The sequence below is a fragment of the Vitis riparia genome, chromosome 14 (assembly GCF_004353265.1).
Source record: "Vitis riparia cultivar Riparia Gloire de Montpellier isolate 1030 chromosome 14, EGFV_Vit.rip_1.0, whole genome shotgun sequence".
In the NCBI taxonomy this organism is placed as follows: Eukaryota; Viridiplantae; Streptophyta; class Magnoliopsida; order Vitales; family Vitaceae; genus Vitis; species Vitis riparia.
In genome coordinates, this window is record NC_048444.1 from 12515328 (window position 1) to 12587416 (window position 72089).

The window sequence follows — 72089 nt, forward strand, 5'->3', positions numbered from 1 at the left end:
AACCTAAGTTTTTTTAATATCTTTTTTATTTAGTTCAATAAATCATTTTGCATAATTCTCTTGTTATTTATTTTGTGTATTCTTGTAATTAGATTCCATCATTATTTTTGTGTATATTGATTTTCAACATGACTTGTACATACTCATTTGTATTATTATTTTTCTTGGTATCCATGATTAATTAATTAATTACCACAATTCCCACAATTCGTTTAGTAGAGGTAGTACATATACAGGCTTAGAGGGGTGTTACGGCAAACCACCATACCTTCCAAATAGGTAACTTGACCCCCGGATCCAGATTCAGTTTTTGTAGACTTGTCTTTTCCAAATAAAGAGTCACGCGGGGTTTTCTTTCTTATTTTGTTTTTCCTTAGAAAAAAAATAAAACAAAAATAAGTGACAACTTCAAGTCTTTTTCAAAAAATCAAATTTTTACCAAATAAAAAGCAAGTCACGTCATTCGAGTGGGAACGTACGTGAAAAACGCGGGTTCACACCTTCTAATGGAAACATATAATATTATTGCTAAAAAAGAGGAAGATTATCATAATATTAATTGTAAATATTTATATTCCTTTCATGTGTTTTATTTTTATTTTTTTATCTCTAATTTTCACATTTAAGAAAATTGTTTCCATTTTTCTTATTTTTTTTAAAAAAGTGTTTTCACATTTTTATTTCTTTGTTTTTTATTTGTTTTAAAAAATGGAAACAAAAAATACCATCTATACAATTATTATTAATATATTAAGAATATTATTATTTAAAATTTTAATTTTTTAACATAATCATGACATATTATATATTAATATTATTAATATTATTAACCATTACTATTATGCTTGGAGTTCATAGACAAAATTAATCTCTTGTTTGTGTGAATTGTTGTATATCCTGGGTGTGAAATGGTATCAGAGCCACGTTCTACTTAAGAACTGAGTGGTATTACGAGTTGGAACAGTCTTTAATCACTAATTTAGTCATAACTTAGTTCAAATTGAATTTCCTATAAACGATTTGGTGAGCTTAGATAGCGGTGTTTAAGGCAGAATGAGTATTAAGTCCCGTGTTGATCCGCTTATAGTGGTCACTGTTCAAGAAATTATTTGAATTGATTAATGATAAGATTGTGATTATTTTCTGTGACAATGAGCAATATTATAAAGGGATTAAGTAGAGCTAGTTCTTCCAGATCTCTTAGGTCCCATGATAGTTCTGTATCCTCATTAGATAATTTTGCATATGATTTAGTCAATTCTTCATATGAGTCAAATGGTCATATGGTCATCTCAAAAAATTTAATAATTCAAAATTAGAGGAAGAAATGATTCAAAATGAAAATCAACTCAAAAATTTGTCCAATATGTCAAGTTTTGTTTCAAAATTCCTCTTTTTGAATAAGAGTCCAAGTCAACTATTTTCTCTCATCTTGATAAACCCCCTTTAAACATAAATATCATCTGAAGAAGATATATTAAAGAAATCCTTTTGTTCTTGATATAGAATGGATTAAATTAAACTATTTTTCTCCTTATAATAATGCTAAAATAAATTATTTTAAAAAACTTCCTCCTCAAGTTAGAAATGCTTTAAGAAACAATATGAAAAATATATGCAACAAGTTAGGATGATAATTCCTTTTTTCCATCAGTTTTTCAAATTCAAGAAACCCCTTAAAAGAATTGCAACATTAACCTCACGAAAAACAATCATAATAAAAAATTATTAGATCAATAAAACTAAAACCAAGAAGAATCAAAAGAAAAATCAAGTAAAACAAAATTTAATCAAATTTTGCTTTTTTCTGCCCTAGAAGAGGTGAAGGAAACATCAACATCAAAGATAGAAAAAAACAAGAAGTGAAATTAATGAAGTACAAAAAAATAGAAAATAAAGAAAAAATAAAATAATTAAAATAATAAATGTAATATCTTCAAAAATAGAAAATCAAGTATTTTTTTTTATGTTATAGACAAAATAAATGATGAGGAAACACAAAGAAATTATTTACAAAACTTAAAAAAATTAATTCTCACGGAAAATTCAAATAAAACTCAAGAAATCAGACATGCACAATACTCAATGGATGAAATTTTTAATAGATTCAAAAAGATTCCAAAGCCTATAACTATTGAAGATTTGAAAGTAGAAATACAAGAAATAAAACAACAAATAGAGCAATTAAAACAAGAAAACGAACAAAAAAAACAAAAAAAAAAAAACAAATAAGGAATATAATACAATACAAACAAGAAACTTTTGTTGAAACATCTGATAATCAAGATCCAAGAATAATAATACCTAATAAACAAATTCCTATAAAATCATTTATAAATACAATATAAAAAAAAATTTTCAAAGATGGTATACAAATGTAAAAATCATAATTGAAGATTTTGAAATAGAAATGATAGCATTAATAGATTTAGGAGCTAATATGAATTGTATTCAAGAAGGATTAATCCGTACTCAATATTATGAAAAAACGGGACAAGAAGTTTTTGCTGCAAATAAAGGAAAATTAGACATAAAATAAAAACTTTAAAAAGTTCATATATGTCAAAATAATTATTATTTTAGAACTCAATTTGTGTTAGTACAAAACATGACTGAACCTTTAATCTTAGGAACTCATTTTATTACATTGTTTTACCCATTTCAAGTAACTGATAAAGGTGTCAAAACTACAATATTAGGAAACACCATATTTTTCCCCTTTATATATCCATTAACTAAAAAAGAAATACATCAAGTCCAAGGTGATTCAATAAATAAAAAGATAAATTTAATTCAAAGAAAACAAGCTCATATAAATTTTCTATCAAAAGAAATTCAATATAAGAAAGTAGAAGAACAACTTCTAGAAGATAAAGTTCAAAAAATAATAAAAGAAATTCAAGATCTTTTTCAAAAAGAAATTTATTCTGATATTCCAAATGTTTTTTGGTCCAAAAAGAAACATGAGATAAGTTTATCTTATATTCAAAATTTTGATGAGTCTAAAAGTTCCTCTAAAGCTAGACTTACTCAAATGAATGAAAAACTTTTAAAATGCTATAAACAAGAAATTAATTCATTAATAAAAAAGAAATTAATCAGACCTCAAATTTTCCTTGGAGTTGTGTCACTTTTTATGTTCAAAATGTTGCTAAACTAGAAAGAGGTGCACCCAGATTAGTCATTAATTATAAACTTTTAAATAAAGTATTACAATGGATAAGATACCATATTCTTAATAAACAAGATTTACTCAAAAGACTTCATAATGCTATAATTTATTCAAAATTTGATATGAAATCGGGATTTTGACAAGTTCAAATTAAAGAAGAAGATAGATACAAAACTACTTTTACAATCCCTTTTGGTTATTATGAATGGAATGTTATGCCTTTTGGTCTAAAAAATGCCCCTTCTAAATTTCAAAATATTATGAATGACATTTTTAACCCTCATTTTCAATTCATTATTGTATACATTGATGATGTTTTAGTATTTTCTAATTCATTAAAAAAATATTTTGTTCATTTAAAAAAGTTTTTTAAAGTAATCAAAGCAAATGGAAGGCATGTTTTGCTTTAAAAATGAAACTATTTCAAACAAATATTAGATTTTTAGGACATGAGATTTATCAAGGTAAAACAAAACCGATTCAAAGGTCAATAGAATTTGCTGACAAGCTTCCTGATGAAATAAAGACGAAAAACAATTGCAAAGATTTCTAGGATGTTTAAATTATGTTTCTAATTATTTCAAAGATTTGAGAATCATTTATGAAGCTTTGTACAAAAGACTTAGGAAAAATGAACCGACGTGGACTGAGAATCATATCGATTTAGTCAAAGAAATTAAACAAAGAGTCAAACATTTACCATGCATGAACATCCCTCATCCCAATGCATTGCTCATTGTAGAATCAGATGCATCTAATTTAGGCTATGAAAACATATTAAAGCAAGAATATAACAATCAAATACATATAGTTATATATCATTCAAGGATCTAGTTGGGCACTCAAATAAACTATTCAACTGTCAAAAAAGAAGTTTTTATCAATAGTTTTATGTATTTCAAAATTTCAAAATGATTTAATAAAAAAAAAATCTTTTAAAAATTGATTGCAAAGCTACAAAGGACATTTTACAAAAAAATGTTAAAAATCTAGTTTCAAAACAAATTTTGCCAAGATGGCAAGCTTTACTTTCAAATTTTGATTTTGAAATTGAATTTATCAAAAGAGAGTTGAATTCCCTTCTTGACTTCCTTACTTGGGAGTTTTTGTAGGGTAAGGATCCTCCTCTATCCTAATGGGTATTACCGTTAGGCCTCAGCTTCCTTCATCATCCAAGAAAACCAAAGCTTCATATGCGATGATTTCAAATTTTCCAAATATTCATCCTACTTTTCCAATATAAACATCAAATTCCTTTCAAGCCCTAAGTCCAGACTTTTCTCCTCTTCAACCTTCAAAAAGCTTCATTCAAGCTTCTAAATCAACCTCTAAAAATATTCTTGTTTAGAGTCAATCCAACCTTAGCACTATTTCAACACTACCTTCTCCTTCTTCTTTTTCAACTAGTCAATGTGTTAAAAAAGCCAAAACCTTATAAATTGCTTTCATTGAGTTAGAGTTCAATTATAAAGAAATCCCTAAAATTTTTCCTTATATATTTCCTCAAGTAGTCAACTTCAATTCCAATGATCCTTCGAAAACTCATCAATTTTATGAGTTCATCTAGGTTAACACTGATTCAGTTGAAATTACTCATAACATTGATAAAAACAATCCTCGGATGATTGCCTTATCCAAATGTCAAATTCTCAGAGTCATGTCCATTGCTAATTAGAATAAAAAACCCTCCACTTGCAAAACATTTAGTCAACCTTTCTATCCCATGAGCTACAACTACATAAACTATATGGATGCTTGGTGCAATATGTTTTATTTACAAAGTTACCAACATTCATGGTTTATTCAATTTTCAAGAATATGTAATGCCAAATTTCCTACTTTGTTTCAAAATTGGTGGGCTTTCTTTTGTCTATTAGACTCCATATTTCCTTTTGAAATTCAAGAAAAATTCAACATCTACAAGAGCAAGACTTCATCTCAATCTATCACTCAACCGAGACTCTTGATGTTCTATTCCAGATTAAGAATTTCATGGATTCTTACATGGAATATTATCAAGAAGTAAGAGCAACCTCCTTCTTTTCCATTATCCCTCTCCAGAGAATTCAACATCAAATGGTGGGACAAATTCAATCACAAGTTCATGTGTCAACAAAAGATTCTACAAATAATTTCAAGGCCAAGATCATCAAATTCAAAAGATTTAGCAAACTCTTCTCAATGACCGACTCAAGCAAAATTCCTAACTTTAAAAAGCAAATGTCAAGCCTCATTAGCAGTTGCTACAAATTTAGAACAATATTATCAATAACTTATTCAAACTCTGAAATAGTTTGGTGATAATTAGGACTTATTCAAACTCTCAAAAAGTTTGGTGATAATCAAGATAATGAAGAAACTAAAAACATAGCCTTATTAAATGATTCATATGTAGATCCCGAGTTCATCCAATATGGTGGACCTATAGGTCAATTTAGATAAAAGATTTCAAGAATCTATTTGTCTCCTTATAAAAAATAAAAGGCGCAAAAGAAAGAAGAAGAATGCGTGAAAAACACATCAAGAAAAAACAATTCAAATAGTAGTAAATAGTGTTCAATAGTGTCCAAATAGTGTTCAAATAGTGATCAAATAGTGTTCACTTTTTTATTTCTTTGTTTTTTATTTTTTAAAAAAAAATTGAAAACAAAAAATAACCATCTAAACAATTATTATTAATATATTAAGAATATTATTATTTAAAATTTTAATTTTTTAGCATAATCATGACATATTATATATTAATATTTTTAATATTATTAATCATTACTATTATTATTTAATATTAGTATTATTATTTGATGTATTATCATAAATAATTATTTATCATTGCAAATAATAAAAATAATATTTATAATGATATTTTAGTATTAAAATTATAAATAATAAAGTGAACAATAAAAATAATAAATAGAAGGAAAGGAAAGAGAAAGAAAATTACAAAACAAAAAACCATGGTTTTAAAAACCGAACCGGACCGGCCGATCCGACCAATCGAACCGATGAACCATCCGGTTCGGTCCTCTCAATGAACCATTTTATGATCAACCCGGCATTGAACCGTTCAAACCGACGGTTGAATCGTCGAACCGGACGACCCATCCAGTTTTTTTGCGAACCAGTCATAACTTAGATAACAAGTTTTTGTTTACTATGTAAAAAGCCCATTCTAGGCCCAATGCTTACAAACTCAACCTAATAAACCATCTTTGGTCCAAGCCACTAGGCCTAGTCCAATGATAAGATTATAACACTATTATATGGGTCATGCCTACAAGCCCAATTTGCAGCATTTTTTATTTTAAAATAACACTTGCATTTGGGCCATGCTTCAAGGCCAGCTTGCTGGCTTGTTAGGCTTAAAGGCAAGTTGGAAGGTATTTATAGAGCACATAGAGCACATAAAATTCTTGTACTTTCGATGTGGGATTGGAAATGAGACTATTAGAGGAAAACATTGCCTCTAGAGGGTTGGACACGGGGAACTTTGATTTTATTTCAAAATTTTATCATATAAAATCTTTTAAAAAATGTAAATATTTAAATTTCTGTTTATTTTTATAATAATTATAAAAAATAATATAAATTACTTAATAGAATAATTTAAAAACAATAAAATACAAAGACAAAAGGATAAAATTAAATATTATAAATTTTTTCATCTTAAATATATCTTCTTTCTTAAATATTACATATTTCTATTTAATAAAATTTAAAATATTAAACTTTATCATTTAATTTAATATACCAAATATAAAAATCAAACATTATTAAAATTTATAATTTTATATATTTTTAATTTTTATAATTATTTTTAATTTTAATAATATATAAATTATATATTTATGACGTCACCGATTCGATAGCATTGGTCCAAAAAACAAAAAAACAAAAATAATATAATAGAAAAAAGACAAAAAGGTGATTTTGGTATTTTCAAATAATGGAATGGTCAATATTTTAAAAATCAATTTAAGTAGATCTTGGGTTGTGAGGTAAAATGTAAATTTTTCATATCTTAAGAATTTTATGACATACAATTTATATGGTAGATATTATGTGAGGAGTTGACAACATTGAATTTAGTAGAAGAATAGGTAAGGTGGTGTCAAGTCCCATTATAATACCACAAAAGTAATGGGTGAATCAATACCCATATCTGTAGTTGGTTCACAAATGGTGTCAAATCCCCATCAATACCAAATACATCATATAATATATGAAACTTTTTTTTTCTTTTTTTCTTTTTCTTTTTTTAATTTAGTTCATATGACACGTTATTCTGATCGATCAAGATCATAATTTCGGAAAAAACATCACAATAATATTATTTAAAAATTCATTGAGATTTGAGAATTAAAAAAATAACTCAAAAAGTGAAAATTTGGGTGGTAGTTTTGAAACCGCGTTTTCAGGCGACCGAACCGCCACTTTAGCGCGTTCAAAACCGCGTGATCCAACTTACTATAAGACAAATAGAAGTAGAGAGGCAAATATATATATATATATATAAAAGGGAAAATAGCACAGGTTTCTCCTCTTCTAGGCAATGGCAAAGAATTCGTGTGGTTCTCTGGGAACCATGGAGGAGGTCGAGAGGGTGTTCAACAGGTTCGATAAGAACGGCGACGGCAAGATCTCAGCCGAAGAGTTCGGCGAGGTGCTCCAGGCACTCGGCTCCACCACGTCTCCGGACGAGCTTACGCGCATAATGTCGGAGATCGATACCGACGGTGACGGCTTCATTGACCTCAAGGAGTTCGCCGACTTCCACCGCGCTACCGACAGCAACGGAGGCCTTACGGAGCTCCGTGACGCCTTCGACATGTACGATCGCGACAAGAACGGCCTGATATCCGCGAGTGAGTTGCACGCGGTGTTCAAGAGCCTGGGCGAGAAGGTCACCCTCAAGGATTGCTCTCGGATGATCAGCTCCGTCGACGCCGACGGCGATGGTTGCGTCAATTTCGAGGAGTTCAAGAAGATGATGACTCGTTCTTAATCCATGTTCGGATCTCACCACATTGACGTAGTTTTCCTTGTAAATACGGTACTATTTCTCAACTCGCTATCTCAATTAGTCGTTCTTTCGCTATTTCACAGATTTCATTCAAAAAATCACCAGGAATCGGTGGAATCAGCAAAAGTATTAGCAAAATTAGGGTTACGAAATTATGTTTAGGTTAGATATAACAATGTGAAAAACTGGTTGATTTTGACTATAAAAGTCATTAATTGCGTGATTCAACGTCGTCAACTGCCTTCACGGAAAAGCAATGCGATGAGGAGGACAGTTACTTGCTTTACGCGTGCTCCGCTATGCACGAAATCATGCTGTTTACTTTTTCTATCAGACTAAACGTTCTGGGATCTTTTATATCTTTTGTTCGTCAACACGTCTTTTTATTCCTAGAGCTCCAACTTTATTGGCACGGTGAAGGTGCTTTGACCACGTTGACCCTTATATATACATATATCAGAGTGTAATGTGGGGCCCCTTTCCATTCTTAAAGCTCCAACTTTATTGGCATGATAAAGATGTTTGACCTCTATATTTATATATATGAGTGTAGTATGGGGGTTCTATGGGAGCCACAAGTCTCAATGTGCCATTGAATTTGGTTGGAGGTTATAAAAGTTGGCATAATGACTATGCCTTCCAATGTTAAAGAGTTTGAACGAGTCAAATTTAGGCTTTAAATTTGGGATTTTTGTTTTATCCTTTTATCTGATGTTGAATCTAGAATTTTATAGATGAAAATTATGGTTGATATTTTATTTTCAGGCTTATGGGATGGTCATTCCAAAACATCACACTACATGATTTCCCAATGTATTCCTTAAGCACATGGTTTAATGGTGTTAAAAAATACAAACTATAGATGAGAATCCTCCAAGATTAATATTCTTAATTATTTTAAAATTAAATAATTAAGTTGTTTTGAAGAGTATGTCTGCATGTTAGGTTAGTTCATATTGTGATATTGCGAAAAATCTTATAATATTTTATTCACTCCATGTGATATTACTTGTGAATCAAGCTGGATTCCCGTACGATTTGAGATCTGGTGAACTTCCCTATACACCAAACTTTGGTATGACCAATTAAATAATCTTTATTTTGATGGTTGAGGGTTTTATTTAAAATTAATTTTTTGCACTTTCAATTTGCTAGTTTGATTTCAACTAGTTGGGATCCCAAACATGGTAACTTAAGGTCCTATTTAAAAAATGTTTTTTAAAATAGTTTTTTGTTTTTCAGAAAAAAAAAAATTGTTTAGTAATTACAAAATTGTTGTTTTATTTTTAAAAACAAAGAATACGGTGTTAGAATACCTTTTCATTGTTTTCAGTTTTTTTTTAAATAAAGAGGTGAATTAAAATCAATAGGAATGGAAGTGAAATGATAAATAGATGGGGATGATAATATATGTAGAATTCAGTGTCTTAAACAATTATATTCCTATTTTTAATTGTTTTTACAAATCGAAAATTCTGTATAAAATATAAAAATTCTTATAAAAAAAATTAGAAACACTTATTAAAATTTTTAAAATTTTGAAAGAATTCTTAAGAAGATAAAGTAAATCTTTGTTATTTTTGTATAAGAGATTTTTTATTGTATATAAAATTTTTATTTTTAAAAATAAAAAATAGACAGTATATAATCGATCCTAATTAAAACTATAGTTAAAAATTATAACAAGTTTTACTTTAATAAGAATAAACAATTCAAACCTCTTGAAGTTACTAAGTCTTTCTCTATTACAAAATATAGTCAATATGGTTGAATTGAGGATTGAGAGACAGGTATAGTTGGGTTAGACCACTCTATTCTCTCAAGTAATTTGGTAAAGGGAATCTAGGGAAGAGCTTATTAGGATCTATTTTGTTTTATGATAGTATTTTATTTTGTAGGCTTTTAATTCCTTCCTTCTAAATTATAATATTATATTAAGGTTTTTCTTCCGAAAGTGTAAAAATTAAATATTCTTGTCAAACATTATAATGGTAATTATGTTTCCCCTATAGTTGTACACAAGTTAAAGACAATGAAGAAGAGAAGATTGCATAGTGTTTCTTTTTATATGAATGTATAGAAATAAACAATGGACTACTGATTTCTTAAGTTTATATATTTTGAGAGTTGATACAACCAAAAGATTCTAGAAGCATTAATAACCTCCTATAATAGAAAGTTGTTAGCACTAATAACAAATAAAAACATAGATTGCTAATTGATTAACAACTTGCTTCAACTCACCTCATAAAGCGATATTATGCCTTGATGAAAATGAGCTTGTCACAAAGAAGCTTAAACCAAGTAGCAATCGAGGGTGTAGTTACTAAGTTAGCAATTTGATCTTCAATTATTATTTACCTCACATCTAACTCCTTTGCAATAGCCTTTCCTCTTAGAAAATGAATGTCAATCTCTATGTATTTTGTTCAAACATGAAAAATAGGATTTGAAGCTAAGGATTGTCACACCATAATATAGCACTTTTTTTGCAAGTTTTAGCCTAAGTTCAACAAAAAAAAATTTGCAACTAAACTATCTTAATAATAGCTTTAGCTAAAGCTTGATACTCACTCTTAATATTTGACCTTGCTACGTCTTTTTGTTTTCAGAACTCCATTGGATCAAATTTGCTCTAAGAAAAACACAATGATCACTAGTTTGTCATCAATGATAGTAGCCCAATCTACATGAGTAAATCCTTCAAGATTAAAGCTTTTGCTAGTTCAAACTTTAAGCCATATCCAAGTGCCTCTTAGATACTTCAATACTCTTTTACAAGGCTACCAATGTTGGATTGTAAGTGCATGAGGGAATTGACTAAGTCTATTTACAATAAAGGATATTTCAGGTTGAGTAGTCAAATATTGATTCCAATGATACTTTGATACCAAGATGGTTGCTCAAACAATTTGTTACCATTTAAGTATAACTTGATTCCAAATGATAGGGTTGCCAAACTTTACATCGTGGTTTTTAAAGTATACTTTATTTGAGTCAAGTGAATACCTGATTGATTTTGTGTTTCAAAACTAAGGAAATAATTCATAATCCAAATTTTTCATTCAAATCCTTCACTACTCTTTGAATTAAATTAATGTTATCATTAGTAATCATCATCTACATATACTAACAAGAGCAATGATTTGCTTGCAAATTACACGTGAAGAAACTAGTGTCAAATTTATAATTTAAAAAACCGTAATGTAATAAAACAATTTTAAGCTTATCAAAGCAAGCCCTTGGTGCGTGTTTTAAACCATATAGTGCCTTGAAAACCAACAACAAAAGGAAAATAATTTTCATGAAATGGAACCCTCTTAGCAATGTAAATATGACTTAAAGAACTAACATAGCAATACCTTTTACAAATTAAGTTGTAACCAAGAAAGATACTTGGTAATGTGAAAGGCAAACTTGTGTTTATTATAGGGTCTTAGAAAAGGGAATCAAGCACAACCAAAGACCCTCAAGACTTATAATTTGATGTTATGATAGACAGACACAAAAGTTGAGATATGATTAAGAACTTGAGAATTTAGTTAATTAATCAAGAATACTATAGTACCACACGAAATAAAGAAGAATGTGTGCTTGTGCCAAGAGTGTTAACCCACCTCAACTATATGTTTGTGTTTTTATTTTGATGTCCCATTTTCCTGATGATTTTTGGGACATGGATTTCTGAAAACATAACTTGTTGAGCTAGAATACACAAAAGAGGCTTATATTCACCATCCTAGTTAGTTTCAAGGCATTTAAAATTTAAATTTTCTATTAAATTGTCTTTCCACAATACTTAGAAATTGCAAAAAGATGCATTTAGATATTTTTGAACTTCATTGGAAAAATCCAAGTGCAGTGAGTGAAATCATCCACAAAATGAATGTAATATTGATAACCTTTCACAATCAAAATAGGTGTAGGTTCCCAAATATTAGGGTGTACTACCTCTAGAGGAGTAGAAATTTTATTTAGCGTTAAGAAAATTGGTTTGACATGCTTTATCATTCTGACAAGCATCATAGAATTGAAAAGACTCGACTCTAAGATATAGATTTAAAATTTGAAGTATATTATTCAAAACTTGAGCATGAGGATGACCAAGCTCTACTATGCCAAGTGTTCAAAGCCTTAATACAAGACTCATTAAAATTGTGGGAGAATTGATGCAAGAAAGATTTCCAGCTTCTTGAGGGAACTGAAACATCAAGTTGGCAAAGCCTTCCTTTAAGCTTGCCTTGCATTAGAATCTTCCTCATGTTCAACAACTATATTGCCCTTTGATTTCTAATGGCTACAATGAAAAGTTAAAGGATAGTTAAAGAACCAATATGACATAATTTTAAAGTTACCATTACTAACAAGTGTTTCTTTGCCTTTGTATCCTATCTAGAGAGTCAAATTGTAATATGATTTGTGGATCTTGTATCCATATATCAATTGGGATCATTAATAATAGATGTCATGGAAAAGTAAGCTTGAGCATTGTCTTGTGAATGAGTACCTCATTGAGTAGAATTTTCATATTGTTGTATTCCTATGCAACTAATATTGAATCAATGATAACATTTCATGGCAATACAATCAACTTTGCCACATAGTTAACAAATAAACTTGTTTTGTCTTCATTTTTCTCAACCTTCATGACCACCGTGAAAAGGACTATTGTTAGAAGCTCTAGAAAATTGGTGGTTGTTTCTTTTGTGACATTGTTTGGCAATAAAGTTAGTAGAAGGACCATCAATATTTAAATCATAGTTGAGTTTTGAAAGTCTCATCTCATAATTATGAAGAAGGAATTGAGCTTCTTTAAGAGGGATATAATTTTTCCTTAATTGAAGATTGACAATTATGACATCAAATTCATAACTTAATCTACCAAAGATATATGTCAGCAATTGATCATTGGTGATAGGCTCATCAAGTGCGGACAAAGTATAAAAAATATCCTTTATTCACATAAAATAGTTAATAATACTCAAGGAGACTTTCAAATCTTCTTGAAATCTTAAGAATGTCGCACTCAAGACATGAAATTCATGAAAGAACAAAAAATTAAAAGTATGCCACACATTTACAACAAATTTTCATCAAATAATATCGTTAAACATTAGCTTAGAAAGACAATAAAGAAGCCAACTCAAGATGAATTGATATGTTATGGTTTAGATCATAAAGTCTAGATTGATTATTGAAGAGTTTCCATATCTGATCAAAACGAGGGGGACACATTGTTTTGCCAAGTAAATAACCTTCAAGATTGAGAGCCTGCACAATAGTAAGAACCTATGAGTGTTAGAATCCATAGTTATTCCTTGTCAATTTCCAATGCAATAAAGGAAGTGTAGATAAGATCATCAATGAGAAAGCTGTCATTAAAGATGCTCCACTTGTGCTAGAGGTACTCGATGAAGAAGCAATGTTGTCATTATTGCAAACGAAGTCATAGATCCAAGTTAAATGACTTTGATATTGAGTTCAAGACAATGAAGAAGAGAAAATTATAGTGTTTATTTTTATAATAATGGACCACTTATTTCTTAAGTTATAATATTTTGAGAGTAGATATGCCACAAGGATTCCTTAAGCATAGAGAACCTACTATAATGGAAAGCTATTAACACTTATAACAACTAGTTAACTTTTTTCAACTACATATCAACTTTAGTAAGCCTATGAATTAATCTTTGAGCTGAGGACTTTACATCAGACTTGTGAGAAAACCTATTATTTTTGTTATTGCTTCTTAAAAAATGAAAAGAAAATAAAAATTAAAGAAAGCTCTTTATTTTATGGCTAACATGTGCAAGTAGGGATAATTTCAAGTAAAATTGTAAAAAATATAATCAAACATAAACATTAATTGAGAGTAATAATAATAAAGCATACACCATATGGTATCAATACCAAAGAATATTTAACAACTAGCAATCTCACAAATTTTAAATTAGTATGACACTTATTCAACATTTCTAACTTTAAATGAAAAAAGGTCCCCATTAATTTTCACTCTTATACATGCATAGGTATATATATATATATATATATATATATAGGTATATATAACATATAATTATCATTTTATTAGTGATCTACATGTAAAAACATTAATAAAATGAAAAAAAAAAAATTATACATCGAATTATGGATATTTTCAAACATCATACCTACAATTTGTACATCATGAAAACTTCGTCACTTTATGATATATCAACCCACTTATCAACGTCTAATGGTGTGCAATTTCTTACAATGGTTCTTGTCTTTGATTTCATTCTACTAATGTTGATACAAGTTGGAGCATTGTTTTTTGGTTTAATGTCAACCCTACTAAGTGGTTGACTTTCATTTTCTTAAATCGATTTGTTTGTCCCAACATCTCGACTGTTCCCTCAAGCTTTCCTACATCCTATGCATTGATCATTAATAATAATAATAATAATAATATATAAATGTTATCATAGAAATTGTTTTATCATGTTCTCCATAAGATAATTCAACTTATATAGAAATATATCTATACACTGAAGTTTCAAATGTTTGTTGTGGGTTCTCTCCCTCTCTCATTTTGGAAAAATTTTTTTAAGCTTCCAACCTTCATATCCAAAAAACTGATACCCTTAGAATTGTTACTCTAAATTTTCCTATGGAGATGACTTAATCGCTATATAATTGCTAGTTCATTTTATTTTTGGTTCAAGAACTAGAAGTTTAAATGATAAATTTGATTTAAACGTTTTTTTTTATAATATTAAAGTGCAAAAATCATTTACTTTTGTTTTATTTAAACTAGAAATTTGACTAACCAATAAAATAAGATTAATGCCAAGAGTAAGCAAGCTTAAAGAGAATGTAATTGGAGATAGAATGTTGTTGCATACTAGCAATTCCAACTTGATTAATGTCAAGTGTGTGTGTAAGTGTATATATAATGCAAACAAGCTTGAACAAAAATGTGATTAGAGAGATTATAAACATGTATTGACCATTCCATGACAATGGAAAGTTTAGAAGTGATCATATTTTTTAAACTATTGACTTTTGGTAAGTTTTAAAATAAGGCTTATAAACCAAGCTTGAAGAGAATTTAATTAAAGAGAGATTGTAAATTGATTTTGGCAATTTCATGGTAAATTTAATGTCAAATTTTAAGAAAGCCTTGGACTCCTCTCATGCCTTCCACCATAGTGTAGAGATGTGTAGACTTCTCTAGGCATCTCTAAAACCTTCCACACTCTTCTCTCCAATGGCCAAGAGTAGGAGTCTTCATAAGTTTCTTGACCTCTATATAACCCCTATGGGGAGGGTCATTTGAAGCATCTTGTGACACTAGTCTTGCTTCCATCTCTGTTATTTAGCCCAAACTTTGAGTAACCCTTTCTACATAACAACTTCTCCTTACTTCTCTCAACAAAACTTGTCGAAACGACTTACCATTTTTCTTCACCAGAAAAGCAAGAACAACAACCTATAATTTGTTTTGTTTTGTTTTTAAGGATTAACACTTCAAATCACAAAAATCTTTCTCATATCAACAACAAAACTAAGAAACTTTTCAAAAAAAGGAAAGGAAAATTAAACCAGAGAAATACTCCTTCATAAAGGGTAAACTATGGGGAAAAAAATGAAAGTCTTACTCTTTCAAACCACAAAAATCTCTCATATCAACAACAAATGTTAAAAATAAAAAAAAAATAAAAAAAATAAAAAGGAAAGGAGAAGAGATACACTTACAATGGATAGGAAAAGGTAAACACACAAAAAAAAAATGGCAAAGAAATGGTTGTGACTAAGTAATAGTGATAGAGGATTGCAATAATTTTATTATATGAGCAAAACTCCATTTGGGATAAATTCCTAAAAATAGACCACAAAATCGCACATATTTAGATATTATTTATTTGTTTTTTATTTTAAGTGAAATTTAAATAGAGTTCAATTATCTTTTATCTTTTTATAAAATGTATTATTTTTCAAGGAATAATTATTTTCAAATAAATACTTATTACTATAAAAATGGTATTTGAATTATTTAACAACTTCCAAATATTTGAATAATTTTTTACATATATGAGATAAATTTTTTAAAGATAATTAAAAAATTTTAAGTGATTTTTTGAAAGTGTTTTAACGAAAATCATCTATCAAGTTTTCTTGATAAAAAAAGACATCATAACTGATTTTAAATATTATAAATGATTTTTAAAATTTTTTAAAGTGTTTCTTAAACTTTATTAAACGCTTGATTTTCTTCAAAAACTCTTTTTAGGCCAAAAGTGTTTTTTAAAAAACACTGTTAAATGAACTCATAATATTTCTATTTGAAGTGCTTTTAGTAAAAGTCTTTTCTCCGAAAATATTTTTAGGAAAATCATCTATTAAAAGTAATTTTATTTTTTATTTAAAAAAATTTTTTCCAAAAATTTAAAGAAATAAAAAAACAAACTATTAATTTTATTTAAATACAATTTCCTAAACACAACATTTCCTAAACTTTTAAAAAACTAAAATAATAATCCCATTTATATGAGATTTTTAACTTCTATAATTAGAAAATAACTAAGTATTAAAATTTTAAAATCTTTTTTTCATATAATAAATAGACCTTGGATCTCCAAGCTAGGTAAGTGAAAAACACCTTTAGTGTTATTCTTTAATTTCATAAATCAAAATTTATGTAAACAAATTTTATTATGTCACATATATTTTTCCTTTTAGAATTTTAAATAACAGTTCATATTATAAAAAGTTTATATCTAAATCCTATATATTTAGTAAATATTAATACTCACATTACACAACCAACAATTCCTTAGTATAAAAAAATTATCATATCAGGCGCAAATATTTTTTATTCGCTATTAAAAAAAATAACAAAATTGGAAGAGTGAACGATATTTTGGATTTTTTTGATCTCCACTTCACTTCATGGAATTATCCTTAAAAAAACTTCAAATCATGAAAAAATAAAAATAAAATGTAAGAAGATAAATATTAGAATTTGTAGTGGAAAAGTGCTTTATTTATGTATTTTTAGGTAATTTACATATTTACATATTAATTTTTTAAAATAATAAAAGAATAATAAAAAAAATCTATTATAATGTTTTGATAAAAGAATTATAACAAAATTTCAAATCAAGGAGCTTGCTGGTGGTTATGCAACCGCCCATAACCACCCAGCTGGAGACACACCTCTGAATTGAGGTGTCTCTTCGCACCAACCACCAGTTCCTCAACTATCTACTAGTTCCCTATTGTTGAGCCTTAGCTATTGCCACTTTCTGTGCTACCCTGATCAACTTGTTGCCACTAGCTAGTCGTTGTTCCCTCAAGCCCTTACTCATAGAGAAGTTGACAAGTCCCCCTAACAAGCTACCTCCTTCCCATAAGGTGCGTCTTGTGAATGGGTGCTCACCAAGATGTCTCTAACTAAGGCTCTTTGAATCAACAACATGTATTAACCAGTTGACCAGATGTGTCTGGTGCATCAATGTGCCTTCCTCACATTGATGTCTAAGCCCATGCCATGCCAAGGTGCCCATGGGCTGGGCATATGTCAAGCTCCATCTGGTTAGTCAAGGCTCCATCATTGCCTTGCTCTTGCCATGCACCACCAATCTCGCCCACTACCTCAGAGCTTCCTGTCTACCCACTGATTCACAAGATCGAGTCATGGCATTGCACCTATGGCTATTCTAGTGGGCTCACTGCACAAGTCTTTAGGCGCTCTCGTGCCAGCATAAGGAGGAGGTAGGCCGCAATAGGCCTCATGTCGTTACGGCCACGGGGTGCACACCACACTTGTTGTGGAACCCATGTGCGCGTGCTTGTGTGTCATCTGTGTGTCCCAGGCACGCCCAAGGTCGTGCCATGGTGCCTTCTTGGTGCGACCAAGGCTTGGCCTTAGTGCCACCAAGGCTTAGCCTTGGTGCCCCCTTGAGTCACCTACTCCCTTCTCCTCCCCTCTTAAAGAGCATTACGAGTCATTCTCAAGATGATTGGAGGAGACATTAGACCGCTTTAAGGAGACATAATGAAATATTTAAATAAATAATAATAATAATAATTATATTCCATAAGAAACCTCACGCTTCATTTGCACCATCTCCATGGCCCCACATGTGCATGATGTGCGCTAAGTGTGCGTATGGGTGTAGCCTGGTGCACACATGGGCGCAACATGGTGTGTGCATGACAATGGAATATTTAAATAAATAATAATTATATTCCATAAGAAACCTCACCCTTCATTTGCACCATCTCCATAGCCTCACATATGCATGATGTGCGCTAAGTGTGCGTGCGAGTGTGGCCTGGTGCGCACATGGGCGCGACATGAGCGCGACATGGTGTGTGCATGAGTGCGGGATTGTTGCGCATGCGAGCACGAGACTGCTTGGTGCGTGCGCGATGCTTGTCTAGTGCGTGCCTGGTGCACGCGCAGCCTACGCCTGTCCTACCCGTCTCCTCATTTTTGCTTCTTGGGGCTTGAACCGCCAAACCTTCAAGCTATCCCTACTCTCCACCTAGGATCCCCATGGGTGCAAGGCCTTCCCATGAAACCCTTTTCTCCATCATTAGGTCAAGAGGCTAAGGGGTTGATAGCTACCATTCACATGTCTTGCTCGTGGACCAAACCTAGTATCTTAAAAAAGTGACAACTAAAGTAAAATCTATTTATTATAATGATTTTCTTAAACCAAAAAACCATTTTATATATATTATTAAGGAAGTGGCAAATAGAGCCCATCAAAGTGGTTAATTGCTTTTTGATATGCTCTTCGATATGGTTAGATGACAATAAAGTTATGTTGGATTCCTAACAAATATTAAAGAAAATTATCTTCTAATGTATGGTTTTAACATAGTATAAAAGGAAATCAAGTATAATTAAAATTAATTAGATATTTTTATATTTTTAAATTATTTAATTTTTAAATTGAAAAAAATAAAAAATAAAAAATGTTTGAAGTAATATATAAAATAATTTGTTAAATTTAAATTATTTTTTCATTTTTTCTTTTCTTTTATTTATTTTTCTCTATTTTCTTTTCTTTCTATTTTTCGAGAATCGAACATAGCTTAAATCAAAAGTGATCACATGATTAAATAAACTTATTTCATTGTGTAGATTTTTTTTTTTTTTTTCACATTAATTTCATTTCTTAAAACATTATTTTTCAAGGTTTTAAAAATGTTTGAACAATCTAATCTTAGATCAAATCTCTACTTGGTTCAATTTATATTCTTTATAATTTGATTAAAGGACTATTCAATTTGTATTTTCAATTGAACCCATGGAGAATTGAGTGACCCGAAAATCCAAGGCTTGATGTATGAAAAATACATAAAAACTTATTATTAGGTTAAATTTTTGTGTGGTAAATTATGACTCATATTTGTATCTATTAAAATTTTAAAATAAATATAAATATTTATTCGTATAATAAACATTGACATAATATAAGTTAGATAAAATAATAATTTTCAAAATAATTGAATGATATAATATATGAGTCATATGACCATGTTTTTTAAACTCATGTTTTCCTTTTATTTTTTAAAATTTGTGAAAACAAATCCTATTTATTCTCTAAATATTATTCTCCATTTCATTTTGTTTTTAAAAATTATTTCTAGAGAATAATGGTAAAATAATATTAGAAAATTTTAAAAATAGTTTTCTATTTTTAGAAATAGAAAACTATTTTTAAATCACATGACCGAATAGCATATGAAACAATTGGAATGTTAAAAATATTAAAATAAAAATTTGTTCTACACTATCTTAGTAATTAATAATCAATGTGTATCATGGCTCACTTTAATAAATCCTAAAAATAAAAGAAAAAAAATATTTTTCAATTCTTTTTATTATTTTTGTTTACGATATCATACTAATACGAGGACTTGATCATTTGAGCGAATTGTGATGGACTATATTTTTTTCCATTCCATGGTGGATCGAGTTCTGATAGGTAGCATTTCTTAGCACTCAAATACAATTTCTTTGTGCTTTTTGGACTGTTGAGGTTCCCTCGTCATAATTCGGCAATAAGAAGGAAACAACCATATATAATGCTCATGAATCTAAAGCCGGAAAAAACACAGACCCTACCCTTCATCTCCAAAATAAACCCTATCACTGTCTGGGAGCGCGACCCCCTTAATGTAAGTTTTTCCTTTCTTCTCTATTAGCCGTCTGTTTGGTTAGCTGAAAAATGGAGGAAATTATGCTTTTTTTCGGTTCAGACCAGCTTGTTGTTTCTCGAGTTTTCGATAATTTACAAATTGAATTTCAAATTCTGGACTTCTTTTTTCATTAATTTCTCTGATTATCTACGTTTTTGCGGCTACCATACAGAGCACAGAGTTCAGTTTGATTGCCTCAGGTGCTTAAGGTGATATGTTTTGTATAGATAGCATCATGGGGTTGTGGAGTGGCACTCTGTATAGTTGGCTAATTTGTGGGGTGTTAGATTAATAATATGACTTCTCGGGAATGTTTCTGTTACTTTCTTAAAGAAACCTTTTGTTGATTTTGAGAATCTCCTTTGATTTTTGTAGCCGTTTTTGGTTGATGGCATAGAGATGGCAATAAATAATTACAATTTTCTGGCCATTTTTCTGGTCTATTGTTCTGTTTCGTGAAATTGAAAATTTGGTAATAAAAACCTTTTTCCAATTTGTAGCACTGAAAGCTTGAAGTTGCAGAAAAGGTAAATTCGTGGAAGTTTATGACTGAAATGTGTTGGTTTAAATTTCAGCCTGTGTGGGCTGCAATGGAAATTTCAGTGGCTAAATGTAACTAGTTTCTATAACATGTTTTCAACACGCTAGACATGAAAATTTGTTCTTTTTTTCTTTTTCTCAATTTTATTAATCCAAATAGTCTAACTATAGATGGAGAATGAACAATACAGATAGTGGTGTGTATCATTGAATACAGTTAGAGGGAGGGTTGAATGAGACTGATATCTTTCTACCAATCTACTCCAAGAGTTCAATTTTTGTTTCCCTGAAAAAATTTTAGGAAATTCTCAACCTCCCTATTTTTTTTCCTGGCTCCTTCCTTGAGACTTGAATCATGAACCTCCCACATACTCACCCAATCCCTTGCCTCCTGAGCCAGAACCTCAAGGGCAAAAATTACAGCCTCACATGAGACGAGAAGGGGAAAAATACTTGTTTACTGGAATGTTTAAAGCTAGGAGCTGGACAGGTTTATTCCCATTCTTGTTGATTATGCTTCTAAGTTCCTTCCTACCTTTTATTACTATTTTAATATTCAGTTTGCCTGATTGTTTATGAATGCAGACTACAGAAGAAAAAAGGATATTCTTCTTATTTTTCAGTTCTGAAGTTACATGGGAATAAATAGGGTGAAACAAAAAACCACAAATCTAGGACCTAACGACTTGAACAACCTAGCAGCTTGAACAGCCTAACAACTTTGACCTTATATGCAATTCCAAATTTGATTAGTTTTAATCAGTTCGGATTTATTGGAAAATAAAACAGAAACTTTAACATATAATCCTCATATTTCTACACCGCCCTTCAAGTTGGTGTATAGATACTAATCATGCCCAACTTGTTGACTAGAGTTTCGAACCCTTCTCTTCAAAGGCTCTTAATTGAAGCATCTGCTATCTGTTTCCCAATGGTGACAAATGGCATACAAATAACGTCACTTTCAAGTTTCTCTTTGATAAAATGCCTATCAATCTTGACATGCTTTGTGCGGTCATGTTGAACAGGATTGTTTGCTATGCTAATCACTACCTTGTTATCATTGAACAATTTCATGAGAGGTTCTAAATTTAACTTAAGCTTTTCAAGAACTCTTTTCAACCATAATATCTCACACACTCCATTTTCCATATACTTGAACTCTACCTCTGCACTACTTTGTGCTACCACATTTTGCTCTTTGCTTCTCCATGTAACGAGATTGACCCAAAGAAAGGCACAATAACCAGAAGTTGATCTTCTATCTGTGATTGAACCTGCCTAGTTTTCATCTATAAATACTTCTACACTTCTCTGATCACTTTTCTTGAATATAGACTTCATTCTAGGTGTACTCTTTAAATATCTTAGGATCCTATATACAGTTTCAAGATGTTTTTCGTATGGTGAGTGCATAAACTGGTTCATAACACTCACTGTGAATGCTATGTCAGGCCTTATGTGGGAAAGGTAAATTAACTCCCTAAAAGCCATTGATACCTTCCGATTTCAATTGGCACTCCCTTGGTTAATTCTCTAAGTTTGTTTGGATCCATTAGGGTGTCGCTTGGTCTACAACCACTCATTGTTGTTTCTTCAAGTAGGTCTACAACATACTTTCTTTGTGTGACAACAACTCCCTTTTTTGATTTGGCGACTTCCATTCCCAAAAAATACTGTAAGGGGCCCAAGTCTTTAGTCTCAAATTCAGCTGCAAGGCATTTCTTTAATCTTGCTATCTTGGCTTCATCACTCCCAGTAAGGATGATGTCATCTACATATACAATCAAAATGGCTATCTTACCTCCTCCAGTATGTTTCATGAACATTGTATGATCCGTTTTTCCTTGACTATAGCCTTGATTCTTAACCGACCTTGTAAATCTGTTGAACCATGCTCTTGGAGACTATTTTATACCATATAAAGACTTCCTTAGCTTGCATACTTTGGTTCCAAAGCTTTCCTTAAATCCTGGTAGAGCATCCATGAAGACTTTGTCTTCTAAATCACCATCAAGAAACTCACTCTTAACATCCAACTAGTATAGGGACCATTCCAAGTTTATAGTTACAGAAGGTAGTACTCGGATTGTATTTAACTTGGCAACTTTGAAAAGGTCTCCTGATAGTCTATCCCATATGTTTGTGTAAAACTTTTAGCTACCAACTTGACTTTATATTGCTCTAGAGATCCATCTAAATTAAACTTTACTGTGAATACCCATTTACAACCCATCGACGTTTTTCCTTTAGGGAGATTTACTTTTTCCCATGTATTGTTCTTCTCTAGAGCCTTCATCTCCTTAAAGATAGCCTCCTTCCACTTTGGAACACTTAGAGCTTCTTATATATTCTTAGGTACATCCACACTAGACAATTGTGAGATAAAAATAGAGAAGGAAGGTGATAGATTTTTGCAAGACATATGATCAGAGATTGAATGCTTAGTACAATTTCTGATGTCTTTCCTAAGAGAAATAGGAACGTCTATAGGTTTAGGACCATCAGAATGTAAAGAACATGATATTTCATGAGGAATACTTGGACTGGATGAATCTGTTGCATTCTGATCTGGGCTTGGATCGGACTTTTGGCCTTGTAAGGTTGTGATGTCATCCTTACTTTGAGTTTGTTTGTTTCTTGAGTAGACAAGCCCATATAATTTATCCTTTCTAGTTCTTGTATCATGATCTATTCCAATTTTGAGTCTATAAGTATGCATTAGATTAGGTAGTCCCACTTCCAGATTCAGAGTTCCCGAATCCAACAAAGGTAAACCAAAGTTTATCAAACTTGGTTTTTTAATAGAACTTGTGCCATTATTCTCATTTTCAAACGAGTTTTCACATACATTCTCCACCTGAAGAGGAGTGTTAAAAAAGCTTTGAGACTCAAGGATTGTGACATCCATAGTCACACACACACAGATATATATATATATATATATATTTGGTTTTTGGATCAAAACATTTGTACCCTTTTTGTGTTGGTGAATAACCAAGAAAAACACATTCTAATGCTCGTGGATCCAATTTACTACACCTATGATTATGCACATGCACAAAAGCAACACAACTAAATGCTTTAGGGGTAAATCAAAGATTAACTGTGACTTTGGAAAACATTCTTTAAACATTTTTAATGGACTCTAAAAATTCAAAATTCTTGAAGGCATTTTATTTATTAGATAAGTGGCGTAAGAATAGCTTCCCCCCATAAGTATTTAGGTACTTTAGTTGTAAACATTAAAAACCTAGCTACTTCAAGGAGGTGTTTATTTTTTCTTTTTGCTACTCCATTCTATTGTGGAGTGTCATTACAAGAGCTTTGATGAATCATTCCCTTTTCCAAAAAATATGTTCCCAAGATCTTTTTGAAATATTCTTTTCCATTGTTTCTCCTAAACATTTGGATTTTTTTCTTGAAACTGTGTTTCAACCATATTATAAAAATACTTGAAAACATGTTCAACCTTTGATTTTTCTTTAAGTAAATAAACCCAACAAATTCGTGTCTGGTCATCAATTAGTGTCAAAAACCAATTTTTTTTATAGAAATTGTATGAATTTTATATGGCCCCCAAATATCACTATGAATAAGAGTAAAGTGTTTGGATGACTTGTAGGGTTGCATTGGAAATCACGCACGATGATGTTTTGCAATTTGACAAATATCACATTAAAGAACAAATGGATTTGAACAAATTAGGAAATAAGTACTTGAAATACTAAAAATTATGATGACCTAACTTATAATGCTACAACATTATTTCATTGTCACTAGAAACAAAGATTGATTTGAGATTAGTCATTTGAGCTAGTCCTCATAGGTTACCACCATCTTCAAAGTAATAGAGTCCATTATTTTCCTTAGCATCTCTAATCGTCCTCTTTGAGTCCACATCTTGGAATTCATAATGAGTTGAAAGAAATTTAGCGCGATACTTTAGGTCTTGAGTTAGTTTCCCAATGGATAATAGATTGCAAGAAAGATTTGAAACATGAAGGACATTGTGATGAACAAGGAATTTTGAAATAGCTATTGAGCCTTTTCTAGCAATTGCTGAAAGAGAATCATTGATTGTCTAGATTTTCTGATTACTTGCACACAGGAAGAAAATAATTTAGGATTACCTATCATGTGATCCATTGTCTAGAGTCAATGATCCATGGATACTTTGAAACTGAGGACATGTTAAATGAAATGGCTTGAAGGTAATTACGTTTTTGGGCTAAAGAACAAGAGGAAGACACATTTTTTGAGAAGTTTATGGATTTGAAAAGCTTATACAGTTGATCTAACTGTTCCTTACTGAAAGAAGGTGTCTTAGTGGTTCCTCCTGCATCATTCTGCTCCTCAACTTCAACTTGGAAGGTTTGTGAATAGCGGTTGGGTTGGTTGGTCTGGTTGGATGACCTCGGCTTCCAGTTTTGTAGCTTCCCATATAGAGTCCAACATGTCTCTTTTTTATGCCAAAGTTTATTGCAGTGCTCACACTGGACCTTCTCATTCCTTCTATTTTGTCGTGGCTGTCCAGAATGAGTAAATGAATTTGCCTTTGATACCAAAGCAGAAACCTTGGGTAGGGATTGATTATTCTCTCCCATCATTACCTTCCTTCAACCTTCTTCCCTTCTAACTTCATCAAATACTTCATGGAGAGATGACAAGGGTTTCTTACCCAAAATTTTGCCTCTAGCTTCATCCAGGTTTTTATTAAGACCTGCCAAGAATGCGAATTCTCTTATCATTCTCCATTCTCTTCATATGCCTCTCACATTCTTAGTTGGACAATCCCATTCCTCTTCATAACATAAATCCAATTCTTGCCACAGCCCTTTCATGGCTTTATAGTACTTTGTCACCTCTTGCTCGCCTTGTTTTGACTGCCACAACTTGGTATTCAATTAAAAAATTGAGGCAGAATTTTCCAAATCCCAGTAGGTTTCTTGAACTACTTCCCACACGTCTCTTGCTGTTGGTAGGAAGAGATACCTCTTTCCAATGGATGGATCCATGGAATTGATGAGCCAGGCAGTAACTAGTGAGTTTTTGGACCTCCATGTCTTCAGCATGGGATTGTTATCGGCTGGTTTTGTTGTCTCAACATTTAAGTGGCTGAGCTTCCTTTTGCCATTGATCACAAGCTTGATTGATTGTACCCACTCCAAATAGTTTTTACCATTCAATTTGTGAACTGTTAATTGAACAGATGGATTTGCAGATCCATTAAGACTTACAGTAGATTCTGGTGGTGCGCCTCTTGCAACACCTGAAGATACAGAGCTTTTATTTGCTCCAGTCATGGCTGTTTTAGTCATCAAGATTTTGTTGATACAGAGCCAAGCTTTGATACCATGTATGCAAAATAGAGAAGAAAAAGGATATTCTTCTTATTTTTCAGTCTGAAATTACATGGGAATAAATAAGCTGAAACAAAAAACCACAAATCTAGGACCTAACAACTTGAACAGCCTAACAACTTCGACCTTATCTGAAATTCCAAATCTGATCAGTTTTAATCTGTTCGAATTTATTGGAAAATAAAATAGAGATTTTAACAAATAATCCTAATATTTCTGCATGAATAATCAATCTGTTGAAACCGTTGGGCCATGGATCCTTAATTGATTGCATTTTCATGTTTACATGGTTAGAAGATTTATGTTCTTTATATTTACTTCAAAGAAGATTACTAGAGTTAAAGTTTTATCTTCTATATCTGTGGTTGTCTGGCCTTGGCAGTATTATATATCTGATAAAATCTGTAAAACTTATATATTTCATGGTAGTTGCTGCACCAACATAAATTTAACAGTCAGCAAATTTCATACATGATTTATTAGATTTTGTTGTCTCTACCATCCAGACGTATAGTGAAGGCCTATTCTACATTTGGTCCTTTGTAAGCTTAAAGTATTTGCCTTCTTATAAAGGAAAAGGTTAAAGTGTGTGTTTTATTTCTTGAGAAAATGCGATTTTGTTGAAGTTTGTTGTGATTAATTTTGATTTTTTTTTTTTTTTGGGTATTTTCTCATTTCTGTCTTCATTTTTAGGGTTCATGGATGATGATTCTACTGACATGTTGACGAGTCCATATTAAGAGGAAAAGAAAAATAAAATTCAAACAAGAAGTTTGTTGGTTCAATGCAAAGGTGCAGGATCATATCTCTGCAGTTGTGTTGCTGAATTTGGTGTCAAAAATTGGTTAAAATGCTGAGAATTCTTGCAAAGCTGCAAATCTGCAAATTGATCAGAGAATCTTGCAGGTATCATCATTGCTGCCGCTCTTTGTTATGGTGTCTTAGAACTATTTCCAGCTTAGCCAATCCAGTTGAGGGAATCCCATTTGAAAAACTTGAAACCATTGATGATCATTCTTTCAAGTTTCACCAGTTTAGCCAAATCTTACAGGAATGCACTGATGCTGGTGATCTCCGAACTGGCATGTCAGTCCACACTCATCTCGTAAAATTGAATATTAATGGGTTTATCTTGATATGGAACAAGTTACTTAGTTTGTACCTTAAATTTGGTCATATTCATCATGCTCATCAACTGTTTGATACAATGCCTCGGAGAGATGTTGTTTCTTTTAACACAATGATTTCTGCTTCTGTCCGTAATAATTATGATGCTCTTGATTTAGTCGGTCTTTATTCCAAGATGAAAAAAGAAGATGTTAAGCCCAACCATATCACGTTTGCTGGGTTAATTGGTGCTTGTGATGGGTTGATTGCATTGAGATTAAGAGGGATATTTCATGCCCATACAGTTCGTTGTGGATTAAGCTCTAATGAATTTGTGGGGAGTTCATTGGTTGATGGCTATGCAAAACAAATGAAGTTAGAAGATGCCATTAAAGCTTTCAATGAGATTATGGAATTGGATTTAGTTTCATGGAATATTATGATTGATGGGTGTGCACGGAACAACAGTAAAGAACATGCTGTGAGAATGTTCTCTCAGATGCTTAAAGGAAATGTGAGGGTCGATGGCTTCACTTTGACAAGCATTATAAAGACATGCTCAAAACCTGGAGATTTGAAGCATGGGATGCAGTTCCATGGTAGTGCAATAAAATTAGGTTTGGCTCATGAAACGCCAATTTACAATGCCCTTATAACAATGTATTCAAAGTGTGAGAAAGGAGTGGCATCTCCTGTTAAAATTTTTGGGAGCATTTCAGAACCCAACATAATCTCCTGGACCGCAATGATTTCTGGGTTCATGCAAAATGAGCAGAATGAGGAAGCAATTGGGTTATATAAGGAAATGCTTAGATTAGGTGTAAGAGAAAATGATTTCAGTTTTTCCAGTATTCTTCCTGTGTATGGTAATTTGGCAAACCTTGAGCAAGGGAAGCAAATTCATGCCAGGATCATAAAATCATGGTTTGGATTGGATCTATCAGTGAGCAATGCCCTGATAGATATGTATTCCAAGTGCGGCAGCTTAGAAGATGCACACCTGGTGTTTATGAAAATGGGAAAACATGATGTTGTATCTTGCACAACGATGATTATGAGTTATGGCCAGCATGGTAAGGGAAAAGAGGCTCTGGAAATTCTTGCTGAAATGAAAAGTGAAGGATTGGTTCCAGATGGTGTTACATTTCTTGGTTGCCTTTATGCATGTAGTCATGGTGGTCTTGTTGAGGAAGGTGTAAGGGTGTTTAAAATAATGATTGAAGATCATAATCTCAAGCCTAAAAGGGAGCATTTCGCTTGTGTTGTTGACATGTTAGGTCGTGCCGGGAGGTTAAATGAGGCAGAGAATTTTATTGATGAGATGGGGATTGAATCGGATGTTTTGGTATGGGAAACATTACTTGGTGCTTGTAGGGTTCACGGGGAGATGGTATTGGGAGAGAAATCTGCCCAAAAGATTATGGAACTACAACCAGAAAGGCATGGACCTTATGTTTTGTTAGCCAATATCTATGCTGAAAGAGGATCGTGGGAAGACAAAGTGATGGTGAGGGAGAAACTGGTCAGTCATGGGTTGAAAAAGCAGGTTGGATGCAGCTGGGTAGCATTGGAGACGATGTCATGCTAAAAGATATTCAGCTTTTGTGACAGGGAATCTGGGGCAAAGTATTTTGATTTTTGATCTCTCTTATCCCAAATTGCTGGCCACATGATTGTGTTTGAGTTTGTTTGTTGGAATTTCTCAGTTTGTGAATATAGATTTGATGTGAAGCAGGGTTTTGTAACCTAGAAGATGTTGATAACAAGCATGAAAAAATTCAGTTCATTTATGTTGGAACTTGGAAGCATCTGAAATGCAGAGGGCATCTTTTCTTATAATGCATTAAGTAATTAAATGACATGGGCAACCTTGTGGCTCCACACTTTGTACAGAAATTGCAATGTAAAAGAGTTCCATTAATTGTAAATACTCATTCTATTAATAATATAAAAGCTTCATGAAGTGAACTGCATAATTACCCATTTCAGTCTTCATCTCTAGAACACATGTCTCATAAAACTTAACTTCCTTATCTACCAATATGACATCTAAGTTTGCAAATGTTGTCCACCCTATGTTGCCAAGGTCTGCTTTGCCCTACCTTTGCAACTTTTGTCACTGAGGTAATTATCTCCAGTATAATTTTCAAGCTTCATCTTTATTTATGCATAAATCCTATGAAAAGGGTCCAATAAATTTTCTATTACTTCAACATAACACAGACAAAGTAGTTCACTTCTTTCAAGCCAGGGTTATAGTCCATATGTACCCTCTTTACCACTGTTAAAATTTTTCAAAACATGATGTTAATATGTTGCCATGTATCTTATTTACTATTTCTACACATTACAGGGTATGGTGCTGGCTTGCTATTTTTCATCTCTCTTAACATTGGGTAAGTTTTCTACTGAACCGTAGCTTGGAAGCATTGTAAGTTAGCATCTTTGCAGTAATCGCTGAATAATCATGGTGAAACATTAGTTGTTATGTATTAGAGAATATTACCATTAAACAACAAGAAAATTACCATTCCATGTCCTTGGATATGTATCTGATATATTCTTTTAAAATACCACCCAAATGATTCTAGTCCAAAGGCACTCATACTCTTAAAAAGTGTCCTACTAAAGATGATAGTGTTTTATATGGGCACATGCAAGCAAGCTATTAATTGATATTATTCAATGATTATAGATTGAATAAATCTGGAAAGTTCATTTTCCTAGACTCAGCCTTTCTGGTTTTTATTTAGAGGATATTATTGTGTTATCCTATGAAGTACGAGCTTATAATCATAAGTAGATATGTTAATCTGTACAAAAATACTAATACTTGATGATATATGGAAATAGCCTGAAAATATTTTTAATTACTAATATATAAAGTTTTCAGTTTCAAAACATATTTATAATAGGGCAGCCTACTCTAGTTTGTAAATGTTTAAATCATCCTTGTTTGAATGAGAACAAATTGTGCTTGAGTCCTTAAAAATTCTGAAAATAATGAATCCTATAATTATCCATATTTGAAATAGAAAACAAAAAGATATGCCTGTTTGCATGAAAATCTGCATGTTGCATTAAATTAGGTTATTTTGTGGGTTAAATGTATGTGAATTCTTTGTTTTTGCCTCCAACTTGGCACTTGAGAAATTAATTTAGCATGCTAGTATTGATAATTTGTTTTCTCCATAATATAGAAGCTAAATTCTTCAGGGTGCTAATTGAAGGAATCCAAGATTTATTTTTGGAGTAAGGCAATTTATTTATTATGCTTGGTTGGCAATTACTTTGGTGGAGTTATGTAAAAACGTATGAATCAGGCCTTGTAGTTCAAATTAGTTGGAAGAGCTTATTCTTTGTTTGTTTAGAACCAATCCCAACTCTCATAATCAAGGACAAGAATCTTGCTTCTTCAAGGATAAGATATTTTAGCATGCTATAGTTTACCTCAAACTTTTTCTCATTGGAGAGATTTGGAGATCTTATAGAGATTTATATTTCTTTTCAATCTTCTTTTTATAATAAAAAGCAGTACATTTCAGCAATGTCACCAAAGATTTTGACGAGGTCTTGGAGCTGTTACTAAGCAAAGAGATCTAGTTGAGAAAGAGACTTGAGCAAGGCGCAACAATAATGGAAATCATGCCCCTTGGAGTGTAGCTCAGCTGTAGTGCCCTTTAGCAATCAACCAGAAGTTTCAAGCTTGAGCCTCCTTGGTATTTAAGGTGGTGTTTGGTAGAGAAGCAGGCCCATATGGACCAAGGTTTGCTTCATTGGCAATTAGGATAAATTCCTTGTTATTGGGGTGGATTCTTCGTTACAAGAAATGACATAAATAGAAATTATGTTTAAAAAAGGAAGAAATGTAATGCTTATATGTCTACTTATTAGATATGTGGCATGTAATGATTTGGCCATGTGTAGTCTGCAAAAATAAAACAGTTTCACAGTTTTTTACTTCTTTTCTTTTTTCCACCTTTTAGGTAATAATTTTTGTTCCTTATTTTTAATTTTTGCAAGAAATTAAACCTAGAGCCTCCCCCGTCTCTACTCCAATCCCTAAATAGGAGCTAGGCCTTGGAAGGTAGAATAAAAAATTCACACTCAACAATTAGTTTAATCCATTTAGTACATATTTTAGACAATACTAATAAGATTTTTACTTCGAGATTGATGAGATCTATGTTCTTTTTTATCATCTTTCTGTCATAAAAAGTGGCAAATTTTGGTAATGTCACCAAAGATTTTGATGAGATCCTGGAGTTATCACCATGGAAAGAGATCTAGTTGAAAAAGAAAGTTTGGCAGAGAACACAAATAATGGAAATTGCATTAAAAAGGGGAGAAATGTGATGCTCATGTCTACTAATTAGAAATATCACATGAAATGGTAAGGCCATGTGCAGTTTGTAGAATAGAACAATTCCTCACAACTCATTTGTACCCGAATTCTGTTACCACTTGAGCTTGGCCTTAGAGCACCAAAAAAAAAAACAAAGAAACATGTACCAAATAATTTAATACAATTTAGTACTTATTTTAGACAATAGTCACAAGAGTTTTACTCCTACAAATTCAACACCAAAAATTTCACACTAATAATTTAGCTATAAATTCTCAGTAATCTTTTTATCAAACTTCTTGTATCTCAGTTTTCTCCTTCCTTTTTCCTTCCTTTCTCTCCTTTTCTTTTAAATCACTGGTGGTTTTTCTTGATCCTTGGCTATACTTTCATCCAGGTTTTAGACGACTAACCTTGACCTTATTGTGCACCTGTGCAATGTAATTGTGTACATAATTTATAATTCAAATAATTATTTGGGTCCACTACAACCTTTCTATGCCATTATCATCAAGTTCAAACCTTCCCATTCTTTTTTGTTTGTCTCTGCATAAATATTGATCCAGTTGGGGTGATTTAGAGAGAGGTAGCTGGGTGGTATGGACCATTCTTTGATTTTTAAGAGGGCGAAGTTCTCCTTCCATCATTGTGAGTGCCCATATGTATTTCTGCTTCTGTAAAGTAGATGAGAAGGTGTTCCTAGGTGTTGCTTTTGGATGTGTTGTAGATACTGGTGGTACCTTGTTTTAACATGCGTGAATTGTGATGGTGGTGTTTGGATGAGATGCTTTTCATTTCACAATAATGCACAACTAGTTGGCAAAGATAATTTACTAATATACCTCCCCAAAAGTGTACTTTTCACATTATTTGTTAAAAGAGTCCTTTTCACATTTGATTTATCTCTCTCTCTCTCTCTCTCTCTCTTTTTCTGTACACACACACACACACGCGCGCGCACACACACACACACACACACACATATATATATATATATATATGTATGTATAAGCAAACGTAACATCTATTAAAAAGCACTAAACAAAGGGGATGCAACCTATGCATATAGGTGGTATAGAAAAAGCTTCAAAATGAGCAGACCAAGAAGCATATATATAAAACAGCCTTCATTAAAACAAATCTAACCACAGTTAAGGCTAGCTAAGAAATCTAACATTGAGTGATTGTCCATTTCCATCGAAATGTGAGACCACTCCAATAAGGATTGAATGAAGTTTCAACCTTTGATCCGAAAATTCTTCTTTGTGCTCTTTCTAGATGCATCAGAACAAGCATGAGGGAGACATGCACTACTATCATTCTCTCATCCCTTTAAACTTCCACCCAAGGAAGAGATTTCTCACTAAAGCAGGAAACACCCATTTCGGACCAGAGATTGCCAATAGAAACATCCATAGCTTTTTTGTCCTATCACAATATATCAAGATGTGATAAGCTGATTCTTCAATATCTTTACAAAGAAGTCTATTTATCATCATTCTCCCTTTCTTCATTAGAATATCTATGATTGAGATCTTTTTTCATACTGTTTCCTAAGAAAAAGAATGTGTTCTCAAAGGAGCTTGAGAGCCCCCAAATTTCTGTACAACTTTAGTCTCAACACACAAAGAATTGTCATATGACTTTAGATTGAATTTTCCTCTAGTATCCTCTTTCCATAATAAATTGTCTTCCCTTGCTTCTTGCACACTCATAGAATAAATAAGTTCCATATATTGGGTCATCAGACATCACCTACCTTTCCCAATCTTGCAAGAGTCTTTTGTAGTACACCAACCAATGACCTCCATTTCCTCCCTCTCCCCATAAATCTGCAACTGTAGCATCCTTGGAAGAAGCTAGTTTGAATAGAAAAAGGAATGTTTCTTTCAATTGATTGTCCCCCGCTCATTTATCCTACCAGAATTTAGTTCACCTACAATTTTTGACCTGGATAGTTGGCTTGAGTCTAAAGTTTTGCCATCCTTTTCTAATGTCTTTCCATAGACTCGTTCCAAAAGTCTCCCTCACCTCTTAGGTGCTCCACCCACATCCATTTCCCTAAATTTTCCTAGAAGGATCCTTCCTCCACAAGCTATCATTCTCATGGGCGAACTTCCATAACCATTTGCCTTGTAAGAGTCGATTTAGAACCTTTAATCTCCTAATTCCCTAACCTCCATACTTCTTACCTTGCAAAAAATCGACCAGCTCATTAGATGCATCTTTTTTCGTTCCAAATGATTTCCCCACCAAAAATCTCTCTAAATTTTCTTCTAATCTAATCCTCACTTTTCTAAGAATTGCAAAATTAGACATGAAATGTGTTGGAAAGCTTGATGGGGTGCTCTTTATAAGTACTAATCTTCCTCCTTTAGACATGTACTGCTTCCAAGAGGCCAATCTCTTTGTGAATCTCTTCTCTACCATATCCCATAAAGTACAATACTTATGAGATGATCCCAAAGGTAGAGACTAAGATAAGAAGCAGGGAGTCTCCCCACCTTGCACCCAACCACTTCCTTCACTTCCTCTGTGTATAAGTTCACTTTTTTGCATGTTTATTTTTAGACTTGCTACGAGCTTAAAGCATATTTTACAGTCCATCTCTAATATCTCAATTGATCTTTGTTGATGTCATAGAGAAGAAGACTATCATTCTGCAAACAATATCTGAGAAACATACATTCCTTCTCCCTCTTTACTCTCTACCTTAAAGTCGCTAATGAATCCTCCCTACTTTGCTTTTGATATTAGACAACTAATAGCTTTGATGACTATCATAAATAGATAAGGTGAAAGAAGATCCCCTTTTTGCAAGCCTCTACAAGTCTAGAAAAAGTCTATGGGAGTACCATTAACTAGGACTAACATCTTCAAAGTGGATATACATAAATGTACCCACTTTCTCCATTTATGACCAAAACTCACATTTTCCAAAACTGAATGGAGAAACGTTCGACTCAAATGGTCATATGTTTTTTCTATATCTAGTTTACAAACCAAACCCGCCTTGGAACCTTTTCTTTTTTTTCCTTCAATCAATGGCCTCATTTACTATCAAAGCTACACCAAGGATCTGCTAAGCCCCCACAAAGGCATTCTGATCTTGTTATACAACCTTTCTAACCATCCTTTTCAGCCTATTTGCCAAAGCTTTCACTAGAAGTTTATAAAGGCTGCCCACAAGACTAATTGACTTAAAATCCTAAATATCATTGCTCCACCCTTCCTAGGAATAAGAACAAAAAATATGCATTTAGGCTATGTTCAACAAAATCCTTAGAGTGAAATTCCTCGAATAGCTGCATCACTCCCATTTCTATTATAGGCCAATAAAACTTCTAAAAGGGCATTGAGAATCTATCCGGCCCTGGCTCTGTATCTCCTCCCAACTCTGATAATGCTGACAACACCTCCTCCTCCAAAAAAGAGCTCTTTAATTTGGATTCGATAATTTTCTATTGAACTTTTGGATTCGATAATTTTTGCAAAAAAATTTGTTTAATTTGACTCTCTCCGTCCAATTTATCAATGTACCTAAAGAGGTCCACTGCCATGTCAGGTCTCCACAGTTGGGGATTTCAAACATAAACATAAAATAGGATAAAATTCCACCCTTAAGCTCCTTTTTTGCAATCCAAACCCTATTGACATTTGTACTACTATTAAAAAATGACATTCAAGTGTGTATTAGCCATACAATGAAAGAATCTTTTGTTGTTGTCTTCCTTTAGCTAAAGAATCCTCGATTTCTGCCTCCATGATGTTTCTTTTAAGATGGCTAAATGGCTGTATTCATCCTTAGCTAACTTTTGATTCCTCCTGTCCTCTAAAAGTGGTCTGACCCTTTATATTGTCCCAGTATTTTATCAACTACAAAGCAGCTCTCTTTTTGACTAATACTTTACTGAACACCTATCTATTCCATTCCTTTAAGGTCTTCCTTCACGGCTTGTAGCTTCTTAACAATCACAAAGCTTGGACTGCCCCCAAACTTGTACTTTTGCCACCATTCTTTGATTAGCTCCCTGACTCCTTCCTGTTTTGACTACTTATTTTTTAATCTAAATGGACCTTTTCCTTTCCTCTCTCCTCCACTGTTAAGGAAAATAGGACAGTGGTCATACATTGTCCTTGGCAATAATTGTTGGATACTCCTCAAAAATGCTCCTCCCAATCACCAAAGAAAAGAAAGCAATCCAACTAAGCTTTGGAGAACCTTCCTACCCTCCACACCTAGTGAATTCGTCACCAACTAGAGGTGGGTCTACCAACCCAAGCTCTTCTATAAGGTTGGAAAATGCACTTATGGCTAAGGACTTCCGCCTGCAATTCCTTTTTCAACTGGAAAGGGCACCACATTAAAATCCCCACCCAAATACCAAGGTTCTTCCCACAGCCCTCTAATTGAGGCTACCTCCTCCCACATCTCTCCTCTCCCTCCTCTTTAATTGGCCATAAATCCCAGTGAACTACTCTGACAAGGCCATCTTCCCAGTTTCTAAAGTGACAAGAAATGGAATAGGATTTTGACTTTATATTTTGAATTCATGTTAACAATTTAAATCTTCATTTTAAATTTCCAAGTTTTGGTACTAATTTCGCTTATTTTTCTTAGTGAAATCAAGAGAGTTTTAGTATGTCCTACATGTCTATATGCTTCTGGACTCTTGAATTCTCAATTGATGTTGAGGTTTTGTTCCTTGTTCATAATTTTGGTTGATTTTTTTCTTCCATTTTTGGGTCTTGAAACAAGTATTATCTTTGATAGAAGTGGGGGACTTTTGAAGGAGTTGGAAGGCCTTCTGAAACTAAACTATAGCTCTAAATCCATATCTTTCTGAACTTGGTTACATTCTAATGGGAGGAATAAATTTATTATTTTTATACTTTTTTTTTTCTTTTAAAAGATTAAACTTTTCACCTTATCTCCTTGTGAATGCCCAACCTAAGTTGTGTTTTATCATACTTTTAAAAGATTGTTGTTAAAATTCAATCCACGTGATTAGTTGTTGAACCCATATAAATTTAATGAATGATGGATATAGACCACAAAGATTTAGTGGGTGTAATTTATTAGGTTTTGTTGTTTGACCATCCTAACATAACCCATACATTATAGACAGTTGCTTTGAAGCTTGAAGTACGTGCTTCTATATTCTTTTCTTGAAGAAAATGAGATGCTGTTCATATTTTGTTTCCTTGCCTTCATTGCCTTCTCTCATTTTCTTTCTTTTCAATTAAGGTCCACAGACATTGATTCTACTGATATGTCAGAAAGCTTTCATGAAGGCAAAATGGAAGACCAAATTCAAACATCAAGTCTATTGGATATTGATGCAGAGCAACAGTGTCATAGTTCTGAGATTGAGTCACCAGATGGGTTGCCAAAAATAGGTATGAAATTTGAATCAGAAGATCATGCATACAGATTCTATAATGCATATGCTGGCTTGGTAGGCTTTAGTGTTCGGAAAGATTTTAAAAATAGAAGCAAGATAGATGGCAGTGTGATGTCACGAAGGTTTGTTTGTTTTAAACGGGGTTTTCGGCATCCAGACAAACGGAATCTGAATGTGAAGAAACCCCACAAGGAGGTCAGAACAGGTTGCTTGGCACAAATGACCATATCTCGTCAATCTGATGGGAGATATCGTGTAATCCACTTTGAAGCAAATCATAATCATGAAGTTGTAGGCCCTGAATATGTTCATGCATTGCCATCACATAGAAAACTAACCGTTTCTCAAGCCATCGAAGCTGACCTAGTGGACAGGTCTAGTATTCAGAGGAAATTAACCTTTAAGTTGATGGGTAAAGAAGATGGGATTCGGGAAAATGTTGCTCATCTTCCAATTGATTTACATGCTAGACGGACAAAAGATATGAAAAGGGGAGAGGCAGGAAGTTTGCTATATTATTTTCAAAGTCAACAAACTGGAAACCCAATGTTCTTCTATGCTGTACAGCTTGATATGGATGAGCAAATAACAAACATATTTTGGGCGGACTCAAAGATGATGATTGATTATAGTCATTTTGGTGATGTGGTTTATTTTGACACAACCTACAGAACAAATCAACTTTGTAGGCCATTGGCAGCTTTTATAGGAGTGAACCATCACAAAGAAATGCTAGTGTTCGGGGCTGCTCTTTTATATGATGAGGCCCCTGAATCTTTTCACTGGTTATTCCAAACATTCATGCAGGCGATGTCTGGAAGGAAACCAAAAACAATTCTCACAGTTCAGGATATGGCAATTGCAAAAGCAATTGGGTTGGTATTTCCTGTGACATATCATCGTATATGCATATGGAATATGTGGCAAAATGCAATGCGACACCTAGGGCATCTTGTAGGGGATCAAGATGAGTTTGGCAAAGATTTCCATAATTGTATATATGAACCTGTGAAGGAAGAAGAATTTTTCCAGTCATGGGAAGCTATACTGGACAAATATGGTCTTCGGGGAAATGCATGGCTAGCAGACCTATTCAAAGAAAAAGAGAAATGGGCTATGGTATATGGGAGACGAATGTTTTGTGGCGACTTAAAGAGCACTTGGCTAAGTGAGGGTTTTAACAGTTGTTTGAGAAAATATTTGAAATCTGACTTAGACATACTGCAGTTTTTCAACCATTTTGAGAGGATGGTGGTTGACTTGCGTGACAAAGAATTGCAATCTAATATCGTGAGCCAACGTGCCCCAATTCTGGAAACAAGTGCAGTTGTGTTGAAGCACGCTTGGGACATCTACTCTCCCGAAGTTTTTGAAGTTTTTCAAAAGGAATTTGAAGACTCTTGTGATCTTGTTATTGACCAATGCAATGAGAATGGACCATTGTCTGAGTACAAGCTTAGTAGTTTTGGGAAACTTTGTCAGCATACTGTTGCATTCAACTCATCAGATGAAACGGTTGAGTGCAGCTGTATGAAGTTTGAGTATGCCGGAATTCTCTGTAGCCATGCTTTGAAGGTGCTTGATGTTAGGAGTATAAAAGTTGTTCCAGAAAAATACATTTTGAAAAGGTGGACAAAGGATGCAAGGGTTGAAAATATAGAAAATTTTGATGAATGCATTACCAAAGAGGACCCCAAGTTGTTAATGTTGAGCCGCTACAAAGACTTGACCCAAAAGGCTATTAGACTGTCAACATGGGCAGCTGACTCTGAGGAAGGGTATCTCTTTCTGAATAGAATATTCAAAGACAGCATGCTTGGGTTGGAAAAGATATATTCGAAAAAATAGCATGAAATCAATAAAATTTGTACAGATGCTACCCAAAGTGAAGGTGATGACAATATTGAAGATGCAAACTATGATGGGAGATTGGGACCATAATAATTGAATAAAATTTGCATATTAGCCTTTGTCTTCTTCACTTTTGCTTATGGTTCTCTCTCATTCAATGCCTGATGACTGTCCATTGTGAATGAACAACATCCCAATAGTGCTCACTGCTCACAATTCTAACAAAGTGAGAAAGACTTCAGGGATTTGATTAGGTGGATCTCACTGGACGTTTTCATAAGGTGGATCACTCTGGAGGCCAGCAATTGGTCCTGTAAGTCTGGGATTTGATTAGGTGGATCTCACTGGACGTTTTCATAAGGTGGATGGATCACTCTGGAGGCCAGCAATTGGTCCTGTAAGTCTAGTCCCTTACACTGCATCATCGTAATGCTGTTGCACTTATCATCAGGATTGTACAGTTTTGCTTTCCTTCATTACTGGATAAAAACACTTGCTTTTAGGCTGACTTTTACTGTTGTATTGCTGATAATAGACCAATTCTATGTTGGTCTTCAGAATGGGATGCACTGTACATGGATATAATCAACTGATTTTATTAGTGATGGAATGACTGCAGAAATCATTGGAAAAGATTCAACAATTTGACTTAAGGTTGAATTTCATTTTCTCCTGAACTCCTGAATTAGATTTGGGAAGGTTGCTAGTTTGAAATTCTATTAATCACTCCAAGAGTTGAACTCTTGAACTCAAGATCTCAACCAAATGAAGACTTTGGTGTAGCCTCATGGGATCACTTGAAACGGATAAATTAAAGTTTGTAAAGTTCATCAACTATTTCTCCCGTTACCTTATTTTCCATGTGTGGATAATCTTTTTCATCTACCACTGTACATGCTCCCTTCTAGGACACTTTATGAAGAAGCCCTTAAGCCACAGTGGAGCTCAGACTTAGGGTTTTGAGTTTCAATTATGACCAGGGTTTACTGAAGAGTTCAAACTCGAATAAGCTCATCTATCTGGAGCAGAAGAAAGGAGCAAGAAGGGAGAAAAAGAAAGGGTTTCAACGGTTGAGTAGTGGGCTAGCTTGGTTCAATTGAGGGTACTGATTCCGACAGTTTATTCATTTTTTTTCATTCGTTATTATTTTCTTCGGCATCTCGGCAGAAATCTTGGATTGCTGTTGAGATGGGGATGATAAGACTATCAAGCCGGTTTGATGGGAATAGCCCATTTAACCTACATTTATGGATTCCCTTTAGGCCAGTATTTGGTTCATGGAATAAGGGCTTAGGAATGGGTGTTTATTCCTATTTATTTCTATTTCACTGATTCTTTTCGTTAATAAGTTATTTATTTTTTGGTTATTAGTTATTTATTTTCTTCTAGAATGTAAATATATCCTTAGAATAAATAAATAAAAACCAAATTATTTTTTATATTTGAGTTCTCAAACAAAATTTTGTTTTTGAAAACAAGTGAGAATTATTTTTAAAAATTATTCTCAAAACTCTCATTTGTTTTTTAAAAACAAATCTCAAAAATGTTTTTTAAAATGTTCATAAATAAGTTCTTAATTTTTCAAATTTCATAATATTTTTTTTTTTGTTTATTACACTTTACTCCTCAATCTATACCTTGTTTTGCACATTATCCTATCAAGGTTAAAATCGAGCAATTTACTCTCCATGCTTTATAATTACACGTAATGCACATTTTTGGAGTGATGGTGTTACTTGTATTGGATGGAAGGCGTATGTGCTTTTCATGTGACTTGTTTAAGTGATGATAAAAAAGTAATTTTCATTCAAAAAAAAAAACCCCAGACCCCATTTTCATTTTCCAAAAAATCACATTCAAATTTTATCAAAAACCTAAAATTTCACATTGGGAAAGAAAAAAAAAAAAAAAAAAATCTAAAAAGACAAAACTACAGTTTGGCAGCCAAGAAAGGATTGAGCTCATAATTAGTTCATAATTTATATGACCTTGTTCTCACTTTTCAGATTTTCTTGAACCTAGGTTTGTTTTTTTTTTTTTTTTATGTTTTTGGTCCAAACCAAGCCTAAGACAACTGCATCAGTTGACTTTAAGGTTCTCATCTTGGAGGGATCCAAAAGAAAATGAGAGTGAAAAAAGAGAGGAGGTTTTCAACAACAAAAAACCCAAATGCTCACTAAAATGTCAAATTCAGTCCCCAAGTCAAAACTACGACAAAGAATTCCATGAACTAACACCAATTCATAGATTAAATCTGATTTCTCAACTTAAAACTGATACTAAGAACCCCATAACATAACACCAATTCAACCAAATTGTAGGGCACTTGAGCACCATGGTTCGGGGTCTTGAGGTGAGCAGAGAACGAGAAGGAGGATGACTCTTATTTGGGGATTTTGCAAATTTCCAATCGACGGAGAGGAGAGAGATGATTTAGGATTTATAATATTCATAATTTACTTTGAATTTATTGATTTTTCTTTTCAATTATTTTGATTTTGATTTAATTGACATTTGATAAACCAATCTCATAACTTAATTTAAGTTTTTAAGTAAATTAAATATGTTTGATAAAATAACTTAATGGTATAACTTAAAGTCGAAAATAATTTTAAGTAATAAATAAAACCAATTAATTCATTTTTAAGTATACATGTTTATTTTACTTTCTTATCCTCATTTATTAGAATTACCTGCACGATCTCTTTTGCTATTTCACGACTTTCATTGTTACTCAACTTACTTTGCCCCAATTATAATTTATGAAAATAAATATTTCAATTTAATAATTTAAAATAAATTTTAAGTTAATATTATCAAATAACCTTAAATTAAGAATTAAATAATAAGTTTTAAATTAATAACTTAAATATAATTTAACTTAAAACAACCTAAATTATTAAATAATAAGTTATAAGTTTTATCAAATACCCCTTAATGTTTTTTTGAAACCCATCATATATTTTTAAGAGTGGTGATTTCATAATAGTTATTAGATTTATTTGAAAGGCTTTTTGATAAAGAAAACTATCTTTTATTTGATTAGTAAAAAATTTAAAAGAAATATAAGAACTTAAAATTGAATTTAATTTATTTTCAACTACTATTTGATATTAATAAAACTTAATTTAATTTAATTTTTAATAAGAAATAAAGTTTTTGATATTTTATTTAATTTCATTATCCTCTTATCTATTTACGTCGATTTTTTTCATTTTAAAAATTATCTTTTTGGTAAAATCCAAGGAATGAATGATGAGAATAACTTTTTGTTTTCATTTTATTTTTAAAAAATGCAGTAAAACGTGTCATCATAGGAATTTATGATAGTAACATTTTTTTTAATTGAAGTCATCAAAAAATTGAATAGTCGCTTTACGATGGTAGCATGAAGGTGGTCTGGACAGGAAGGGGTGCAGTTGAAATCCACAAGAATTATCACAAGACCCAAAGTTCCATGTGGTATTCAAAATTAGGGTGAATATATATTCACATCTGAAGTTTTTGAAAGGGTCCATGAAGAGGAAATAGTGATTTTTATATGATATTTTACTTTTATGAAATAAAAATTTTCGTTAATAAAAAGTAATTTTTAATTACTAAGGGTTTGTTTAAGTAATTATCTTTAAAAATAGTTTTGATAACAGTTTTTTAAATCTTTATAAAATAAAAATATGTTTGAAAACCTAAAATATTTTTAACTTATTTTTAATAAATTTAAATATAATTTTTATATATAATGTTCTGTTTTTAATTATTCTATTCTATATGATTCTATAATTATTTATTAAAATAGTCTTAAGAAAACAATTAAAAGATGTTATCAACACTATGTGTTTCCTATTGTTAAGAATCGAAAATAAAAAATAATTTTTAATTTTCAAATATGTTTCTTGTGTTTTTTGTTTTGGAGAACAGAAAACTATTCTAAAAAATAGTTTTTAGACAGACCTCCAACTTTCCTGATCTTTTTGTTATAAATTTAAATAGATCAACTTAAAATAATATTATGTGAATTTATATTTGGATTCGTCTGATCATTCTACAATTCCACTTTCAAACCTTAATCCTAATAATATATTTATTTAAAATTTTTTAATATACCTAAAATGCCGTTATCATTATTCTCTTCGATTCCTATTTCTTATTCATTCTTAAAAAAAAAAAAAACACATTTAAGATAAGTTTAAAGCTAATTTCAATCTTTTTATATGTTATTTTAATTCATGCATTAATATCATGTTTATAATATTATGTGAATTTTGATGAAATTTTTTCATAAAGATAGTTAAAAAATAGTTATGAATAATTTAGAAGTGTTTTAGAATTGAGAAATTTTGGAAAAAAACTGAAAAAATAGAAATCCTATTTTGTGGTGTTCAGACTTGCAAGGTTAACCATGAAAAGTATGTTCAAAAGTATAGTTTTGAACATTGCAAGTCTTAAAATTCTAAAAAGAAAATGGTTAAAGAGAAATAATAATAATAATAATAATAATAATAATAATAATAATAATAAATTTCATGGTCTTCAGACTTCCAAGCCTGGACCTAAAAGCATATTTGAAAGTATAGTTTCAAACACCCTTAACATAGAGAAAGTATAGTTATGGGTGGCCTCAAGGATGTTTGAAAGTATACAGATAATATTAATTTTAAAGGTATTTTGGTTGTTTCATTGAAGGTTGTTTTTGTCTTAATTTTCTTTTAAATTTAAGAGAATGTATAAAGATATTTAATGATCTAAATATTAACACTCTAATATTATTATAAATTATTATTTTATTTTTAATTGTGTGGTAATACAATACTTCAATATAAATAAATATCTTAATTCCAAAATCTTTCACTTATCTAAATACAAGAATTTGAATCATTAAATTACATCACCTCTAAGGTGCATTATTTTCGTATTTGCTTATTTCCTGAAACAAAATAATTTTAAAAAATTGGTTTTGTTTTCGAAAACCAAAATAGTGAATATGCATATGTCAAAAAACTTGTAGTTTAAGCCATTTTCAATTGTCGAAAGTGTTATTGTAAGCACAAATTTTGCAAGGCAAAATTAACAAAACAATAGAAAAATATAAAAAACAAAATATTTTATTAACAATAATAAATTGTGAAGTGCAATATTTGTAGTAATATTCTTTACAAAATAATATATTTATCTGATTCTTTCAATTTGATCATAATTTGGAAAACGACGATGAAACTTTTTATTTTTTATTTTTATTTTAGAGATCAATCAAGGGCCACAAATGACTTGTTTTCAAATGAACTCGTTGAAAGGATGAAGATTATATGTGTATCACTTTTGTCGTTTCTTGGACTTATAGAGAGATTTTGTGAAGTTTTTTTTTTTTTTTTGTGAAGCTTTTTTTCCCGTGTGGAGTCGTTTTGCCAATCCCTAGAAGTCTCTTCATTGAAGGAAGTCACCCCTATTTATAGGTGAAATTAGAAAATTAGATTTTGGAATTCCCTAAGATTTAGTTGCTTGATTTTAGCAACTTGTCTTCTTCATTAATTTTTTTTTTAACAAGAGAATATTTATTTATTATTTATTCTCTTTTGACTATAATTGAAAAATTTTATTTGAAAGACTAAATTTACATGATTAAAGTCATGAGGGGGCTTTGGGTCCAAAGCGGACATACATGATTAGGAGTAGGTCATTTACATGTCACGTGTTACCTTTTTAACATATGCCACATGTCAAATGTGTGTAGGACGTATCACTCGTTGATCCTAAATTGGGGAACCACATTTTTTTGAAGGCCAATTTAATGATAATTTATTTTACTAAAATTTTTTATATCTATAATCATATTTAAAATTGAATACAAAAATATAATTTCCACCGTTCCTAATAAATAACCTCTATCCAAGAAGTGATTTTAAAACAATTCTAAAATGCATTCATTGTTCTAAGCACATTTTCTATACAACAATAATTTCATTTTTGCTGTCAATAAAAAAATGATAATATCTTTTATTAAGAGTATGTTTGATACCGATTTTAGGAAGTACTTATAACCTTTCAAGCACTTGGAATTTTTTATCTTTGTTAGAAGGGCTAGACAACTTTATAAAATAATTGTCGAACAAACCCTAGGCTATGTTTGGTTCCCAGAAAATGTGAGAGAAAGAAAATTGGGAGGAAAAATGGAAGGAAAGAAAAAACTAAGGAAAGGAATATAAATTTTTTCACTTATTTGGTTATCCATGGAAAATTCAAGGGAAAAAAAAAAGAATTTATTTTCTTTTGTTTGGTTAACCATGAAAAAAAGTCAAGAAAAACAAAATCAACAATTTGTCTTAGATGGTTATCAATTTGTTGAATAATAAAGTAAATTTTGTGCTCTTATTTTTCTAAAAATTAGTTTTGCAAAATTATTGCAGAAACATTTAACCAACCCGCATCCTAACTCAAAACATTGCTCCTTACTCAGAAATTTATGTGAAAATCAATGCTTAGATAAACCAAATTCAATAATCTTAGAAATCACACACAAGCAACCAAATTTCCAGCAAATTAACACTACATTTATATACTTTCTGTATGACCTCTATACACCTTGCTAAAGGAATATACATCTATTATGCCCTCACCATTGCATTAATCCACAAGATGCCATTAATCCAATCACAAACTACACTAATCCGATGGCAAAATGGGTGAGCAAAATCTACACCACTCACCCTGGAAAGATAATTGAATAACATGTTGAAAAGATAAATGAATAAAAAAAAGTTTCCATAACAAAGGAATAAAAAGAAGTCTCTATAACAAACAAATAAAAAGAAGCCCTTATAGCAAATGAATAAAAGAAGTCTTCATAAGTCTAAAAATATAACAGATCAATTTCTAATAATCAACTATCATCCATGAGTTTTGATATCAAAACTTCATGTATAGCCCCAAAACAAAACTAAAACTAAAAATAAAAATAATCTCCATCTCAAATTAGGCATAAAAAAAAAGTAGGTCCAAATTTAACTGACAACCAAAGCTTACGCCTATCAATTGGACAAGCAAGGAAGGCTTGAGCTGCACTCACATCACCGGTAAGAGCTTGATATGTTTTCATATGAGATACATCACTCATGCCTCCAATCTTAGAAATCTCTTCAAACAATTGCTCTTCTGTATAATTTTGAAGGTTGCTTCTATCAAGAGCCGTAATAGCTACATTCATTCCAACTCTAATTGACCTTAATTCTTCACTTACAATGCCAGCATATTTTGCTTTTCTCTTTTTTGTTTCTTTGTTTGACTTTGGTGCAGAAACAGATGTATCTGCAAATGAGAAAGATGTCTCAGTTGTTGCTTCATTTTCAACATAAGCAAATGTTTCATCTTTGATCCCATGTTGTGATGATCCTAATGGAATTGTGCCATCCAAATTTTGTTCCTAGGCCCAATGAAGTTGTCTTTCTTTTGCACCTGCAGCAAGACTTCTTGTTGCTCGATCTTTTCCAAGAAGAATGGACAACTTATCATAATTTCTAATAGGTTTGTATTTGAGTTGAGATGCTCTTGGGTGTGCCTTTTAACATCATAAAAAACAAATATTAACAAAACTCAAGTTCAATTGTGATAATGTCTATTAGAAATTTATAGTTCTACATTACACGCAAAATTTTTATTTCTAATAACTCAAAAATAATAATTAACTAACCTTAGTGTAAGTAGTCCATACTTCCGTGGTAGCTTTGATCATTTGAGTTGATTCATTGAAACCAAATCCACTACCACTTTATAAAACTTCAGAGTTACAACTCAATTCAAAATTTTCCCCAATTTCTCAAGCAACTATTGTATAAGTTGTCTTGGTGAAGACTCCTCCTATCTTTTGCCCTTTATGCATTTACTCCATTAATCGATCAACCAAAAATTTGTTCATTTCATCAATCCAAGTCAAGTTTCTTTTTTCACTTACACTTTTGTGTACTTCAAAGCCTTCACTATGTTCCATCTGAAATAATAATACATATATATATGTTTAAAATGAAAAGTCAAGAGGAGGAGATATAATAATACCTTCATTGTAACTCATTCAAAGTGTGATTTTAACTAGAGGAGTTATAGTTCTAAATACAATCATCGTACTTAATATGAAACACAAAAAAACTATACAAGAAAAGAACCATAAAATAAAAGGACTCATCAATGGTTTCTATTGTAATCTTTCCACATATCCATGGCTATTTTCTCCCTTAAGATTTCTCCTTGCATTTTTCAGCTAAAATCAAGACCATTGATTCAAACTTCGTTTCTTCGCTAAAAAGCTCTCTATCGACCTCTGCTATTAATCTTTCATCTGGATCAACACCCATGAGATAGTTATGGAGGATACAACATGCTAGTATATTATCAAATTGTGTGTCAATAGTGTAATGTGGCTCCATCCTTCTAGCTATTATTGGAAACCTTTTCTTCAAAACACCAAATGCTCTTTTAATTGCATTTCTCAAGGACGAGTGTTGAAGGTTGAAAACCTCTCGAGCATTTTCTGGTTGATGAACACTACACTCTTTTAAATGGTAACGAATGCTTCTATATGGGGTAAGAAATCCAATTTTTAGCTGAAAACCTGCATCAACCAAATAATATTTACCTAAGAAGCATAGACAAAGGATCTTTGTTATTAGTAATAGTCACTTGAGCTAATAAATTATGTTATTATCTAATCACCAATAATCACCTTGTGGAACAATCAATTTATCAAAATCTCTCATTAATGCATTATCTAGGATTCTCGAGTCTGATGCAGATCCTTCCCAACTAGGTAAAACATATGTGAACTTCAAGTCAAAGGAACATGCTGCTAAAACATTTTATGTTGGATAGTATTTTCGCCCTTGATACCTTTGTACAACATCATTTGACACTTTTACACGAAAATGTGACCCATCAATTGCCCCTATGCAATCCTATAAAGAAACAAAAGTATTAGTTTATTTTGAAATATAAATAATATTCTAATGATGTTTATTAGATAAATAAGTTTACCTTAAAGTAGGGACAAAATTTGGTATTGTCCTTAATTTCTTGAGGGCACTTTAATCCATCAGGTTGCTTTAAGAAGACATCATCTAAAGATATTATAGCTCTAAGAACTTGATGAAAGTGATGACTACTAGTTTTACTAGAGTGCTTGAAATAAATTTCATAGTTCTATTCCTTAAATTATGACCAACAATGTGAAGGAATTTGGCAACTTGTTCTTTTACATTTATTATGTGCACTATTTCTAAGACGACCTGTTCCCGAAGAATGTTTACTAGTCTTGCAAATGCATCATTTCCCATACGTAGTTGATTATAACAATCTTCATTATCCATTAGTGTAAGTCTTTCCATCAAAGCATGTTATTCATAATCTCCTTCATTAGAGATTGATCTCTCCAAATAGTTTGAACGATGATAAATTGAAACAAGAATTGTCGCATATGCAGCATACATAGCTACACAAGTTGCAACCCATCTTCTAAGTCTTTGCCACTCTTCATTATAAGTCTACATGACAGCAAAGTAAGAGGAATGATTTAGTAAAGTCATTAGGAAAAGTAAGAGGAATTGAAGTATTATGATTAGGAAGAAAGCTTATGGAAACCAAAACATTTTTCTATGAAGGTTTAGGAGAGCAAATTTGTGAAATAGGTGCAAGAACTTGAAAAGGGTGTGACTGTGACAATGGTTGTGCTAGAACTTCATGTGCATGCAGAATGGAATTCCTATATACAATGCCATGAAATTCTAGTATTATTGCAACCAAAATAATTTGGATTCAGTCTTTCTTATAGTAGTTTGGTCTCAACAGTTGTAGAGAATATATTGACCTAGAATGCAGTCCTCCAAAATACTCAAGGTGATCGAACCATTTAACATTCAAATTTTTATAAAGTAATGGTGTGTTCTCAACGGTTGGAATATATTCTGCCTTATGGCAACTTAAAGGGCAAATGGGAATCAAGCTTATTTTTAAGAGTTTGATTGGAGTTGTCAAAGAAAATTGACATGAAAAGTTTTTGATATTTTAATATTGTTTTTGTTGAGTTTTGGTGGTCATGACCATGATCCTGACATTTAGAAATTAGCATGATTTCTAGCTATGAAAATTTCGAAGAAAATATTGCATGAAAATTAAGGATAAGGAAAATTTCTTTTATCTTTATTTTCCTTTTTTTTTTTTTTTTTTTTTTTTTTACAACTTTTAAATTTGGAAAATTTCAAGGATTGAAGTGTATGGATCCTCTACTAGAGATGTGGCTAAGTAGCTCAAGGTATGTATTGTATATATATTTGGAAAATAATCTAGAATCAAGTGGTCCTCAAAATAATATAAAGATGATTTGAAATATTATCAACTACATAATATTAATTATTTCTTGAGATGTTTTTAAATATTAATATATTTTATAGGGAAATCAATGCATTATTGGCTTGTGGGCCATGAATTAATATCATAGTTACCAAAAATTATGGGCAGTGAAAAATCGAAACCCATGTGAAAAAGGTTATTTTCAGACCTTGAAAAAAGGAAACAAAGAACTCTTCTCTTTCAATTCAGTTTCCGAACTTTGTGTTGGTTGTATACCTCACTGACAGGTTATATGCATCAGTAGTAGTGCTTCATTAAGTAATACAATCCTAACCATTTGGGACAGTCTTGCCATTCAGGCTATGTCTTTGCATCTCTTTCCTTAGTTTTTTCTTTCATTTTTTCTTCTCTATTTTTTTCCTCCAAAACCGAGTTAATGCATATGTGGACCACTTTACTCGAGATCTATTTGGCTTGGGTTGGTCTTGGTTTGGGATGCTTAAATAAAAGAGGGAGACATATTTGACAATCAATATTCCTAGAATGAGAAACTGTTCATGCTAGGATTTGAGAATCATTAGCTATTAGCCTTGTTACTATAAAAGTCATGGCATGGGCCATCCATTGGTTTTTCATTGGCACAAGGCTCTAAACCTTTGTGGCAATTTTTGGAGTAGTAGTAAACTTATACATCTTATTGGCCTTCATGTTGTTTTCTTTTCCTTCATTTTTTTCTTATATATATATATATATATATATATATATATATATATATATATATATATATATATATATATATATATATATATTAAATTGTCATTTCTCTCACTCTTATATTTTCTAATTAATTTGAACCCATAAACTTAATATTTATGAATCCTTTAGATGAATGAGAATTTCTGGAAAAACTAAGACCCAGTCTCCAATAAAGAAAGCATGGCTAAGATCCAAATCTGCATGTATGTTGTGTGTTTAGCATGTTCTGTGATTTTTAATGTGTTGCTTCTGAGCAATTATGTGTATGTGGATGGGAAGGGGGAGTTGAGTTAGAGCAGCAGAGGAAGCGGAAGTAGTGGCAGCAGTGACATGCTCAAGCCAAAGTTGTTCTTATCATAGAGCAGACAGATTGTAAAAGGTCAAAAATCACCTCAAACTAATGAATGTGCCAAAACAGTGATATCCAGGCCTTAAAGGTTATTTCAAACTTTTCAAAGAATTTTAATGACACAACACTTCATTAGGTGCTTGTCGTTTTTTCTTCTTTCTTCATAGAATACCATTTCACAAATCATATTCCAAACAGATAAAGAATGGGGACACGCCTAGCCTAAAAGATCATGGGCAAGAAGCATAATGACCCCACATGGAAAGCCACAAGCCCAAATAATATTCCTGAGCTAGCTATGTCTAATTTGGCTTCAAAAAACAAATCGCCCACTCCTCTGATGTTAAAAAAAAAAAGGATTAAAACAAAACAAAATAGTGGGTTCTAGAATTAAAATGGAAGCACATTAATATCAGGTTTTAGAATTAAAATTCCTCAAACATGTGCAGTAACAAATGAGAAATTTAAATTATAGCTTTCAAAATCAAATCGAAGCATAGAGAATTAAAAAATGAAAACACAAGAGAAAAATCAAAATCGAATTACAAAGAGTAGCTTCAAATTTTCTATACTTGCAAAATCCGAGTCTCTAGATTTCCAAAAATGAGAAAAAAAAAAAAATAGAGTTCAAAGACCTAGATATACAAAACATAAGGTGTGAGGTTAAGAGAAAGGAGTTCAATTCACACTTGATCTAAAGACATGGATCTGGATACATTCACTGGATTAGAAGAATTCATTTCATTCATGGAAACTTGATTTGAAGAACGCACTTCATCCATGGGAACTCGGGTGCCTGAAAAGGGTAGGTTTTCAGAGGCATTGGAAGGTGGTCAGAGTAATAGTGGTGGCCATTGAAAGGGTCGACGACGGTGAGAAACCATAGCGACCGATGAAGAGCAAGTTCGAGATGAACAAGAGACTTGATGAAGACGATAACATGAGCTTGATAAAATTTCCCCCAACTTTTCCCTTCTCTTTTTCTCTTATTTTCCTCATTATTTTTTAAGGAAAATAGTAGGGAAAATATTATGATATTTTATTTAATATTTTCCTTTATATTTTTTTTTTCCATCATATTTTCCATGTCACCCAAACTAAAGAAAATACTTTTCCACATGATTTTTTTTCTTTTTCCTTAGCATTTTCCGGGAACCAAACATAACCATAAAGAATGGGGAAACGCCCAACCTAAAAGATCATGGGCAAGAAGCAGAATGACCCCGCATGGAAAGCCACAAGCCCAAATAATATTCCTGAGCTAGCTATGTCTAATTTGGCTTCAAAAAACATATCACCCACTCCTCTGATATTAAAAAAAAAAAAGATTAAAACAAAACAAAACAATGGGTTCTAGAATTAAAATGGAAGCACATTAATATCAGGTTTTAGAATTAAAATTCCTCAAACATGTGTAGTAGCAAATGAAAAATTTAAATTATAGTTTTCAAAATCAAATGGAAACATAGAGAATTAAAAAATGAAAGCACAAGAGAAAAATCGAAATCGAATTACAAAGAGTAGCATCAAATTTTCTATACTTGCAAAATCTAAGTGTTTAGATTTCCAAAAATGAGAAAAAAAAAGTTAGAGTTCAAAGACCTAGATATACAAAACATAAGGTGTGAGGTTAAGAGAAAGGAGTTCAATTCATACTTGATCTGAAGACATGGATCCGAATACATTCATTGGATTTGAAGAATTCATTTCATCCATGGGAACTTGATTTGAAGAATGCACTTCATCCATGGGAACTCGGATGCTTGAAAAGGGTAGGTTTTCAGAGGCACTGGAAGGTGGTTGAAGTGATAGTGGTGGTCGTTGAAAGGATCGACGGTGATGAGAGGCCATAGAGACTGGTGAAGAGGAAGTTAGAGGTGAACAAGAGATTCGGTGAAGACGATACCACGAGCCTGATAAAATTTCCCCTAACTTTTCCCTTCTCTTTTTCTCTTATTTTTCTCATTATTTTTTAAGGAAAATAGCAGGCAAAATATTATGATATTTTATTTAATATTTTCCTTTATATTTTTTTTCATCATATTTTCCATGTCACCCAAACTAAAGAAAATAATTTTCCACATGATTTTTTTTCCTTTCCTTAGCATTTTTTTGGGAACCAAACATAGCCATAAAAAATGGGGAAACGCCTAGCCTAAAAGATCATGGGCAAGAAGCATAATGACCCCACATGGAAAGCCACAAGCCCAAATAATATTCTTGAGCTAGCTATGTCTAATTTGGCTTCAAAAAACAGATCACCCACTCCTCTGATATTAAAAAAAAAAGGATTAAAACAAAACAAAACAATGGGTTCTAGAATTAAAATTTCTCAAACATGTGTAGTAGCAAATGAAAAATTTAAATTATAGTTTTCAAAATCAAATGGAAGCATAGAGAATTAAAAAATGCAAACACGAGAAAAATTGAAATCGAATTACAAAGAGTAGCATCAAATTTTCTATACTTGCAAAATACGAGTGTCTAGATTTCCAAAAATGAGAAAAAAAAAAAAAGTTCAAAGACCTAGATATACAAAACATAAGGTGTGGGGTTACGAGAAAGGAGTTCAATTCATACTTGATTTGAAGACATGGATTTGAATACATTTACTGGATTTGAAGAATTCATTTCATCCATGGGAACTTGATTTGAAGAAGACACTTCATCCATGGGAACTTGGGTGCCTGAAAAGGGTAGGTTTTCAGAGGCACTGGAAGGTGGTCGGAGTGATAGTGGTGGTCGTTGAAAGGGTTGACTATGGTGAGAAGCCATAGCGACCGGTGAAGAGGAAGTTAGAGGTGAACAAGAGACTCGATGAAGACGATACCATGAGCCTGATAAAATTTCCCCTAACTTTTCCCTTCTCTTTTTCTCTTATTTCCCTCATTATTTTTTAAGGAAAATAGTAGGGAAAATATTATGATATTTTCTTTAATATTTTCCTTTATATTTTTTTTCCATCATATTTTCCATGTCACCCAAACTAGAGAAAATAATTTTTCACATGATTTTTTTTTTCCTTTCCTTAGTATTTTTCGAGAACCAAACATAGCCTAAGTAAATTATGAGGCTACATTTGATTATAAAAAAAATGTAAGAAAAAATATGAGGAAAAGAAAATAGAAACCAAAAATAAAAAAATAAAAAAAAATAAAAAGAGGAAAGAAATAGTTAAGAAAAATAAAAATAGATTTAAAATTAATAAATTATTTCTATGTGTTGCTTTAAACTCATTTAATTTGTTTAAACTTTTTTGTATAAAGATTGAAAATGTATAAATTTTTAATGAATTTTAATTACATTTATTTTTTTAATATATATCTATTATAGTAAAACCAAACATGATTTTTCATTCTTTATATTTCTTGGGACCAAACACAGCGTCAAAGATCAAATTTCAAGAGACCACTTGAAGCCATGAGAGCTAAAACCCCTGGTAAGGAATACCAGGGCAAAGATATTAGGCTTTGCCATCCAGAGAAAAGGTAACAAATCTTTATTTCTTATGGAAGCAAATAACACAAATATGTGTTTCTGCAAAATGAGAGTATACAAGGAAATGGATATCCCTTCCCTGGAAACTGATAACAGTTAATTAGAAAGTTGGCATATACTATTGCAAAGCAATTGCTTGCAGAACTACCACAATACTGGGAATCCTGTTCATATGCCTAATATAATGCGCACATGTCAAAGAAGTAACCTCGTGTGACAAGCCCAACAAAAATCTAATCCTCCAAGGCTGTACCATGCAATCTTCAGGCAAATGTGGGGGTAGGTCGAGGAGTAGGGGGCTTGTTAATATCTTCCTCTCGATCCCTCTCATTCTCCTGAATCTCCTCCATATCTGCCTCCTGCAAACCTGCTGCTTCCAACACATAACCCTTCACTTCCTGGAACCTCTCCTCTGAGAGGGAAACCTCAGCAAGAAGTCTCCATGCATACTCCTCTGATGCATTCTCATAATCCTCTCTTCTCTTCAGCACCATATGTCCACTGATCTCCCATACAGCTGGGTTTACTAGTGTGTCAAGAAGCTCCTGGCTTACTTCTCCAAGTGCTTGTTTCTCTGCAAAACACTGAACATTCACCAGAAGCAATCAGTTTTCTTTTTGTCTCATAAAAAAAACAGAAGCCATCACTAAAAAACACCAAGTCACATAACTCCATGCACATATGTGAGGAAGTGTGCATTTGTGCTTGTGTGGGCGTTACTGTGAGTTGGAGTTCTCCTTGTGCCCAACCTTGCCCCATGTATGTATGTATGTGGAACTTAATGCTTAATTGTCAGATCAAACTTTTTGTTTGTAGAATTGAAACCTTGCCAAAAGAGCACAACTAGATACATCCCATCCTTAGGTTAGGTCAGTTGGGTCCCTACTTTCTAGGATAAGAGTCAGAATCAAAAGCACTGGGCTTCAGGGTTATGAGAAATATAGTTAAGACTACAGAACTGATGAATGTATCACCCATTCAGACATCCCCAAATCTATTAGGGTCCTTAAAAATTAGTAGTCATGGTGGAGATATAAGAACTAGGAGCCATTTGACTATGAAAACATCGAGTATGAGGGGGCTTTGCACACTTAATAGAACACAGGTAATTCTTGAGTCTTGATGATTGCAACCAAGAAAGTCTGCAAAACTATGTTATAAACAAAGATACCTAGATCTGGTGCAATCAGTCACTGAAAATGAATTTAACTCAGATCAACTCATATACCAACATAAAAACATATGCCAGTGTGCACTTTGGCATGTCTTCTGACATAATTCATAGATACTGTGTCAAATACTTAGGTTCTGACCACTCATTTGTGGCTGCTATGTCTGGCCTTTTTCTCAAAGAAAGCCTGATTAATTGTAAACATGCATATAGGTTTATGGCCATGAACTCCAAAACTGAGTAGGATAAAAAGCATAACTAAATAATCCACCAGTAAACAATTCAAACCTCTGGTAAGTTGAAAAAAGAAAAACACCTGTGGAAACAGAAATATTCTCCCCCCACAATCAGAAATGAGGACATTGTAAGGGATGTTGTTATTTTGAAGGAAAATGCAAGAATTAGCAACGGTATCAGATAGATCCTGCATCGAATTTCCACCCTCAAAAACAAAGCCTTGCACAGGATAATTTAACATCTTTGAAATCATCACCCCACTGTTAGGCAGTTTCCCCCTCCTAATTATCCTCTCGGTTGGAGCTTTCTCAACTGGGAATGGTGCCATCAAGTAATATGCCTAGAGCAAGTAAAAAATTTAAACCATCATTTAGTGACAGACATGAATATTGGGCATAACAAAAATGGCAGAGTGAAGAAGGAAAAAGAATATGTGGTATCAATTAATTACCTGAAAGTGGAGGTGATTAATGGTGGCAAAGGCACCTAAACTGTTGTAACCTAATCTAAAGAAAGGATCTGCTGCTTCTTTAGCCATATGCAGGGCAAGCAAGAAGCTATCATGATCAATCCTCTGAGGCAAGCAATCAAGAACATGGGGTATTAGAAGCACATGTCCATACTCGATCGGGCTGACCTGAGAATAAAAAATTGTGAACACTCATTAGTCAGAACAACAAAATCTTACACCATGTCTATTATCTTATCTCATGATAAAATGGAGGAAAATATAAGGAACAAAGATCAAATTGGTTTACATTTATGGCAACAACACTTGAAGAGTTTGAATCAGCAGTGACTGGTGAGACAGGGAAGTAATGGGCATTGTTGTCATTGCTCTGCTCAAACCTGAAAAGGACTTCTTCTTGGCCAATTTTGGTGAAATTGAACTTATTCTCATCAAAGGGCTGAAGAACTTGGTCAACCCGAAACTCTGTGGGTCGTTTCTTCATGTGCCTTCCCTCATTCAGCTGTGCGATAAAACCATAGTTCCCAGGGATAATCCTTGTCTCACATAAAGTCACATCATACCGGAACAGGCCTTGACTCATCCGATCCTCCCACTGTCCAAGCAACAGGTTGTCCAGGAAAGATGCTGGAGGTTGTCCCTCAGATGAAACCTCAACCCTTGCTTCAGATGAATCCTCCACATTTTTCTTGAATGTATACAAAGGAAGTTTTGATACTGAAACCATCAATCAATTCAATGTACAAACACATGGTCAGGAATACAGTCAACAGAAGAAAAACAGACATGCGTCATCTGTTCCAACAGTTTTTGAAAATTCCAGAGAAAAGCATTTCCAATCAATATTTTCAGAAAAAGAAAGGAAAAAAACTCTGTTCCGTCACTTTATGTGTGCATGACCATAAGAAATAAAACTTTTGTCCTCTTTCTCATAATGACTAATTATAATAGCTAGCTGATAGTATGACCCCAGATTCTAACATATACTTGTTATGGAAGATTTATTATGCTTATCACATGAATAAAAATCAAAATCTCCAATTACTCTTCTTCCCCTATCTACAGTTTTTTTTTTTTTTTGGGTTCTCTCAGCAATATAATTACTTTATGAAGGTTTCAGTTCTGTTTTTGAGCCATACAGGATTCAAGAATTATCTAAGTCCTTTTTCATGATTGTACAGAAATCCCTAAAGTTAATTTTCCCCTCCGAAGAGAACTTCTGTTACATGAATACCATATTTACTACTGGAGTAATTTTTTCCAAACTTCCATGGAAACAAACAGAAAAAAAAAAAAGGAAAAAAAAGGAGGCAATGAAATAGGTACCAGGTAAGCAGCAGTGTCCAAGGCAGTTGCGGCCACACCCGAGAGATTCTGAAGCTTCTTCCTGGTAGTTGGAGACCACGGTCGGAACTCTTTTGATGGTCAACATTCTCTTCAATTTCTCGCCAGCCGACAATGCGAATAGCGCTAATCTGCCTTATAGAACAAAATAAAGAAAGAAAAGCGAAGGGAATGAGTGGAAGAGAGCAAAGGGAACCGCCACCGGCAAGGAAGAGGAGGTCGGAAGGGCAACCGCCTTGAGAAGGAAGGGCACCCCTGCCGCCGTGAGGTGATGGAGCTCGGCGCTTATCGGCGGCCGTTTGGGGTTTTTGGTGTTGGAAAAGCCACCGAATGGTTGCAAGTAAAGCCGTTGTAGAAGTTGAATTGGAATCGTCTTGTGGTTCCTCCGCTTCTTTCTCTCCTTCGCTCTTTGTGTCGCTTCAGTTCGTTACGCATTCACAATTTCACACACCATATATATACGTTTCTATTGTGGACGGCTTTGTTTGGCTGCTGGAATAACAACGTTCCGCTCAAGGATTAGGATCTTCTCATTTTATCCTGTTTATCAATCGTAGAAATTTCGATGGACGTGTTTATTTTTCCTTTTCATTTGAATTTACATTTCCATGTATATTAGTCTGGGGAACATACTTTGCGTGAAATACACATGGCAATTAATTAATCAAAGTTCCAGCCACAACCACTAATCAATTCCTCTAATTTTACTAATACTTAGACAAAATATAACTGAATTTAATTTTTCTATATTTATATTAGAAACCCATGAGCCTTCCACCATATAAATCTGCCTTTGATAATTGGTATTGACACCTGTAGAGAGTGACTACAAACTTAAGAGGTAGAAAGATTAAGGTTATGACTCTCTCTTTAGAAGAATGGAAGATTGAGGTTATGACTCTCTTTAGAAGAATGGAATGGATGAGTTGACTAATTCTACACTTTGAGAGGGTTTATATGCCTGCTCTTATGGCTTGAAGTGACTTTGATCCAATTTGAGCTTAAGTCATATAATCTAGTTTACTGGATCTTAATTAATTAATTAATTTTATTTGATTCTAATTAATTAATTAACTCAATTTAAAAAAATCAAAATAATTAATCATTAATTATTGTGCAACCTTGCACCTTTACTAAAATTCTCTTATGCATATAAATAATTAATTCTTTATAACACCTCAAAATAAACAACTATTAGTTCTTGTGTAACCTTGCAATTTTACCAAAACACCCTTATGCACACATACGACTAAATCTTCAATTTATGTTAAATTTTTATACTAGTAAAGATTTTAAGCTCAAGCAATGACTACTATATGACCCATAAAAAAAAAAAAAAAAATACTAACTCCCTCATAGCTCAACTAAAGTTGACTTAGTATTATACTAAAGAGGGTTAACCATACTCCAATACCCTATGAAATTGCATCAAGATAAAAATTTATGAAATCCAATTGAATCAATTTTTTGGGTTCCTACTATCCATTGTATACAAACTTTCTATGAATTGGTGTTCATAATTTAATGAGGTAGAAGATATCAACTTCTCAAATTTGTGATCAATTAACATACACGTTGGGATAAGATCTATAAAACCAAGACATGATGTAACAAAAATAGATTTAACTTTCCACTATTCTATCCATTAATTACATTAAAATGTATTTGAGCTTTTAGGTTTACATCATTTGCATTGTACATGACATTGGTGCATTAGGAGTTGCACAGAAGAACCAAGTCATAGGTTCCTTACAAGTTGATGAGTTGTTCAAAATCAGTTCATGGACTTAGACAATCTATTTGAAGTTGTAGTTGTTAGGACATTAAGTCTTGTTTGTTATTGACAATTTTGTTCCAAGTTAATTTTGACCTTAGAAATCTTTTTAGATAAGTGACTTACTCTACATTGAAAATCAAGGGTTGCTATTTGTCTAACCAAAAAGTCACAGGTACGTTTAAGAAGGTTTGACTTGTGGCAAGTTAGACTCTTATATGGTATAGAGAGGAATGGTATAATTTTTGGAATTAGAATGCATTTTATTTTAAAAAGTAAAAATGTAGCGAATGCTTAAGCAAATAGCAAGGCTCAAGTGTTTAACATCGCTCAAGCACCCGAGCGGCCTAAGCTGTGGTTAAGTGTGCTTGAGCGCTCATGTCTTTTTCACCGAGATTTGAAAGATATTTTCAAGAATTTTACGTAAATTATATTTGGAAACCTTATGATACCAAACCTCTTTGGCATATTTGTGTATAAATACCACATTATAACCCTTCTAGGGTTAGAGATTAAAAAGAGATTGGAGAGATTTCAAAGGTGCCTCCTTGAGAGAAAGCTTAATGAGTTACACCATTCCTGATATCTTATTCAAAGGATTCATTCATGAATCTAGGGTTGAAGACTTGCATCTCTTCAATGAGGCTGAAGTGTATTCACTAGAGTAATCAGAGGTTACTGCATGGATTAAGTTGTAGGTATTGGAAAGTAAGTCTTTAGGGTAAAACGACCAGGTAAATTTGAGTAACTTGATCTCATATAGTGGATTTAGATTAACGGTCTTAGACCTTGTGATTTTTTTTATCTCCATAATTAGTGTAAGGGTTTTTTACTTAAAAATCTTGTATCCATTGTATATTTCTTGATTTCATTTTATTATATTGATTGCTTAGATATTTTGATTATTCTTATGATCTTATAGGATACAAAAATATATTTTTGTTATCGTTTTTTTAATTACACCCATTGACCTCCCATTTGGGTGTTATCCTATTGAACTTTGGTTTTCTATTGGTATCAGAGTGGGATAAAAATTGAACTTTTATTAATCCTATAGGATAAAAATAGATATTTTACTGATCTTGTAAGTCTAGTGTGGAACAATAAAAAATTGGGGCTCCTCTTAATAGTCCACCTTAATTCGATGAGAGTAACTATCCCTATTGGAAAGCTCGAATCAAATTTTTTTCTTAAAATGCAAGGTGAATGGGTATGAAATTCAATGGAATATGGATAGAAAACCCCATTGATTCTTGATGTCCGTGGAAAATCATTAAAACCTAAACAAGAATGGGACAAAGCAGATAATATTGAAGGGAATGAAGCCAATGCTAGGGCTTTGTTTAGTATCTTTAATGGAGTTTGTCTAGATGAGTTTCACAGGATAACAAATGAAAAATGGTATCAATATGCTAACAACAAACTGTACTTGTGCTAAGGAAGCATGGGATATACCTCAAGTCACTCATGAAGGTACATCTGCTATTAAAGTTTCTAAATTGCAAAAGCTTACCACTAAGTTTGAGAATATTAGGATGCATGAAAATCATAAATTGAGTGATATTGTTGTTAGGATAGAGCCCTTAAAAGCATAACATGATGCAATAAATTTGGAATTCGTTATTTATTTAATGATGTTCCAGTTTCACTTTTATCTATCCTTATTCCATGTATTATACTTTATGAGCATTCTTGTCTGCATTTTTTGCATTGTACATGACATATGTGTATTAGGAATTACACAGAAGATCTAAGTCATAGGTTCCTTGCAAATAGATGACTTGTTCATAATCGGTTCATGGGTCTAGGCAACCCGTTAGAGGTTGTAGTGCACTACCTCCTAATTAGAGGGATGGTTGGTCTAGGTTATCGGGATGGTTTTCCCATGGTGAGTGCATTAGTGTGTATGGGTTACACATTGGACAGGACCTATGGTGAGTCATTACTAAAAGTTGTTAAGTAGTGATGATCTCACCAAACTACTTGATTCATGCCTAATTGGTGTCTCAGCTGATTCGTGTCCAGCTGGTGCTCCTTGATGGCTGGAGTAATCAACAAAATTTATAACCTACAACACCATGAACTAGGGTAGCAAAGAAAAAGCTACTATAGCATAGTGGCTCTAGGATCGTTCACTGGGAAGGGTACTCAAACTAAAAATGATACCAATTCAAAGTGAATTGGTGTTGTTTCATTTCAAGAATAGCTTAAGAAATAAAACACAAACTTTGGTTGAAAAAGGTTTAGACTTAGATTAACAACACAGCAAGTGATGAAAATTACTTAAGAAGAAAAGCATTCCTTGGAGATTTAGGTTTACAGGGGAGGTTCCTCATGCAATAGCATAGCTCCGGTTAGTTGGTTCAATTCCTCACATTAGAGAATTAACATAAAGTCAATTCTCTAACAGGTGCTGCACAAATGCATCCCTCAATTGGATTTCAGCTTTAATTCTCTCACTGATGCAACTTGCAATGGTTTGAGCCTCTCACTAGCCTTTACCATTTAAGGTGATCTTTAACCTTGGACTTCCTTTCACAAGCTCGCAAGAGATAACTAATGGATGTCTCCTTAGAGTCCAAAAGCTTACCAAGTGTTGGCAATTCTAGAAAATCCTACCTTTAAGTCACCTACCAGAGGCTCGCAAGGGGTAAACTAGTGCATCTCCATGGTTAGAGATCACTTGCCTTACCAAGTGTTGGCCCAGGTGACTCCAAGGCGTTTTAAGTTAACTAAAAACGTAGAAACCATTCATGGGACACACTTTCTATTCATTCATAGCTGAAACCACAAAGCTTCTGATTCTTGCACTTGGAACCTTTCCCGGCAACCTTAACTCCAAGGAACTAAAAGGTTTAGTTACTCATTCTCTGGGGAAAACTCCTCAGAGAGTGCATAACTTAGTAAATAAATAAATAAATAACACAATCAAAGTGAGAAGGTAAAGCAGAGCTCAAGCTCTGTATTTTACTTCCTTTGAAACTTTTACAAAAGGTTCAACACCCTCAGAACAAACTCCTCGGGCTATATTTATACCAAAATTACATTGATGGCTATTACATGGATATTTAGCTAAATTCCTAACTTAAAAGCTAAAGAATCCTATAATTGGTGGCTTACAAGGAGAATTTGGGGATTTAGGCACAAAAATCTAATGAAAAATATCTCCAAGTGTCGGTTACAAATATCAGGAAGCACTAAGGACCATTTCGCAGGTGAAAAATGAGGTTTGCGAAATTTCGCAGATGAACCATAAGGGCTGCGAAATTTCTTCATAGCAACCAACTGATTTCGCACTGCTGCAAAGTTGGCTTTCATCTTGTGGTGTTTGGCTTCCATCGCGTCGTGAAGCTTCAGGGGAAATCCATAGCACTGTGCAAAAAGGCTGCGAAATCATTCCGCAACAAAATGGTGATTTCGCAGCACTTTTCTGAAGCCTTCCTTCAGCTTGGAGCAGTTGTCTTCCAAAGGTTGTAACTTCCTCATTTTAGCTCCAAATCGAACACGGTTTGAAGCATTGGATTACTGACTTCCTAAGCTTTCAAATGATATATAGCATGTATAATTTGGACCCCAGAAAGTACTCCAAAAGTGGCTGAAATGACTATCATCAAGAATGCCTCATGATTGGATTCTCTTTGCTTCCCCTCCTTGCATTTCCACTTTGCTTATGGCAAAGGGCTTCAAAGCTTTGGTTCTGCATACCTCTGAGCTTCCCATTGCTTTGACAAGGATTCCAAATAACTCTCCTCTATCTCATATTGCTTTGGTGATCAAAAAGCTATCAAAACACCAAAACTTAAGGCAATTTGATTAGAATTGATTGAAAGGGGCCTTAACATGTTAATTGGGTTAAAAGACAATAACTACTACTCAAAAATGTTTAAAAGGATTAATTACAAGCTATCAAATAGCACTTTTTGAGTAGTAATCACTACTTTATTGTGTTGTCTCTCAACCTTCAGAGAATATTGAGCTTGTGCAAAAGTTAGCAGTGGCTTTGACCTACGAGTGAGATCGTAAGTTGATCATATATTTCCTATGGATTGGGTTACTCTTGATGGAGGATAGCAGCAATAGGTATCCTCAATAGAGAGACCATGACATCTAATGGGATTAAGACAATGTGTCCTCTTGGGTGATCCTAAGGAGGTGTGTTCATGGAAACTATGACCATAGTAGTTCCTTAAGTGGAACTTGACATAGGCTATTTGAGAGCTAAGATATGTCAGTTGAATACATAATAGGAGGATCTATAACTCAAGGATAGTAGAGATAGTCTTAAAACACTAATAGCTTTCACCTTGTTAGACTATGGACACTAGTTCATTGGGAGACTGAACACAATGGATAGTAGGTCACAAACTTGAGCACGTAGTGTCTCATTGTTATTTACATAGGATATTGGAGTTCAGTTGATTATCTATAGTAGGATGCTGAATCAACTTCAAAATTTGATTATGAGGGAGCCAGTACTCCTATGGGTTCCAGTGGTCTCCGCTTTAAGCTTATTTACCTTGTTGGCATGGATTATGAGGGTCAAATTGGCTCAAGGTTCACTTTTATGAATAAGGGCATTTTGGTAATTACGTAAGGTTGCACAAGGGTAAGTGAATAAGATCTTTGGATTGGGCTAATTGATTAATTAGTAGGCCCTATTGGGTTAATTAATCAATTAGGATCCGTTTTAGGCTAGATTAAGGGACCCAAGCCTATGTGAGTTCAAGTCACTTAATCCTAATTAGAAACCCTATAAATACCCCATAGGGGTTAGTTTCTATAATTTTTGTCTTCCACTATCTAGAGAGAAAGAGAGCCATAGCCTTCACTCTCTTTTCTTCCCCATCGGAAGTGTGCCAAGAACAAGGTTGAGTCATCAGATGGAAGATCGTGGGTTTACGAGGCTTCCAACAACTTCAAGGCCATTTTCAATACTTGGATTTTAAGGTTTGGGAACATTCAAACCTAAAGGTTAGTTTTTTAACACTAAAAGATTATTTTTTTTAAGTGTTATTGCTTCTGTTGCTTAGATCTAAGATGCCAGCAATTGTTATTTCATCATTTAACCTTGGAAAAACCTATTCCAGATTCAAAGGTAGAAAGAAAAATTTTAAGACCTCTTTCTGAGAGATTTAGGCCTTAAGTTACTATCATAGAGGATTGATTCAATTAGAATTGATGAACTTGTTGGATCCATACAAATATATGAGATAATCCTACATAATTCTCAAAAGCCTAAAGATTTTGCCTTTAAGGCTTCAGAGAATGAGCAAAAAGATACTAAAGTGCCATATAATATAAATAGGGATGAATTTGCTCATATGACTAAAAAGATTTAAAAAGTCATGAAATTTGATATAAAATTTTATAAAATCAAGAATTTGGAAAAGGAAAAAGATTTGAACAATCATCCAAATAAAATATTAAAGTTTCCTCAAAGAGTAAGAAAATAGAATGCTTTAATTGTGGTGGTTATGACATTTTGCTTCTGATTGTCCTAGTCCCAAAGATATTAAAAAGTCTATACAGGCCACATAGAGTGACACAAATTCTAAAGAAAGTGGTTCCACAACTTTTGAAGAAGCAAGGTATGATCATAATGACGTTTAAGCTTTTGTTGCATCTATGGAATCTGTCCATGATAATGATAGTGATGATGAATTCATTGATGATAAAAAAACTACTTTTCTGAATAATCTTGTTGTTGATCATGAAAAACTAATTAAGAATTATTTAAGAGATCATGATATTTTTGAAGCTCATAAAACCAAGATTGATGTGCTAAAAGAAGAGATGACTAATCTTCTTGAAAAAAAAAAAATCATATTTCTTGAGTTTAAACATCATTCTCTTCTTGAGAGAAATAATGCTTTTACTTAAAAGATGAAAAGTAATAAGTCTTCTTCATCCGTGAATGAGATTTTTTTACCTTGGAACTAAAGTGCTTAATGCGAATAAGGGAATATCGAGAGACACTAAGGGGAATGCTAAACATGGATGCACATTTATGTATACGAAGATAAGGTGAGAAAACTAAGAAATTGCATATCTTATGTCATCTTGCTCAATTCTAGGAAATTTGTCTATTTGGGTATCTTGTGTGTGAAACATGTTATGTTGAGTCAATATGGTTTCATGAATCTCATTACATATTTTTGATTCTTTTTTACTCTTTTCATTTGCTAGGGACTAGCAAAGTTTAGGTTGAGGGTGATGATTAGAGCCAAAATATGTGCTCTAATGACACATATTTGATATGATTTGTGCACCAAAGGACATTCAAATCACCCAACTTCACTTAAATTGATGCTAATGCCCTAGCCATGAGTTTAATTTGTACTTTGGAGACTTATCTCAGGTTCAAGGGAAGAAAAGGGTGCAAGTTGAATCACTTTAGATTTTGAAAGATCAAGAAAGGGCTAAATGAGGAAATAAGTGAGTCAAGACTCATGGACCATAAGGAAAGGCAAGATGAGGATATCATAAGTTTGGAAGATGAGAAATGACCATTATGGAGTAAGAAAGAAGGCAAGAAAACATGGGAAATGAGGCATGAAGCAAGATTCAGCTATATGGAAATTTAGAACTCAAAAATCTAATGCCAATATATACTCTAAATTTGAGGAAAAAAATTGAAGCACTTTCTAGAGTCCATTTTATACATACTAAATATCATTTTGAATCTTCGGAAGTCAGTAGTCAAACGCTTTAAACGGTGTACAAATTGGAGCTAAAATGAAGAAGTTATGGCCATTTGAAGACAACTGCACCAAGTTGAAGGGTCATTTCGAAATGATTTTGAAATTCAACTTATGAATTCGAAATCCAACTTGTTGATTCATGCCTAATTGGTGTCTCAGCTGATTCGTGTCCAGCTGGTGCTCCTTGATTGAGGGATTAATCAACAAAATTTATAACCTATTACACCATATACTAGGGTAGCAAAGACAAAGCTACTATAGCATAGTGGCTCTAGGATCGTTCCACTGGGAAGGGTACTCAAGTTGAAAATGATACCAATTCAAAGTGAATTGGTGCTGTTTCATTTCAAGATTAGCTAAAGAAATAAAATACAAACTTTGGTTGAAAAAGGTATGGACTTAGATTAACAACACAACGAGTGATGAAAATAACTTAAGAAGAAAAGCATTCCTTGGAGATTCAGGTATACAGGGGAGGTTCCTCATGCAAAAGCATAGCTCCGGTCACTTGGTTCAATTCCTCACATTAGAGAATTAACATAAAGTCAATTCTCTAACAGGTGCGGCATAAATGCATCCCTCAATTGGATTTCAGCTCTAATTCTCTCACTGATGCAACTTGCAATGGTTTGAGCCTCTCACTTAGCTTTTACCATTCAAGGTGATCTTTAACCTTGGATTACCCGTCAAAAGCTCGCAAGAGGTAACTAATGGATGTCTCCTAAGAGTCCAAAAGCTTACCAAGTGTTGGCTATTCTAGAAAATCCTACCTTCAAGTCACCTACCAGAGGCTCGCAAGGGGTAAACTAGTGCATCTCCACGGTTAGAGATCACTTGCCTTACCAAGTGTTGGCCCAGGTGACTCCAAGGTGTTTTAAGTTAACTAAAAACATTAGAAACCATTCACGGGACACACTTACTCTTCATTCATAGCTGAAACCACAAAGCTTCTGATTCTTGCTCTTGGAACCTTTCCCGGCAACCTTAACTCCAAGGAACTAAAAGGTTTAGCTACTCATTCTCTGGGGAAAACTCCTCAGAGAGTGCATAACTTAGTAAAATAAGTAAAAACACAATCAAAGAGAGAAGGTAAAGCAGAAATAGAGCTCAAGCTCTATATATTACTTTGAAGCTTTTTTACAAAAAGTCTCAACACAACAACACCCTCAGAACAGGCTCCTCGGGCTCCATTTTTACCAAAATCACAATGAAAGCTATTACATAGATATTTTTTGCCAAATTCCTAACTTAAAAACTAAGGAAATCTATCATTGGTGACTTACAAGGAGAATTTGGGCATTTAGGCAATAAAAATCTAATGAAAAATATCTCCAAGTGTCGGTTACAAATATCGGGAAGCACTCAGGACCACTTCGCAGGTGAAAAGTGAGGTATGCGAAATTTCGCAGGTGCACAAGAGGAGCTGCGAAATTTCTTCATAGCATCCTGCTGATTCAACACCTTTGCAAAGTGGGCTTCCATCTTGTGGTGTTTGGCTTCCATCGTGGCGTGAAGCTTCAGGGGAGTTCCATAGCACTGTGCAAAAAGGCTGCGAAATCACTTCGCAACAAAATGGTGATTTCGCAGCACTTTTCTGAAGCCTTCCTTCAACTTGGAGCAGTTGTCTTCCAAAGGCTGTAGCTTCCTCATTTCAAATCCAAATTGCATACAGTTTGAGGCATTGGATTGTTGACTTCCTAAGCTTTCAAATGACATATTGTATGCATGAATTGGACATCAGGAAGTGCTCCAAAAGTAGCTGCAGTGACTGTCATCAAGAATGCTCCATGACTGATTTCTCTTTGCTTCCCCTTTGCATTCCAGACTCGTTTAAAGCAAAAGTGCTTCAAGGCTTTGATTCTTCATTCCTCTAAGCTTCCCATTGCTTGCCAAGGATTCCATATAACTCTCCTCAATCTCATAATGCTTTGGTGATCAAATTACTAACAAAAACACCAAAACTTATACATTTTGATTAGAATTGATTGAAAGGGGCCTTAACATGCTAATTGGGTTAAAAGGCACTAACTACTACTCAAAAGTGTTTAAAAGGATTAATTAGAAGCTAGGAAATAGCACTTTTTGAGTAGTAATCACTTGTGAATTCAAAATTCACTTCAAAATGACACCAATTTCGAATTCACCCACTACCACTTTGATGTTTCACCTCCTCTACCTTGGGAATTGCATCTAGGGCACTCCATTTGCCCTAAATGGACCCCACACGACTGGAAATCACAATTTTATTATTTTTTTTAATCATTTTTAGGAAATTATTTTGCAATAAGTGGCCAATGAGAGTGTGTCGCATGTTAGGTAATTGATGATATTATATAAACTCTCTTAATTCTAGGATTTAGGTATCTTGGATTGTTTTCCAGAGAATTTGACATTGAAGGTGGAAGAAGATGAGAACTTTGGTTTGTTTTCTTTTTCTTCTTTATTAAATATATTGTTTTAGGTTCTTTTGATTCAATTTATGGATTTTAACCCTATTATGAATTGTGAATGTGACATCACCCCCATGAGAGGCTAAGAGCCAACTTAGGGCTTAAAGCATGAAAACCTAAGGGCTAGGGAACCTATAGGGACAATGGGTAAATTATTATAACAATGAGATTAATTATTAGTTGGGTGACAACTTATCAATTTTTTTTAATCCTATCCTTGTGAGTTAGTTTAGGGAATGATACGGTAAGTTATTACCCGATACTAGTGATTCTTAGTAATTCTTGATCATTAGTTATCCTTGTCTTCCCTATCGTTATTTGCCCCAAAACAAAGCTATAAGGAGTAAGAAAGGTTGAAAAGTCAAATCTTAAACTAGTAATTAATATGATCTAAGTGAAACCTAACCTAAACTCGAAGAGCGGCTAAGGTCACAATGAGGAAGCCCTTGAACTAAGGGGCCTTGACGATGATTCAGAAAGAGTAAATTGTATGAGTGTCAATGGGCCACCAAGGGGGATAACTATGAGTCAAGAGAGAAGTATAGGAAAACACCTAGTGTCAAATGTGCTAAGAGGACAAAATGGAGGGTCTACACTTACATTTCTTATATTGTAAATGACTTGGGAGTATTAGGGGTCACATAGAAAATCCAAGTCGTGGATTCCTTACAAGTAGATGATTTGTTCATGGTCTGTTCATGGTCTTAGGTAATCCATTTGAGGTAGTAGTACACCACCTCTTAATTTGAGGGATGGTTGGTCTTGGCCATTGAGATAGGATTCCTACGGTGTGTGCATTAGTGTGTACAATTACACATTAGACAGGATCTATGATGAGTCATGATGTAAGGAAATCTAGTAGTCATGACTTCATCAAGCTACTATACCATATTGTTTCTTAACCTTGAGAGAATATTGAGTTTGTACAGAAGTTAACAACAACTTTAACCTATGGGTAAGATGCTAAGGTGATCTTATATTCTATATGGATTAAGACACTATGGATAAAAGGCAGTAGTAATCACACAATATGAGGATTTGTAACTCAAGAATGGTAGAAGTAATCTTGAAAGATTGATAGCTTTCACCATGTTAGACTATAGACAACTAGTTGATGAGGAGACTATATATAGTAAATAGTAGGTCATTGGCCCAAGCACTTGGTGTTTCGTTGTAATATGAACATGGTACTAGAGTATAGTTGACTATTTGTAGTTGGATGTTGAGTCAACTTCAAAATTGGATTTTGAGGGAGCCAGTATTGTGTTATAGGTTCTAGTAGTCCTTACTTAAGCTCATATTTCTTGATGGTATGGTTTGAGAGTTGAATGGGATTTTGTTCTAAGAGCTAAGACATGTCAAATGAATACACAATAGGAGGATATGTAACTCAAGGATAACAAAGGTAGTCTTGAAAGGCTGATAGCTTTCACCTTGTTAGACTATGGACACTAATTCATGGAGACACTAAACACAATGGATAGAAAGTCATGTACCCGAGCACATAGTGTCTCATTGTTATTTACATAGGATATTGGAGTTCAATTGATTTTGTGTAATGAGATGTTGAATCAACTTTAGAATTGGATTTTGAGGGAGTCGGTACTCGTATGGGTCCTAGTGGTCCCTGCTCTAAGCTCATATACCTTGTTGGCATGGATTATAAGTGTTGGATTAGCTCTAGGTACACTTTTGTGCATGAGGACGTTTTGGTAATTGCACAAGGTTGTATAGGAGTAAGTGAACAAGGTCTCTAGATAGGCTAATTGATTAATTAGTAGGCCCTATTGAGTTAATTAATTAATTATGACCCATTTTGGGCTAGATTAAGTGACCTAAGCCCATGCGGGCTCAGTCACTAGTCACTTAAGCGTAGTTAGAAACCCTATAAACACTCTTTAGGGGTTAGGGTTTTCATAACTTTTGTCTTCCACCATCCTTTCCTCCCCATCAAAAATGTGCCAAGAACAAGGTTGAGTCATCAGGTAGAAGATCGTGGGTTTATGAGACTTCTAACAACTTCAAGACCATCTTCAACACTTGGAATTTAAGGTTTGGGAGCATCCAAATCTAAAGGTTATACTAAACCCTAAAAGATCAATTTTTTAAAAATTGGTATTGCTTTCGTTGCTTAGATCTAAGATGCCCATAACTGGTATCAGAGCATAATGTTATAAGCATGCTTAGATTTTTTTTAGGGTGTGCTAACAACTTTTTTGCAGCCTTAATATTATCCCATGGCTAAAGGACCCTTGTATGTTTCTTTTTATTACTGTTTGTGATGATTGAATGGGATAATTTTTTTCTTTCTTTGTTTCTTCATAGATTTGGTTGTAAGCTCCATTAAAGGAGATAAGTTTTCTTTTTTTCTTATAAAGTTTTAATCTTTTCCATAGATTGGGTTATAAACATAACATGAGCATAGGATTTATTTTATGATGTAAAGTCTTGTTTTTTATCATCTATCTTTATTGGAGAATCATGTATGAGGATTCAAGGATTTTAATGGTTGTAGAAGAAAGGTTGAAATCTTCTTTTGATTGAATAAAAAGAAAAAAGAAAGAAGAAGTTTTTTTTTTTTTTTTTTTTTGAGATACATGGCTGGACAACAACATTCACTTTGACTCAAAATTGGGGCTACTTTCTATGATTTTTTTGGGCAAGTTATATATGTTTTTGAATATTCGAAAATCAGGAATCCAACACCACAAACGGTTCATGATTCGAAGTTGAAACGAGGGAGATATGGTACTTTGAAGTAAAGTTGCACAAAGGGTATGCTGTTACGAGATTACATACGAGTTCAATTCTTTTTGCTTGTTTGGGCTCATTTTTCAGGGCACTTGTTGGTCTTGAAAGTTGCTGAATTGTGGCAGCTATATAGGAGCTTCTTGTGGTAAGTTTTGATGCCAAATATTGGTGTTAAGTTGAAGACAAATGGCTTTGGTTCACAATTGGAAAGTTGTAAAAAATATCCATTGGCCATGGGATTTCTTTTTAAATATTTTTTTTTTTTTTTTTATGCATATTGTTATATTGCATGTGATGAAAAGTGCTTTCAAAGTTACTAATTTTGGATTTTCTTCATGAAATAAATTTTCATGAGAAGGTTATTTCCAAATTAAAGTTTTATTTAAAATTGGAATGATGCTATTATTAAGGAATTTTTATATGGAAAGATTTTCAAAAATTTGTGAGAGAATCTAGTTTCCTTTTCTAAATATCCTTAGAAGATCCTTTTTTCAAAGATTCCAATTTTGAGATATGGGACTTGAGTTTCTATATTAAGGGAAGATTCTTTTTATTTTAAAATCTTTATAAAATTGGATATTTCTTATAAGTACAAGTATTCCAATTTAGTGAATAAATAAAGTTTTTGGAAATTCTTTTGATAGATAATTTATTTTAAGAAGGCCACCAAAATTATTGAAAACTTTTTATGAAAATTGTCTGAAACTCATAGTAATTTTAATGGACATAAATTTTCTTGAAAATTACATTCCAAAGCGTGTCATTTACTTAATTTTGGAATAGTGTAGATTAAGAAAATAAAACTTTTGAAAATAAATTAGAGAGCATAGTTTTCTTTTCTAAATTATTCTAAAGGATTCTAAATTATTTTTTTAGATTATTTTGATAAGAATCCTCAGAATAAAAGTTTTCCTTTTGGATAAAGTGTTCTATAGTTTTTATTTTTCAAGTTTTTTGAAACTTTTTTATTACACTAATCCTTAATTTGGAGAGTAAATATTTGTTTTTGGAAATTTTCAAGATGGATAATTTATCATTAGGGGAGTTACTAAAAGTTTTATTTTTGGTAGTTTTAATGGAATGGATTACTATGAAAATTAGATTCCATATTTAAGAATATTTATTAAATTGGAAAGGTGTAGGGATAAGGAAATTAAATTGATGAGAAATTTTGAATATGAGAGCTAAAGTTCCTTTCTAAATTTATTCTTAATGATTTAAAATATTTTTCTTAAATTTATTTTTGAGAATCCTTGAAGAAT

At 32.8% G+C, this 72089-nt stretch overlaps 4 protein-coding genes across 8 annotated transcripts; 3 read left to right on the forward strand and 1 right to left on the reverse strand.

Annotated features, from left to right (window-relative positions):
• The first annotated feature begins 7694 nt into the window (after positions 1-7694).
• On the forward strand, positions 7695-8891 carry LOC117931298 (probable calcium-binding protein CML23). The gene has a single exon (XM_034852240.1). It carries the CDS (start codon positions 7722-7724, stop codon positions 8172-8174), a length of 453 nt encoding a protein of 150 aa, XP_034708131.1. The 5' UTR covers positions 7695-7721; the 3' UTR covers positions 8175-8891.
• Positions 8892-20213: 11322 nt separating this feature from the next.
• LOC117931355 (protein FAR1-RELATED SEQUENCE 5-like) lies at positions 20214-39641 on the forward strand. Of its 5 annotated transcripts, none has more exons than XM_034852317.1 (4): positions 20214-20369; positions 26987-27199; positions 29754-29796; positions 37002-39641. In XM_034852317.1, exons 3-4 carry the CDS (start codon positions 29757-29759, stop codon positions 38996-38998), a joined length of 2037 nt encoding a protein of 678 aa, XP_034708208.1. In that variant the 5' UTR covers positions 20214-20369; positions 26987-27199; positions 29754-29756; the 3' UTR covers positions 38999-39641. The 5 variants fall into 5 exon arrangements, 4 of the variants coding, with proteins under 4 accessions (XP_034708208.1, XP_034708209.1, XP_034708210.1 ...); XM_034852318.1 differs by lacking the exon at positions 20214-20369 and adding an exon at positions 20377-20917; XM_034852319.1 differs by lacking the exon at positions 20214-20369 and having other exon boundaries at positions 27165-27199; positions 36994-39641.
• LOC117930466 (putative pentatricopeptide repeat-containing protein At3g15130) lies at positions 27144-28988 on the forward strand. Its single transcript, XM_034851125.1, has one exon. The coding sequence runs from the start codon at positions 27144-27146 to the stop codon at positions 28986-28988; it is 1845 nt and encodes a 614-aa protein (XP_034707016.1).
• A 14267-nt stretch (positions 39642-53908) lies between the features above and the next one.
• LOC117930996 (GDP-L-galactose phosphorylase 1-like) lies at positions 53909-57520 on the reverse strand. The gene is made up of 5 exons (XM_034851834.1): positions 57134-57520; positions 56097-56524; positions 55790-55975; positions 55418-55678; positions 53909-54514 (listed from the first exon to the last, which is right to left on the reverse strand). The coding sequence occupies exons 1-5, from the start codon at positions 57237-57239 to the stop codon at positions 54194-54196; spliced, it is 1302 nt and encodes a 433-aa protein (XP_034707725.1). The 5' UTR covers positions 57240-57520; the 3' UTR covers positions 53909-54193.
• Positions 57521-72089: the final 14569 nt, after the last annotated feature.

Coding starts and splice junctions, on each gene's coding strand:
- LOC117931355 (XM_034852317.1), top strand. CDS start 29,757: ATGGTGCTGGCTTGCTATTTTTCATCTCTCTTAACATTGG. Junction 29,797..37,001: donor TTCATCTCTCTTAACATTGG/GTAAGTTTTCTA, acceptor TAAGGTCCACAG/ACATTGATTCTACTGATATG.
- LOC117931298 (XM_034852240.1), top strand. CDS start 7,722: ATGGCAAAGAATTCGTGTGGTTCTCTGGGAACCATGGAGGAGGTCGAG.
- LOC117930996 (XM_034851834.1), bottom strand. CDS start 57,239: ATGTTGACCATCAAAAGAGTTCCGACCGTGGTCTCCAACTACCAGGAA. Junction 56,525..57,133: donor TGGACACTGCTGCTTACCTG/GTACCTATTTCA, acceptor TGATGGTTTCAG/TATCAAAACTTCCTTTGTAT. Junction 55,976..56,096: donor CAAGTGTTGTTGCCATAAAT/GTAAACCAATTT, acceptor TTTTATTCTCAG/GTCAGCCCGATCGAGTATGG.
- LOC117930466 (XM_034851125.1), top strand. CDS start 27,144: ATGCTGAGAATTCTTGCAAAGCTGCAAATCTGCAAATTGATCAGAGAA.